Here is a 72089-nt window from a genome sequence, read left to right as displayed (position 1 = left end):
AAACTCCGGTGTGACCCCTCCCACACTTCCCACAAGTGTGGCTGCTCAGATCCTATAACGTCTGTGTTTCCGGGCTTGCCGTTTTTAGCAATGTAATAGTCTAGGTTAACTTTTGTAACCCGTTTTGAAATAATAGAAGTATATTATTTGAGTATTATGTGTTTTGTGCCTAATTGCTTAATTATGTGGTTTTATTAATTAAGAATAAAAATAAGCGTCAAAAGTAAAGTATGAGATAAGTCCGATATCTTTACATAAAGTTGTAGTGGTCGAAATGAGGTTTCCGAATATATAAGGAATGCCGAAATCCGAGTTATAACGAAGAAGTTATGACCCGTCGAAGTTTCGCGACAGAATCGGCACGACCCAGCGCGACGTAAATAGTGAATTTAAGGTAGATAGATAACTATCCTTAGTGATCTAAATGAGAATTGAAGATCTCATCGATAATAGTGCAACGATGGAAAGACAGACGGAATCGGAGTTCAAATGAAGGAGTTATGAATTTCGAACGGTGTTTTCCTGTCTCGGCCTACTAAAGATAATATATAAGTAATATACTTATAATATATTAAAAATAAAGTCAAAATTAGCCAATGGAGTCTAAACGAGAGTTGTAGAGCATAATCTCACCTTCGCGGCGATATAAAGAACGTCGAAAACGGAGTTCGTATGCGAAAGTTATGAATTTCTGAAGTTCGGGGTGCGAAACCCCAAAACTGTCAGATGCCACGACGTGGCAAGCAGTGCCACGACGTGGCAAGTGTCCTGTCACCTCCGGAAGGCTCCCAGATGCAACTTGGGATGACGCATACAGTGACGACCAAGCCCACGACGTGGAACAAGGTTGCCACGACGTGGCAAGGGCCAAATTTGCCCTATAAATAGATTTGAAGGGCCAGCCGTTTATGGTTGCTATTTTCTCTCTTCTCTCTCCCGTTTTACATCGTTTTGCGTGCCAGAAGTACCCCGAAGCCCCGGTAATATCCCCGAGACCCGAAGCAAGTCCCGAGATCCCGAAGATCCCGAGAAGTGCGATTCCCGAGTCGAAGCTCTGCCCGCGAGAAGTTCGATTTTTGTAGAGATCTTCCAGATCTGCTGTGGATTACTACTTCTGCAAGTCGTAGTGCTGTCCGATCATCTTCTGATCAAGTGAGTGTATACTACCTTTCATAAACACGATAATAATATAAGTGCGGTTTGAGTGTATTAAGTAAATTGTGGTTTATATGTGTGTGGGTGCAGTTACTTTCTTCTAACAAGTAACTATGAAGTATTTTATGCGATATACTTGCTATGTGTATATTTTGTGATTGTATGCGTGAATGGATATTCACTTTATTCCATCCTATAGATCTGAATTGCTTTCTATCAAATACGTGTTATGTGGTATGCCTCATCTGTTATATGGAATATATATATTGAATGAAAATGATATATATAGGTTTTAAACTATGTATGAAAATATATTCTTGTCTACTATTATGTTGGGTAGAACATGGGTAGATAGTTGGTGTGTAATAAACAGATGAGAGGCCTCGATGTTGTTGTTGTTGTTGATCTAGTTATTCAGCAGAGTATGGATAACGACCACGGACTCTTTCTAGACAGTCCAGTGGAACGCTAGCAGGTTCATAACCTGTAGGTGTTGTGAACGATGTGTTCACCGGCGTAAGATGGATGGATCATCTTGTTGTTTTGCTTACAAGTCTGTATATGTATATATTTGTTGAATGACTTGTAATGTTTATCGTTTATGCTTTATGGTCTGTATCGGAACATGACATCCCAAGTTTTGATTATATAATGAAATGCATCTCTTGATGAAATGCTTTGATAAATATTATTTTATCATGTTTTGTTTTGGGAACAAATTCCGCAACTCTTTCAAATTAAAAGGATTTACTCTGAAATTATTTAAAAGCATAAATGAAAATCGGTCTTTTCTGGCCGAGATTTTGGGGATGTCACAGTTGGTATCAGAGCATTAGTTTAAGCAAACTAGGAATTTGTAGGATTTCTAGACTTAAACTTAGAATGCTAAGTGGAATTTTGAGATGTGTGTATGTTGGATTTTGGACACAAGCACTAGCTTATTTTTAGGAAAGTTGCCTAAAATGCTTTTATGTGCTAAATGTTATATGTTGCCATATATGATATTATTTGTTCGGATCTACGGTCTGTTGCCGACCGAATCTGGAAACCTTATGTGTGTAGGATTCTAAGCGTATGCCTACGTTATTAGAACTAGCATGTAAACGTTTCGGAGTAATAAGGATGATTTGAATACCTATCGTGAATAAGGATCTAATTTCACCTTATTCGGTGTGTAGATCAAAATGGTGAGAACAAGGAGTGGCGTTGGAAACGCAGATGAAAACAGGAATCAACCGCCAGTGATTGAGCAGATACCTGTTGTAGCAGCAGCACCAGAACCAATAACAATGGATGCGGTGCAAGCCATGATTCGGGCTATGCTAGCCGAACAAAGGGAGGAGATGTGACAAATGTTGCATAATAATAGGGATGAACCTATCATACCTATTGAGGAACCCGAATTAATTCCCGAGCAATCGGAGGAAGGGAACAATAGTCGCATGATGAGTCAAGTTGGGACTCAAGGGGAACGAAGGAACAATCCGGAAAGGAGAAACAACAAGGATGGGCGAATGTACAAGAACTTCTTGGGCGCCAAGTCGCCAAGTCTTTCTGGGAGCCCAAAGCCTGTTGAGATAATGGATTTGATCTCCGAAATGGAGATGGTATTTGAAAGTTGCGACTGTAGCAACAAGCAGAAGACCGTCTTTGCAGTTAGACAACTGAAGACTGGAGTCTTGAGTTGGTGGAAGTTGTTGGCAGATACTATGCCACGAGGAGAAGCCCTGAAAATGTCATGGGAGGAGTTCTTGGAACAACTAAGGGTGCAGTATTGTTCAGAGATAGATCTGATTGATCTAAACAATGAGTTCCAAAACTTGAAGAAGGGGAAGATGAGCATAGATGACTATGCTACTGCATTTACTGAGAAGATGAAGTTGTTTCCGTACCTAGTGCCAACGGAACTCTCCAATATTGAGAGGTTTGCTAATGGACTGCTTGCCGACTTTGGTCCGACAGTCAAAATGGCAACCACTCTGAAAACGGCTGTTCGTGCAGCTAAGAATGTGGAGGCCCAGCAGAAGGAAAAGGGTCTGGAAAGAATAGATGTTGGTGAAAAGAGGAAGTTTGATGGAACTTCAGGGTCCAACAAGAAAAACAAGTTCTCGAAGTCTGGTTCGAGGGGAGGTGGAAGTGAAGCGAAATGGTGCGACAAATGTAAGAAGAAGCATCATGGAAAATGTGAGGTGGCGAACACATGCTGCAAGTGTGGGAAGCCAGGGCACTATGCCAATGAGTGTACCCTCACAAAGAAAGTTTGCTATGGTTGTGGTGAGGAGGGTCATATGTCGAGGGACTGCCCGAAGAAGAAGGAGGTAGCTAGACCCAACATTCCGCCAAAGCCAAAGGCGAGAGCATTCCAGATGACACTGGAAGCTGCTAAAGATGAAGCTGATGTCGCTTCAGGTACCTTTCTCGTTAACGAATTGCCTGCCCAAATTTTATTTGATTCTGGAGCCAACTACTCCTTTATATCGCATGAATTTGGTAGAAAGCTAGCTTTGCCTGTTGTTAGACTAGATAATGTCTTATTAGTCGAAGTTGCTAGTGGCAAGTTTGTACCTGTTAGCTATCGCATGAAAAACATCTTAATTGATCTGAATGGGAATAAGTTCCACGAGGAATTATTCCCTATCGAACTTAATGGTTTCGACATCGTATTGGGAATGGATTGGCTTAGCGCCAACGACGCCGGAATTTTATGCAAGAAGAAAATAGTCAAAGTAAACCCGCCTGGGAAAGATTCGTTTATGGTGTATGGAGATAAACGCAGAGTGAATTCTGGAATCATTTCATTGATGAAAGCCAGAAAATGTTTGACCAAGGGGTGTACATCATATTTAGCATTCGTGATTGATGCTAAGAAGGAAAAGAAGGTGATGTAGAATATTCCAGTGGTGTGTGATTATCCGGAAGTATTTCCCGAAGATCTTCCTGGATTACCGCCTGATCGACAAGTGGAATTCCGTATTGACTTGTTGCCAGGAACGACGCCAATTGCAAAAGCACCTTATCGATTAGCACCGACGGAGATGAAGGAGCTAATGATGCAACTTCAGGAGTTATTGGACAACGGTTTCATTAGACCTAGTTCATCACCCTGGGGAGCTCCGGTGTTATTCGTGAAGAAGAAAGATGGAAGTATGAGAATGTGCATTGATTACCGAGAGCTGAACAAGGCAACAATAAAGAATAGATATCCGTTGCCGAGGATTGATGACCTGTTTGATCAATTGCAAGGTTCGAGCTATTTCTCGAAGATCGATCTAAGGTTAGGATATCATCAGCTAAAAGTAAGAGAGCAAGATATCGAGAAGACTGCATTCAGAACTAGATATGGACACTATGAGTTTTTGGTTATGTCGTTTGGACTAACCAATGCTCCAGCAGCATTCATGGATTTAATGAATAGGGTTTGTAATCATTTTCTTGATAAATCCGTGATAGTGTTCATAGATGACATTCTGATTTACTCAAAAAGCCAGGAGGAGCATGGCAGACACTTGCGAGAAGTGTTGGAAGTTTTGAAGAAGGAGAAGCTGTATGTAAAGTTCTCCAAATGTGATTTTTGGATTCGTGAAGTCCAATTCTTGGGTCACGTGGTCAACCAAGAAGGGATAATGGTTGATCCAATGAAGATTGAAGCTGTGACAAAGTGGGAGCAACCGAAAAGTCCCACGGAGATTCGAAGCTTTTTGAGATTAGCTGGATATTACCGAAGGTTTATCCAAGGCTTTTCTTCGATCGCTAGTCCATTGTCAGCTTTGACCCACAAAGGAGCTATTTATGCTTGGAGTGAGAAGCATAAAGAAGCATTCGAGAAGCTAAAGAAGAAACTATGCGAGGCACCGATACTTTCTCTACCCGATGGAGTTGAAGACTTCGCTGTCTATAGCGATGCGTCTGGGGTTGGATTGGGTTGTGTTTTGACCCAAAGAGAAAAGGTGATAGCATATGCGTCTCGACAGCTGAAAGAGCATGAAAAAAATTACCCGACTCATGATTTGGAGTTGGCAGCGGTAGTTTTCGCTCTGAAAATATGGAGGCATTACCTCTATGGCACGAAGTGCAAACTTTTCACTGATCATAAGAGTCTCCAATATCTCTTTAATCAGAAGGAATTGAATATGAGGCAACGACGCTGGCTGGAATTACTTAAAGACTACGACTGCGAGATACTTTACCACCCCGGTAAAGCTAATGTTGTTGCTGATGCTCTCAGTCGGAAAGTCAATCTTGATAGGAAAAGGCCAAGAGCTTTGAGAATTGAAGTTGTCTCGACTATTGTGGAAAGTATAAAGAAAGCTCAGAGCGAAGCTTCTGAGAAGAATGACAGAAAGGAGGAACGTTTGGGCAAAACGTTGGTGTTCGATGTAAACAGTCATGGACTGAAGGTGTTCCAAGATCGGATTTGGATACCTAAGACAAGAGGAGTCAGAGATCTTCTGATGGAAGAAGCTCACAAAACCATGTACTCGATTCATCCCGGTAGCACTAAAATGTATAGGGACCTGAAACCCTACTACTGGTGGCCGACGATGAAGCTTGATGTTGCAAAGTATGTGGCTGAGTGTGTGACTTGTGCGAGAGTCAAGACACAACATCAGAAACCGTACGGGAGTTTAGAACCTTTACCTGTGCCTATGGGTAAGTGGGAAGACATTGCTATGGATTTTGTCACTAAACTGCCTAGAACAAAGAATGGTCACGACATAATTTGGGTGGTCGTTGATCGATTCACTAAGAGTGCGCATTTCATAGCGGCCAAGGAGAAATGGTCTATGGAAAAGCTTGCGAATTCTTACGTGAAGGAAATTGTGAGGCTTCACGGTGTTCCGTTAACGATTGTGTCGGATCGTGATAGCCGTTTCACCTCACGATTTTGGAAAAGTCTACAAGAGGAATTGGGTACCAAGTTGTGTTTAAGTACAACTTACCATCCGCAGACTGATGGTCAGAGCGAACGAACGATACAAACACTTGAAGATATGCTGAGAGCATGTACTCTGGAATTCCTAGGTAATTGGGATGAACATTTACCGTTGGTAGAATTTTCCTATAATAATAGTTTCCACTCGAGCATTAAGATGGCACCTTACCAAGCTTTGTATGGACAGAAGTGTCGTACGCCGTCTTGTTGGCTTGAGGCTGGGGAAAAGCAGTTTATGGGACCGGAGTTGGTTCATCAAACTACTGAAAAGTTGAAAATAATTAGGGAAAGAATGTTAGCAGCTCAGGATCGTCAAAAGAGCTATGCTGACAAGAAGCGGAGTCATCAAACTTTTGAGGTTGGGGATTCGGTTTTGCTTAAAGTCTCGCCGTGGAAGGGACTTATAAGATTTGGTAAAAGGGGAAAGTTGAGTCCAAGGTTTATTGGACCGTTTAAAGTTCATCAAAGGATTGGGAACCAAGCTTACAAGCTCGAACTACCAGAAGAACTGAATGGAATTCATAACACTTTGCATGTGTGTTATTTGAGGAAGTTCACAGGAGAAGTTCCCGACATAATTCCAATCTCTGAATTGAGAATTGATGAGAACAAAAGGTTGATTGAAGAACCAGAGGCAATTGTTGACCGAAAGACTAAGAAATTGCGACGCAAGATGGTTGGGTTAGTGCTTGTCCGATGGAAACACACGAATGGGCCGAATCTCACCTGGGAGACGGAGAGTGACATGATGGGTCGCTATCCGCATTTGTTTGTTGATGTGTGATTCCGGAGACGGAATCATTCTAAGGTGGAGAGAATTGTAACGCCTGTGTTTCCGGGCTTGCCGTTTTTAGCAATGTAATAGTCTAGGTTAACTTTTGTAACCCGTTTTGAAATAATAGAAGTATATTATTTAAGTATTATATGTTTTGTGCCTAATTGCTTAATTATGTGGTTTGATTAATTAAGAATAAAAATAAGCGTCAAAAGTAAAGTATGAGATAAGTCCGATATCTTTACATAAACTTGTAGTGGTCGAAATGAGGTTTCCGAATATATAAGGAATGCCGAAATCCGAGTTATAACGAAGAAGTTATGACCCGTCGAAGTTTCGCGACAGAACCGGCACGACCCAGCGCGACATAAATAGTGAATTTAAGGTAGATAGATAACTATCCTTAGTGATCTAAATGAGAATTGAAGATCTCATCGATAGTAGTGCAACGACGGAAAGACGGACGGAATCGGAGTTCAAATGAAGGAGTTATGAATTTCGAACGGAGTTTTCCTGTCTCGGCCTACTAAAGATAATATATAAGTAATATACTTATAATATATTAAAAATAAAGTCAAAATTAGCCAATGGAGTCTAAACGAGAGTGGTAGAGCATAATCTCACCTTCGCGGCGATATAAAGAACGTCGAAAACGGAGTTCGTATGCGAAAGTTATGAATTTCTGAAGTTCGGGGTGCGAAACCCCAAAACTGTCAGATGCCACGACGTGGCAAGCAGTGCCACGACGTGGCAAGTGTCCTGTCACCTCCGGAAGGCTCCCAGATGCAACTTGGGATGACGCATACAGTGACGACCAAGCCCACGACGTGGAACAAGGTTGCCACGACGTGGCAAGGGCCAAATTTGCCCTATAAATAGATTTGAAGGGCCAGCCGTTTATGGTTGCTATTTTCTATCTTCTCTCTCCCGTTTTACATCGTTTTGCGTGCCAGAAGTACCCCGAAGCCCCGGTAATATCCCCGAGACCCGAAGCAAGTCCCGAGATCCCGAAGATCCCGAGAAGTGCGATTCCCGAGTCGAAGCTCTGCCCGCGAGAAGTTCGATTTTTGTAGAGATCTTCCAGATCTGCTGTGGATTACTACTTCTGCAAGTCGTAGTGCTGTCCGATCATCTTCTGATCAAGTGAGTGTATACTACCTTTCATAAACACGATAATAATACAAGTGCGGTTTGAGTGTATTAAGTAAATTGTGGTTTATATGTGTGTGGGTGCAGTTACTTTCTTCTAACAAGTAACTATGAAGTATTTTATGCGATATACTTGCTATGTGTATATTTTGTGATTGTATGCGTGAATGGATATTCACTTTATTCCATCCCATAGATCTGAATTGCTTTCTATGAAATACATGTTATGTGGTATGCCTCATCTGTTATATGGAATATATATATTGAATGAAAATGATATATATATATATATAGGTTTTAAACTATGTATGAAAATATATTCTTATCTACTATTATGTTGGGTAGAACATGGGTAGATAGTTGGTGTGTAATAAACAGATGAGAGGCCTCGATGTTGTTGTTGTTGTTGATCTAGTTATTCAGCGGAGTATGGATAACGACCACAGACTCTTTCTAGACAGTCCAGTGGAACGCTAGCAGGTTCATAACCTGTAGGTGTTGTGAACGATGTGTTCACCGGTGTACTCTATCCCCTTCATGGTTGCCTTTAGGATATCTATTGTTGAGGAAACCCCTTTAGCAGTGATGTCCGTCCCGATGAAAATCCTAGATTAGGTCCCTTGAGATAGTTGTTGTTTTAGGGACGTAAAGTGAGGATAACGGGAATGGGTAATCGGGATAGTGATTGGTTGGTGAAATTAAATATAACTTATTTATTGTGGGTTGAAAACCCTATATGCTCACCAGGCTCCCAAGCCTGACCCACTCAGTTTTATTTGTATTACAGGAAATGGCACAAGGGCGTAAGATGGATGGATCATCTTGTTGTTTTGTTAACAAGTCTGTATATGTATATATTTGTTGAATGACTTGTAATGTTTATCGTTTATGCTTTATGGTCTGTATCGGAACATGACATCCCAAGTTTTGATTATATAATGAAATGCATCTCTTGATTAAATGCTTTGATAAATATTATTTTATCATGTTTTGTTTTGGGAACAAATTCCGCAACTCTTTCAAATCAAAAGGATTTACTCTGAAATTATTTAAAAGCATAAATGAAAATCGGTCTTTTCTGGCCGAGATTTTGGGGATGTCACAGATCCCCCACTCTAACATCAACGGTTTTGGACCGTTTCGGCGCCGGCTGCGACTGCACCGGAGCCTGCCTCAGCTCACGCAACTGCAACTCAATCTCTAACTCACGCCGCCTAGCGGCCTCCTGCAACTCCAACGATGTCCCACACCTCTGCGCAGACACAAACTGCCTGATGTCCCTCTTGAGCATGCTCAGATATCGAGACATCTGAGCCTGCCCGAAGCGAACTCTGGGCAAAACATCGCCCTCTCAGTGAACATCCTGGTGATCTCAGTCACCGACTCCGAATCCTGCTTCAGCTCAAGGAACTCCTGAGTCAATCTCTCCCTCTCAACCTGCGGAACATAATGAGTAACGAACATCTCTCGGAACTGATCCCATGATACCGCAGCCCTCTGCGCCTCCGAATATGACCTCATGGTCAATCTCCACCAATCCTTCGCCCCGAGCCTCAATAGGTTCAGAGCACACCTCACCCTCTGATCAGCAGGGTATGAACACGTGAAGAAACACCCCTCCACGTCTGATAACCACCTCATAGCAACAATCGGGTCCTGAACTCCATCGAATGTGGGAGGCTTCGTATTAGCGAAGTCCCGATACTGAAATCCCCGACTAGATCCTCCCCCTGCCGCTGCTACAGCCGCTGTAGCCGCCGCGGCAGCCGTCTCAGTGAGAGCCGCATAGCGCTCATCAAAATACTCAACCATGGCGGTCTTAATCGACCCAAATAGCTCTGGCAACTCAGCCCGGAACAACTCAGCAATCTCATCACGCAGGATCTCACGAATCCTCGCATCCAGCTCGCTCGTACTCATCTGATCGATAACCTCGGGCGGCACCGATCCGCCCGGAACTCTCTCTCCAGCTCCCGATCCTGATCCGGATCCACTCTCATCATGCCTTGGAATCTCCATACTGAAAAACACCACACATAAATCTCAGACTCTTCCCACAACCTGGGATCCAACTCTCTCTCAACCCAACCCTAGAGATCATGGTTTCCCTGATACGCGTATGGGTCCTGTGCTTTCAGTAGTACGGGCCCATACTACCTTCCACACCTACCCATATTTGTATGACGTACTACCACAACGCCCTAGAGAAACATGCATAACAACGCTCAACCCTCACCACTAGAGGAACACTGTAAATATCCCATAAGGAACCCTAGGCTACAGGCATCACAAATCAGGCAACATATCACGAAATCCTGAAGATCCCTAGCCTATCACTAGCATGCTGTTCTATCAAAGCTCAAAACACAATAACATGCATGGTATTTTGGGGTTACTTACTGGCTCCGGCTGATCGTACCTTCGCGTCCTCCCTTACTAATTTTGAAAACCATTTTAAATACTCTTTTGAAAACTCTCCTCGATTTGAGACTGGAGTCACACGAATGTTCCTCCAATTCACTCAAACCAAGGCACTGATACCAACTTGTAACGACCGAAAAATACAACCAATTTTAAATTTTTCAAAACAATCCGATTTCATTAAAATCACTACAAAAAGGTTTTCAATACAAATTATTTAAAGTATTCCCAGAATCACATCACGACAAAAAACATGAGGAGCGGTACGATCACGCCTTCGCCTTGCCACGGTCTCCTGAAGAACCTGAAAAACATAAAACCACAACTGTAAGCCCGAAAGCTTAGTGAGTTACCCCCAAAATACCAACCCCCTATACGCCCTTCCAGGCTACGACCTTCCGGTCCAGAACATATTGCCTTCCGGCCCATGAATATCACACATAACATAACAACATAGAACAGCCATGGATAATGGGTCTACTGTATGACTGGCCCGCCGTATTGGCCTTCAGTCCACCCTCCGTGTCTAGCCGTGTACCTCGAGTCTGCAGTGTGGTTGGTCCGCCCGCACTGGGCCTTCAATCCACCTGGTCCACTCTCTGAGTCTACAGTGTGACTGGTCCGCCCGCACCGGGCCTTCAGTCTATCTGGTCTACTCTCCGAGCCTCGGTACGTCTGGTCCGCCCTCTTGGGGCCTACAGCCTATCCGAACCGCTCGCTGGGCCTTCGGGACAACCGGTCCACCCTGCGTATCTTGGCCTACAGCACAAAGCAAGACCCGCCTCAACCCATCTCCAATCCAAACAACCATGTGCACATAACATACAGGCACATAACAGATAACAGTCAACAAACTGATCAAGCATATCTCATAACATATCAACCCCTCTAACCAGGAACACCAACCTAACCGGTTACTAGCATAGCACCTCCCTATAGCACAGAATACTGACCTCACCCAGCTCTCTAACACATACCATCCTAACTACCAGGATGCAAACATAGCAATAACAACATAACAACAAATACCCGGATCTCAATCCGATAAAAGGGTCGGCCTTGGTGCCGTAGACCCTGTCGATATATTGAGGATAAATCACCTCGCGATTGCCGACACTCTGAACCGAAGAAGCAGACTCTCGAATCACCAACTCACCGCAAATCCCGAACTAACCATCATCACAAAATAAACATAGGGTCAATCTTACTTTCACTTATCGGACCAAGACCAAAGTCCCTATCTCATACAAAATCCCACATTGGCCCAATTTACCAAATTGGGCCCACCTCACCAAATGAGCCTAGATCCAATATTCATAATATTAATTGGACCCAAAATACTCTATTCATAATTTCCAGACTTGGCCCAAACACCACAACCCACAAATGGCCCAACACAAAGGCCCAAAAAGGAAGTCCATAGGAGGAGTATGCGGGGCGTACTCTCCTTGGTACGCGGGGCGTACCGCATTGACTCGCAAAGGACAATCGGGGTACCGGCCCGTTACACGGGACGTACTACACCGTTACGCGGGGCGTAACTACCAAAACTATTAAGTCCTTCTTACAACTTAATGGCTTAAGCTCTTGAGCCCAAAATACAGATCCATGTGCCAAATATGATTAGAAATCATAAAGTCTCAGGCTTTATCACTGGGGACGTCCTTAAGCTCTTAATCCAAGGTCTTAATCCATTAAGACCCACATAACTCATACCTGGAATAGCTACAGCCCTTGGGACCTCATTTTTATCACTCAAGACCTCTCCAAAGGTCTGAAAGGACAGATACACTTGACCAAATCGGACTATGCAACAAGATGAAGACTTTTGGGACAAGAATGATAACAAAGCTTCAAAATACATAGATCTATGCAATATGAGGGTCAAGCAAGAAGCTTTATACCTTAAACCAGCTCCAAAGGGTGGTATTTCTTCAGATCCACAAGTTCCACATGTTCTTCTTCTTCTTTGACAACTTCCCTTTTCTCCTTCAAGCCCTTCTTTTGCCAATACAAGCTTCTCAAGGTCAAACACACTCAAATATGGAGGGAATACGAGATTAGGGTTTCTCTGAGGTTGAAGATGAGTGTAAGGAGGCTGAGGGGGTGAAACATCTTATTCCTTATATAGTGGCTGACCCTAAAAATAGGGTTTGGGATTCCTATGAGTACGCGGGGCGTACTCACCCGGCCAGCGCGCATATCATCCTCCCATTATGCTGGGCGTACGTCCAGCTTACGCTGGGCGTACCCAGCCAGACTCTAAAACTCATGCATGGCATGCATGCATGGGACCCGTCTTCCACTTATACCACAACGAGCTATAAACAATAATCATCTACGAACACCGCAACTCCTCTAATCTAAACCCGCTTCCAAATAGTTTACATTCATACGGGGTGACGAGAAACCCAATGCTTCTAACACATACGCCAGCCCGAAACCTTCTTGGATGAAACTCATTTCTCGAAAGGACCAGAACTACCTTTCTCTTAAACTTCAGGGACTCATAGTCACACACTTAAAGAACGGGGTGTTACAATAAGAATCTTCCTCGGGATTGCCCTAACATCGGGCCCCCATCTTGGAGATATACTATCCTCTAACATACTACGGGCTTACCCCGACATCGGACCCCCGATCCTAAACCTATCATACCTAACCATGAAAGAATCAAAAAGACCTCTAGCATTCTAACCTTCCTCGGGCCTCGCCCGACATCAGGTTAAAACCCGGAACATATACAATAAGTGTCAAGGGCTAACCCCTGGGTCTTCCTACTATACAAAAACATTAACATAATGGGCCGACATTGGTGCCTTAGACCCATACAAACAGTGAGAGTTGCAATAGTAACACGGTACCATAATAATTATAGGTAACATATATATATATATATATATATATATATATATATATATATATATATATATATATATATTGTAAGAAAAGGTATATATGTCTTATAAATAAAGAAATAAGTCACTATCTATTGTGTGCATGTATGACTGATTCTGGACCAATCATTTTAGTTATTTTAAGAAAGTAATTAATGCATATTAAATGTTGAAGATATAATAGGTATTAATTACATCTTCAGCATTTAATATGCATTAATTACTTTCTTAAAATAACTAAAATGATTGGTCCAGAATCATTCATACGGGCACACAATAGATAGTGAAAACATTTGAACCTAACTATATATATATATATATATATATATATATATATATATATATATATATATATATATATATATATAGAGAGAGAGAGAGAGAGAGAGAGTTAGGTTCATGTATATTCTATAATTATTGTGTGAATGTATTACTCACTCTCATCCAATCATTGATAATGATATTTTTTAATTTGACATATAATCAATTAATTAGTTTTAAATAGTTATCATGTATTAATGGTAATTGACATTAACAGGGATCTGATTTCAAAACTACCACATATAAGATAAACCTAATTTTGGGAGGTTCTTTTAGGGTAAATGGGATTCACACATATTAGAAGAAGAGAAAAAAGGAGATCACCACCTACACAGACAATTCACCTCACTTTCTCACTATACGCATTGCACATATACGACACTCATTGCAGTCTATCCATCCCCTCTTCATCCTCACCATAATCGTTGTTGTTTCATACCTCTTCGTCTCTAATATCGATGGTCGGAGATCCGCTTATATCCTAATAAATAACCTCCTAAATGAAATCTTCACCACCATAGAGGTTCGCTATTAGGACCTTCTGTTCCTTTCTCCATCCTCCAGGTACGTTTTTTGGATAAAATTTTATTCATCTTCTTTCTTTATGTCATCTTCATCTACGATGGATCAATAATCTAATCAATTAAACCTTAAGTTTTTTGTTTTACTATATTATTCCATTAAAAAAACCCTAAAACCAAAATTCTTCTGTTGTCTCCCACTTTACTTTAAAAAAAGTTTTTGTTTTAATAAAGCAAATCTTGGAGCCGTAGGAGGTGTTTGTGTTAAGCGTTGCCCCCTTCTCGTCTAAAGATGAGATTTTTGTGGAATTTGTGAAATATCATCGGTGTATGATGGCTTCACCTGATAAATTTCAAGAATGCTTGATTTTCTTGTTAATACTATGAGGAGAGAAAGAAGTTAAATTATTCAATGGCCGATAATTATGTGATTTAGCTCTAAGAAGATGATCTTTCCTAGGTGTTTGTTTTATATTGGTATTTAGAAGAGACATGTTTCAATGAGGATTAAGAACAACTCTTAAAGTGTTTTATACTTATGTGGGTTTCTTAAACTGTTATATACTTTTGTGGTTGATCATGAAATTGGTTTTGAACTGCTTTCTTAATCTCTCATATTCTTTAAGAATGAAACATACAAGTTTGTTTTATTATAAAGTTTTGTTCTTAAAGAATGGTATACATACTATCAGGGTTTTGTAATAATGTATATTCATATGATAAAAATAATACATGCTTAAAGAATGCTTACTTTTGTATAATATAACAGTGGATTATGAAAATTGGTTCCATGCTTAAACAATACTTATTTGTGCATAATATCAACTGTAGAATACATATTTAAGAAATTTATTATACAATAAGATATATAAAAGTGGATTCTTAACTACTTTGTTATACTTTTGTAGTTGTAGATGCAACACAGGAAGCACAACAACAACAACCACCAATACAACAAACACCAACAAATTTACAAGCATAACCTTTACCAGAAATACCATTGGAAGAAGTGTTTAAAGAAGAATAACATCAAATAAAAGTTCAAGAGGAAAATAATTTGTGTTTTGGAAAATAGTAATTTTGTTTGTTATTGTTTTATTTTACGGATTTGGTTTTTGAAACTAATAGAATGATGTTGATGACCTTTTTGTTATAGAAATTTGGAGAATGAAAATGTGAAATTGTTATGATTCCAAATTCATTCTTGAAGCATAATTATTTGGTTTTTGTATATTTATTCTAGAAGAACATGATATATTCCAAATTCTTCTTCAAGAATGTTAAATTATTCTCTAAGAATGTTAGTTATGACATCTAATTAATGTCTTATTCTACAAGAATGTGTTATGAGAATGTCATTTATAGTTATTCTTTTCATCAAGAATGAAGTTTTAATTATAGAATCGATTCATAACAATCTTCATGATATATAAAATGTTTTACTTTTAAAAAATTGATTCTTAATGTTGTATCAATCCTGAGAATTGTTAAAAGATTGTAATTCTTAAAAATGACAAAGACATACAATAAGTCACACTAGTTTATTCTTAATTGTTCCCATGATCAAGAATATTCCAGGCGGTGAAAAAACAAAATCTAATTCTTAAAGAATGAATTATGTTTCATGTTCTCTTGAATACTATATAAAAAAACGTTTATAGTAAGCAAATAAAAAAAATTAAATTTAAAATTATATCCCATGAAACTACACCTTGCATATATATACTTTTTGAATGCAATTATACAGTAAATTCTACCACATGCTAATAACATGTATCATCATATCGCAACCTTTCATTTCTTTTAATCCAATGGATAATAATTGGTCATACATTCATACAATATTTGTAATTCATATTTGATTCTAACCCTATATATATATATATATATATATATATATATATATATATATATATATATATATATATATATATATATATATATATATATATATATATATATATATATATATATATATATATATATTATAACTCACCGTTTTCACCTTTGAAGATAATAGAATATAAACTTTTTTATAAATTCAAAGTAATATATTACTCTTTAAACAAAGTAATCTAAATGAAAGTTCAAGTTACTCAAAGACGATTCGATGGATATAAAAAACGTCAAAAACAAAGTTCGTTTAGAAAAGCAAAGAGATGCTGTCATAAAAGGCTTAGACGACAAAACGAATCGGTCTAATTAAAAACCCATTATTGCCTCGTGCCATTTAGACGTTGCATAAACAACTAATTGCTTACTCTTTGGACTAGCTTGTTTGTTATTGTAATTTCACATCCATTGATTTTAGTTCTTTGTACTTAAGCTTTTTTGTTTGTATTTTACAACAAAAGATTATAAAATTACCAAGGTGCTAACAGAGAGATGCTGCCATAAAAGGCTTAGACGAGAAAATGAATCAGTCTAATTATCTATTCGGTATTAACGAAAAAGAAAAGTTTGCATCATCTAATAAGTTATCGTTATGAAGACATTTAGCTTGATAGCCGATGAATTTGATAACTCCAACTAGACCACAATTCGACATCGTATCAAAACACGGAGGAACTACTTACGGAAGAAATCCAAATACACCAGAAGATGGTACTGCTTTTTGTTATCATAATTTCGAATTAAAATTTTTACTAAAATAAAGGAACTCAGGGATATGACCATGAATTTGTGTATGTATTGATTACTAGGAAAGTTTCAGCTAATTAACTATGCAATAAGGTAGATTCATATATGGTTCTTAGGATTGTTCAGAAGCGGTCCCTAGTCATAACATTAAATTATCTGATCAACTGACTTATTCTTTTAGTTAAAATGGACAGGGTTTTTAATTATTTTACAGAGAAATGAAAACGTTGGAACGTTTAAATAAAATCCATAGAACAATTGAAAGCTTCATCGCCTGAAATTGTCAAATATAACCACGTATATGTTTTTAGGTTTTGCCCTTTTCCCTATAAATAGAGCATGCATACCCTACAACATCAAAACTCATCCTTCATCCAACAAGATGTCTTCTTCAGACCATATTTTCATCGTCGGTGTTCTTTTCTTCCTTCACTTTGTCCAAATGGTTATTGGGGATGGTCCACTGTACCACATTTGTTCTACTACTTCAGGTAACTTTACCCGTTATAGTCCTTACGAACATAGCCTCAACAAACTCATGGGGGAGTTATACTACAAAACCTCTCCAAATGGCTTTGGAATGGGGTCGATGGGGCAATACGAAGCTCATACCTCTGGTCTTTCCCTTTGTCGGGGTGATGTCTCACAAAAAGACTGCATGACTTGTGTTGTCAACGCAAGTGCTGAAATTCGCAGACGCTGCCCAAGTAACAAGGCTGGAATCATATGGTATGACCAGTGTCTCTTAAAATATTCCAGTAATGACTTCCTTGGTCAGATAGACAATCAGAATCGCTTGTACATGTGGAACTTAAACAACGTAAGTGATCCAAGCTCATTCAATGCAGAAACCAAGAGATTGTTGAGTGGTTTGTCAAACACGGCTTACAATGATCCAAAAATGTATGCTGCTGGGGCCTTAGACCTTGATGGTTTAAGAAAGCTTTATGGGTTGGTTCAATGTACCAGGGATCTTTCAAGTGTTGATTGCAAGACTTGTTTGGATGGTGCGATCAGTGAACTTCCAAGTTGTTGTGATGGGAAACGTGGCGGAAGGGTTCTTGGTACAAGTTGTAATATTAGATATGAGATATATCCATTTGCTGGTGTTTAATTAACAATGGTACATACATTATAGTAAGTTTCAGTTGCTTATTATTTTAATTATATTGTCTTAATTTTCGTCAAACGTTGAATAAATAAATAGTCAAATTGTGTAATCAGTCGTTGCATTTGTAAATTGTAATGTATGTTTTCTTTTTAATAAATAAATAAACAAATTGTGAAATCAGTTGTTGCATTTGCTATGTATGTATTATTTGAAACCTTTGGTGGAAAAGCACATTTTTGTCGGCTCCTAATAGCACTGGATCACAGTCTATCGAAAATTTTAATGGGTACGAACTACTATTTAAAAATCAATTGACCCATTTGGATATTGACATTTTAGAACCGATCTGATCAAAATATAGTTGGTTATTAAATGTTTTTAGGTGGGTTTTAACAACGGTGAAAATATGAATACCATATATTTCACTTCTTTTGTACCGGAAATTGCCATATTCAATTCCCTCGCACATATCAAGTGACCAGACGTCACACATTCACGAATTTCATCATGAACTCAATTGTTACTTATGTTCAGTAACTATTGACTTGGTTTTAGTCATTATGTGAAGTCGGTTGTGAATCACATTCAAACTCGCATTGTTCTGAGATTTTATAATAGTAACCGAGCATTAGGGTCGTTGGTACCCTATGCCTTTGATGAAAGACTTACAAATGTTATTATTACATCACGAGTCCAATACTCATTAGTTGGAATTAATATTCATATGGTGTTATGAATATATTTATGCCACATCCTCTCTCTTGTAGCTTCTTTAATTATTCTAGATATATTTCCCTACCTTGTAGGGCAAACATATTCCCTCATCAAGATTGTTTAAAGGAAGATCCCATAGTCAACATTTCTTTTGCCCTAGAATTTAGGGTTGGAATTGGGTGTCCCAACTATAACTTTTCTTTTTTCTTTGGGCTTTTTTCTTTGGGATGATCGACTTTCTTCTTCTTGATGTCTTCCTCCTTGATAGCCAGTACATTAGTAGCAGAGCTATAGGTTCTAGGCTTTGCCATGTTAGTTTTAGCGGTCTTTAACTTGTTATGCGATTCCATGATGGTCCTTTTTAATTTTTTCATATCTCGCTTTGGAAATTATCCTTCACACATATCAAGTGACTTTTGACATACACATTAATGAATTTCAACATGAACTTACACATTAATTGTGTTAAGTAACTTAGCTTTAGGAATGATGTGAAGTCGGTTGCGAACCACATTCAAAATCGTATTTTTAGGAGATTATGAAATACGAATTGAGCATTAGGGCCGAAGGTATTCTATTCCCTTGGTGAAAGAGTTATAAATGTTAGTATTGCATCCCAAGTCCAATACTTAGGAGTTAGAATTAATATTCCTATGGTGTTAAGATATATTTATCCCATAGTCTTTGTCTTGTAGCTTCTTCATTTCTTCCACATATATTAGGAAATTATTCCTCCCTAGTCTTGTCTCTTGCAGTGGTAATATTGCCTCATCAGGATTGTTTGAAGGAATTATCTCATAGTCAACCTTTCTTTTTCCCTTGATGTTAGGTTAGCGTTGGGTTCCCAAACGATACACTTCCTTTTCTCCTTAGGATTGTTGGATTTCTATTTATTTATATTTTCCTCCCTAATATCCAATACATGAGTGGTGGAGCTAGAGTGTGTGGGCTTGGCCATGTTAGTTCTAACAGTCTTTAATTTTCCATACCACTCCACGATGGTCTTTTATATGTTGTTCATATTAGAACTAAGGATGAATTGATTATATGAACCGGTCAGCAAGTTGATGACAATATTCGTAGCCAACCCCTGACCAAATGAAAAGTGTAATTGCTCTAGTTTGTCAATGTATGATTTCATTTAGTACATGTACACTGAAATTTGCTCCCTCCTGCAAGTTACATCCCATCAGGGCTTCTAAATCAAATCGCTTCTGTCTTGCTTGCTCTTGAAACATTTCCTTGAACTCATGGGCCATGTCGAATGCCCCAACTGTCTCAAAGTTCTTTTGAATTTTGTAACATACCAAAAATAGTAGCAAAAATTTTCATTTTTATAACCAACAAATCAATACATCAAGTGTTTCAAAACTAATCCTAGTAAAACTGTATCACAATCATCGGAGAAGATTAATATTAATCATCGATGCGCAATCATAAGAGGACGTTGTACAGTCAAACCGAGTCATTCCTTTTGGAACTGGAAGTACCTGAAAATGATTAAACCACAAACAGTAAATACAAAGCTTAGTGAGGTCCCCAAAATACCACATACCAAACAACAGACACAACCCGACATACAAATGGGACCATCCCAACATACAAATGGGCCCAGCCCAACATACAAATACAACAGTCACAAAGACATCAACCATCCTATACAATATAGTGAGAAGACTTACATGTCTCACGTAATCAGATAAAGCACAAGTCAAAGATCGGCAAAAGATACTACCACACTCCAATAAAAACATATTAGGTCCAACCTTAATCCACACACTAAAACCATCAATATTGACCAAAGGTCAACCCATCTAAACAAGTCAATAGTTAAAGTCAAAGTTAACTTCCATCAATATCAACCAATGAGCCTCACATCGTGACCACCCCTTGGTCACATTGTGAGAACTCACTCAGCCCTATTCCAACTCATCTCGCTCCAACTCAGCCAGCTCGGTTACAGACAACCCACTCGACAAGCATCACGACATGAACCCTCCTCGCTCACGTTGTGAGAACAACAAGATAATATAATCGTGGAACTTTAATCGTCAAGTTGTGACATCCTTATTGTCATGTCGTGACCACAATCTGAGACAACAACTTAATGGTTTGAGTCCTTAATCCATTAAGTTTTCAACTCCCATTTTCTAGAGAGCTATTAGGGACTCCAAAGGATCATAAAAATGACAACGTTATGGACATGCATGCTCTATGCATGTCCTCTACCCCCACCTAGATTAAAAGCCAAGAAAATGATCCAAAACTCAAGCAAGGCTCACAATTCACAACTAAATTCTAGATCTGAACCATATAACACTCAAATGGCTTCAAGGATCTATAAAGTTACCAACTTTATGGAATCCCATCACTTCAACTACCTCAAACTTGATGATAAAGGGACAATTACTTAGATATAGCAACCTAGAAGCATAAAGTTTGAATCTTGGACACTTACAAAGGTCAAAAATGTGCACAAGAGGAAAATGATGAGGTTTCTTTGCTGGATCAACATTCTAAAACACAATTTTTTTTTCTTCTTCTAGCTACCATAAACACTAAAATGAGCCAAGAACGACCAATAGGGATTTGAGTTAGGGTTTTTTGAGGTTTGAGGGTGGTGAAGGTTGATAATGAACCCTAAAATCAAGTTAATGGGGCTTAAGTACGAAGGAAACCCTAAAAGATCATGGGTATGGGCTGCAGCTTTTGTCACATCGTGACTATATACATGTCACGTCGTGACCCTAGTTCGAATATACATTCCTTAAATTAGCTTGTCACGTCATGACAACCCTATGGTCACGTCGTGTGTAACATCCTAGGTGCAGGTATATCTTGTAACTGTTAATTTGTGAGCACTTGTCCATTTTAGCCCTTTATTGAGAAAAGGTGGTGAATGAGTATATAAGGCGTACTCAAAAGTGTGCATTTGACGTGGAAGCCACCTAGTACGTTGGGCGTACCAGAGGGTACGTTGGGCGTACTAGGCCTAGAGTGAAAACCCTAATTTAGGGTGAGTCCCCTGTATAAAGGATATGATGGCCTCATTTATGGCCACCATTCTCAAACAACAAACCCTAAGTGTGCCCTAATCCTCGTTTTAGAGCTTGTGAGTGCATTTGTGAGCCTTTGAGAGTTCTTGTGTATTCTTGAAGGGAAGAGAAAGCTTTGGAGAAGAAGGAGTGGGAGTCCAAGCTCATGGATTTATGCATATCTGATTTGGGAGCTTCATATAGAGGTATAAAGCTTGAAACTTTACCACTCTTTTGTTATGATCATCAGAGTAGAGTATTTTAGGGTTTTGTTCCAAAAAGGTGGAGACTTGATGAGATCTTGAGCTCCATAGACTAGGACCAACCTCATTTTGAGTGTATTAGTGGTATAATGTCATAAAAATCCAATCTTGGTCGTTGGAATCAATCCATGCATGAGTTATGAACTTCTTGAGATAAAAGAGTGAATATTTTGTGTGCATGTGACCATATCAGCCATGCAAAGGCTTAAAGTCACTGAATTTATGGGTTAAGAGCTGTTAGGGAGACTAGATCTGTAATATGAGCCAAGGTCTTAACTGATTAAGACCAAACGAGTGAGAAGGGTTAATGTAACATCCCAAAAACCATGGCCAAAAATTTCTTTTTAAAACATTAATAAAACTATAATTATTAAGTCATTTCAACCATAACTAAGGATTATATAATACAACAGAGTATCATTTCAAAACACTAGTTCATTTTATTAGAGTAATCATCCCAAGCTAAAACTCCTTTGGTGTGTGTGCCATGCGATCACCCTGAGCTCTTCCCTTCGCTACCAGAAATACCTGAAACCAAAACTGAAAACTGTAAGCACGAAGCTTAGTGAGTTCCCCAACCTACCACATACCATATACGCATAACCATGAACAAATAACCACGTACTGGGCTCTCGCCCGCTGCATCGGGCCTTGCCTGACGTCAGGCCCCGCCTGGCATCGTGTCCCACCTGGCATCGAGCCCCGCTCGGTATACAGATCTGTCTCTTTTAGGCCCCGCCTGCCTCCAGGCCTCGCCCGCTATCCACATGCATACAATGAAATAGCATACTACTAAATAAACACTTTCTAATTGTTCCCTGATCTAAGGCCTCGCCTAACTAGGGCCTCTCCCCTGTCCTCCTACTGAAGTAATGGAACCCTGTCCATACTCCTGTTAGTAGTGAGATACGGGCCCCCGCACACAGTCACTCCCTTCCTATCACGAGCCTCGCCCCTACTTTGCTAATGTTGAGATATGGAACGCCATCCATACTCAGCTAGTGATGAGATACAGGACCTTGCCCATACTCACCTCCCAACCAGACACATACAAATATCACAGACACAACAAGTATAATCTAACATACAACATAAGAATCTTCCTTGGGATTGTCCCGACATCGGGCCCCCGACCCGGAGACATATTATCCTGAAATATACTACAGGCTTACCCTGACATCGGATCCCCGGTCCTAAACTTATCATACCTACTCATGCAAGAATCACAAAGACCTCTAGCATTCTAACCTTCCTTGGGCCTTGCCCGACATCAGGTCAAAACCCGGAACATATACAATAAGTGCCTAGGGCTAACCCTTGGGTCTTCCTACTATACACAAAACATAAACATAATGGGCCGACATAGGTGCCTTAGACCCATACAAACCGTGAGGAGACTCGCCTTGCACTGCTGAAGACTAGCTGAGCACTTCTGACTGCTATCAGGCGACTCCTGAACTGCTGATCCTTTTGCTCCCCGAACTATTATTACCCAAAATAACACTTAGACCACAATACCCTCAAAATTCAAACCAGATCAAAGTCAACGTTCTAAGTTAACGCTCTAAGTTGACTTCAACTCACCGAGTTGACTCATCAACTTGTCGAGTCCCATAATTCACAGGTTACTTCTGGACTTCGATCCTACTTGTTGAGTTCTCCTAGAACTCGTCGAGTATGCCTCCAACACTTTGGGATCCTTCTTCATCTGACACACCGAGTTCTCCTTTGAACTCGTCGAGTCCATCATCATAAATTAGGGAGATTGCCTTGGACTCGCCAAGTTCCTCCTTGAACTCGTCGAGTACAATGATCTTTAGGTCCACTATGAACCTAGACTGACTGAGTCCCATACTAACCTAACTCATACCTGCTAACAGAAGCGTTTTGGGCAAGGAAACGTTCTGACTCGCCGAGTCCTATGAGTGACTCGCCGAGTACCTCTATATCCAAAACTATTCAATCGATTTCTGAGGGTCTTAAAGCATCCAAAACATACATTTGGACCCAACCAACTCATAACCATGAAAATCTACCACCTTTTTCGTCTACTCATGGCCTTTTGAGCTAAAAAGGCAAAAAGAACACTTCTTATGCTTGCATGGGGATTCCTATGGCATAAAGCGTGAACCTTTATGCCATAACAACCCTTAATGGTGCTAGATCTGAAAACATAAGCCCTTGGGACATCCATTCCTCTCATGATAGGGTTCTTGGACCAAAAACCCCCAAAAGTGACAAAGAAGAGATCTAAGTGCATAATGATCAAGGTTGAAGCTTTCTTACCAGAAAATGGAGAAGGATGCATGAGGTCTCTGGATCTACTAGTCTCTTCTTGTATCCCCAAGGCTTCACCTTCTTCTTCAAGCTCCAAAACAATCAAGAATGCTCAAAAATGGCTCACAAGCTCATGGAAGGCACTAGCGTTTCATTCTGGTCTTGAGAGAGCATTAAGGAGGTTGATGGAGTGTTATAATGTTCTTTAAATAGGGTACAAGGACCGTATTTAGGGTTTCCCAAACCCTGACCAGCTCATCGAGTCAATCCTTTGACTCGTCAAGTAGGTCACTTAACCCGCGACCCAAATCACGCTCCTACTCCTCGAGTCATCCCATCAACTCGATGAGTCACTTCCTGATTTTGAGCTTTTCTTTCCTTTGTAGGTCTTCTAAATTGGGGGTGTTACAGTTAAACTGGAGCGTACGCCGGACATAACTCCAGTACGCGCAGCGTAAGGGTCACGCATCCCCGATGCCTGCATGGCCGCTGAGTACGCCCAACGTAGTGAGCTGGTACGTGTAGTTCCATAAATTGACCAAACCCTAAAAGTCAACGGTAGGTAGTACGCGTAGCGTACTACCTGCCGTTGACTTTTGGTTGACTTTTAGGGTTTGGTCAATTTATGGACATTTATGGCCATTAAGGGGTAAAATGGTCTTTTGCCCTTTTCTTAGTGTAGCCTCTTGAGAGCCGTGATTAATTAGGGATAGTTGTCATGTATGTTTGGCGGAGGCTAGAACGGTGATTTGAGTTCGAGATTTGCTGATTTCTTGCAAGGTGAGTCTTCTCACTCTACATACCATGAGTAGTACCTCTGTGTGATTGAGATGTTTATTTTGCTTATATGTGCATTTGATATTCTGCATTATGTCTTTGTGATTTATGTTGAGTATCGTTATTATAAGCTTACTGGGTTGGGACCGGAGGGTCCCACAAAGACACACAGACCGGAGGGTCTTATTGAGTTATATCCTAGAGTGGCTACTGAGCTGTGTATGGTAATTTGGGGAACTCACTAAGCTTCGTGCTTACCGTGTTATGTGTTAATGTGTTTCAGGTACTTCTATTGATTGCGGGAAAGCCCCGGCTTGATTGTACACCCACTCGTATTCGAGACATGTTTTTGGAGGATCCCTGGATTTTGTGATAAACAACTTTTGATATAAAATGTGTTAATGATGATACTTGAGATTTTTGGGAGATGAGACATGTGTTTAATGTGTTTGAAAATGAAAAAAAAAATTGGTTTGAAATTTACGTTGTTATATCGTGACTGTTGGTTTCCAGATTTTGGAGAGTCAGAAGGGGTATCGTAGCGACATAAGGGTATGTCCTCTTCCGGGTTTGGGATTTCCTATTTGGTTTCAGGTGTCCATGGAGGAAGTTAGCTGTGTGGTATGAGATCTTTCCGGTGGTACTTTTCGGGTTGTTGGGTTCAATCTAGGTGACATTGAGAAGCAATTTCGAGGGCAAAATCTAATTCAAATGGCGGAGAATTGTAACATTCAGACTTTCAGGTTTATTATTGTGTGTTTAATTTTTGAGATTTATAGAGTGACTCGACGAGTTGTGAGTCCAACTCGTCGAGTAGAGTCGAGTTTGATGGGTTTGAGCCATAAGAACTTTCCTATGTGCACAGGCAAACCCTAATGCTTGGATCTAGGTTTCTCTAATTGAACATGCAATGTATCCAAGGGTTACAATTATAGATCTAGTGTAAACAAAAATAATCATAACATATGAAATCATATCTAGAAGAATACCTTAAGTTGCTTGTTTGAAACTTCTTGTTCTTGTAGCTTAGAGTCATAACTGGACTCCTCTAATGGCTTACAAACACCAACTAGCAAGAGGGTGATTTGAGAGAGAGGAGAGGTGAGGAAATCGGCTCTAGGGTTTCTTTCTTGCAAGAGTGGCCGATTTCCCTCACCCACAGGGTCTATTTATACTATGAGCTACTAGGGTTACACCCTTAACCCTAATTGAATAACTTAGGCCCTAAGCAATCCAATGATCCTCCTAGATATGAGGCTTGGACGATTTTAAGATATCATAACCCTAAAATTCGTCCACCCTAATATCCATAAGGATTCATAGCCCAAAACCACAACTATCATACATTTGACAGTGTATGCCCCTCTATTCAATTAACCTCTTTAAGTCACCAAATTAATTCTTAATTAATTTATGACTCATATCAATCAATTATTATTCCTTTAATATATTATTCTCATAATATATTAATAATAATATTTCTTCTCTCTTTATAAATAACCCTGTCAAGTTGTTATGGTGAAGGCAACCCAAAAGGACCATGCACAACCGGGTCAAGTACTTACCAAATATAGTTACAGCCTTAGACATTAATCCAACAGAGTTGTCCGTTCCAGATTAATGAATGGACTCGACGAGTTAGAGAGCCGACTCGCCGAGTAGGTGCTGGGTAGAGAAACCCTAATTTCCCAGGATTGGGGCCTATATAAAGGAACTTATGCCCCATTTCTGCCTCACCAACTGCCTAACCCTTCTGTGTGAAACCCCAAACAAGTGTAGTGAGCTAAGAGAGTCTCTAAGCTAGCCTTGAAGTATTTTAGTGCATCTTTGAGGAGGAAGAGGAGTTTATTCAGCAAGGAACAAGAAGGAGTTGTTGGGGTTTAGGCCATTTTGTCCAAAGCTTCAAGAGGAAGGTAAAAAGCTTGAACCTTTCCCCTTATTTGGTTAGATCTCATGAGTTAAGAAGTTAGGGTTTTCATCACATTATTTGGGATTTCGAGAATACTAAGTTATCTAGAGGTTTAAACCTCATATCTGGACCTTGTGAGGTACCTAGAGCCCAAAAGTCCTAACTTTATTCATACATACGAGGAGTATGGTGTTTAACACTTTATGAGAACATGTATTGGTAGTTTGGAGCAAAACCACCATGCATGAGTGTAACGATCGAAGCTTTACGTGACAATCGAGCCTTAGGATGGTAGATCTAGTGTTTGGAGATATAGATCTGCCTTAAATCTTCTGAACGAGAAGTCAGATTGAAGGGACTTGCCGAGTCTATAGCCTGACTTGACAAGTCGGTGAGGGTTGTCCCGATGAGCTTGATCGTGCAATAAGTCGGCATGTTGGGGGTCAACTCGACGAGTTGATCTGGACTTTCTTGAGATTTCTAATGAAACGAGGGGACTCGACGAGTCGCAAGAGTGCAAAACGTGGATTGTTGACTCGAGTTTGACTTCTATTGACTTGAGGGTTTGGTCAACATGGGTAATGGAGACCATGGTGGGGGGGGGGGGGGGTAAAATGGTCTTTTATGTAATTCAAGAGTTATAGAGAAGAATAATATTTGGTTACTTAGAGTTAAGAATCGAGTATTAATTAGAGATATTTACCCTATGTGTTAGGCGGTGGCTAGTTCGAGATTCGCGTTCGAGGATAATTGCTTGCTTGCGTGCAAGGTGACTCTTCTCACTATACTGTACTTATAGTGGTAATTCTTACGTGATGATAGGGTCTTATGTGTTTATATTGAGTACTGTGATATCTTGCATTATGTCTATGTGATTCATGCTGAGTATTATTCTATGCTTATTGAGTTAGGACCGGAAGGTCCACCCGAGTTATGGGACCGGAGGGTCCCACTGAGACACATTGACTGGAGGGTCTTATTGTGTTATAGCCTCGAGTGGCTAAGGAGATATGTGTGGTATTTTAGGGAACTCACTAAGCTTCTTGCTTACCTTGTTATGTGTTATGTGTTTCAGGTTTTCTCAGGATCGCGGGAAGGCACCGGCTTGATTGTACACGCTAGTGAAAGAGTTATGTTTTGAGGATCCTAGATTTTAATCAAACAATTATGGAGTTGCGATTTGTAAATTAAATAAACGAGATTTTTGTGAAATGTGTTAGGAGGATTATGCGATTTTAAATGAAAATTTTATTTGAAAACTATCGGTGTTACTTTCTAAGAAACTCCACCACCTTATTCTTTCTTCAAAAGCACACAAAATCACTCTTTATGCTAACAAAGCACCAAAAATGGAATTAGGGTTTCAATGGAAACGTTTGGGGGAATGGAGGCTTAGAATGGAAGGACCACAAGGGGATTAGAGCCTTTAAATAGGGCTCAAAACACCGACATTATGGTTTGGGCGCTGGGAAAGTACGCCATGTGTACTCAGATGTTCGCTATGTCTAGATTATTAAATCCCGCCTTCAAGATTCCCTTCTGCGCAATGCGTAGAAGGTTATCTACGCCCTACGTAGATACACACCTAACACCAAATCTTAGAATAAAATGGAAGGAATTTTCCTGCAATGGACCAGGTGTTACATAAATAAACAAAAATACCCTTAATGAAAATGGTTTCTAAATGGTTCTTAACCTTTAGTTTTTCTTGTTTGTTATATATATATATATATATATATATATATATATATATATATATATATATATATATATATATATATATATATATATTCTGTAAAAAACAATGTGTATTTTTTTCAAATACCTAAAATTAAAACTACATTCTTTTAAGAATGGACACTGTCGAAAATATTTATTGAATAATATATCTTGTAAAAAATATGTATTTTTGTCCTCTAAAAAGTTTTTCTTCATTCATGAACATTCATAAACTAACCAAGAGAAATAGACGTGCAAATATGAAATTAAATTATAGTAAAAGTTGCAATAGTAACACGGTACCATAATAATTATAGGTAACACACACACACACACACACATATATATATATATATATATATATATATATATATATATATATATATATATTATAACTCACCGTTTTCACCTTTGAAGATAATAAAATATAAACTTTTTTATAAATTCAATATAATATATTACTCTTTACACAAAGTAATCTAAATGAAAGTTAACGATTCGATGAATATAAAAAACGTCAAAAACAAAGTACGTTTGGAAAAGCAGAGAGATGTTGCCATAAAAGGCTTAGACGACAAAAGGAATCGGTCTAATTAAATACCCATTTTTGCCTTTTCTCATTTAGAACGTTGCATAAACAACTAATTGCTTACTCATTGGACTAGCTTGTTTGTTATTGTAATTTGACATCCATCGATTTTAATCCTTTGTACTTAAGCTTCTTTGTTTGCATTTTACAAAAAAACACTACAAGAAATATAGTCATTAGCGGCGACGCCAATAGTGGTGACACATACTTTTAGCGGCGACACATCAAATTGTCGCCACTAAAAGTAGGTGTCGCCGCTAGTGACGTCGCCGCTAATGATTCATGACATGGATCCGCGCTTTCACGTTTTGCTAAATTAAGACCGTTCGATTGTGTTTCTAATCCAACGGCGAGGATAATCGAGGAATGCACAAAAGCAATACCGGCGACAAAAGTCGCCGCTAAAGACCTAACTGAGTCGCCGCTAATTGTTGAAAAAATGGCGCGTAAATGTTTCCCTCCTAAGTGTTGCCGGTATTGAGGGAAGTCGCCGCTAAAGCCAAAACTGTCGCTGGTAAATGTGTCACCGCAGTTAACCAAAAAAATCGACGCCCTTTTCCTTTTCTCTTCTGTTTGCTTCCATCTCGCATTGCTGCTGTGTTTTTTCTACCATCTTCTTCGTCGATTCACAGCTGACACCCTCCGGAAAAACCGAGATTAAGGATTCCAGCCTCATAGAAGAAGATACCTGCAGTCAAAGTTGACATTGACAGGTGAGGCTCCTTACGTTTCCGGCGACACCCACTATTTCCGGTAACAATAGGTATTTCCAGCAAAAGATTCATTTCCCTTTTGTCTTATAACATTGATTTTAGCTTTCTTTAGTTATTAATTGCAAAAAAATTTCAATTTGAGTTGTTGATTGAATTTTCTGGTGGTAATTTGAGTTGCTGATTTAATTTTCTGGCAACCACCGGCGACTAGCACCACCACTGCGCCATTTCTTTGATTTCCACCACAGAGGTTCTATTTCCACCACCACCATTTCCTTGATTTCTACCACTTCTTTGATTTCCAATATAATTTTTTTCAATGTCGGAATGAAAAAAATGTTATTACATAATTTGAGTAAAGGTTCAATTGAGAAATATTTATATACGAAGCAGATGAAATACATCAAAATTTCAGAATGGATATCCAATTATCCATTGTAGATGAAATACATAATTTGAATAAAGGATATATAACCAAGGTTGATGATTTTGTTCTTAAAATAAATTATCCCAAAGTTTTGTCCACGTGTTTATGGATATCCAATTATCCATTGTAGATAGTTCTTTAAATTGGTATTCATTTCCCATTGGTGGACCTACATTTGTATGTTATTATAATTTTATATTCAATTAACAGATTTTCAGAATTATAGTATATTCCATCGCAACATATGTGTCTTACTTAGATTACAACTTTAGTGATGAATATATTTGTAGAGGAACCTGGACTACAAGGGGAAAAAGGTTACAGTTACCAAAATTTGTGATTAGCAACTCACAATTTTGGTGATGAATATATTCCAAGTTTTGATTATTATTTCTAGACTAATTCAAAAATAGCTAATTTTTGGTGTTATTATTAATTTTTTTTAAATTACTATTTCTAGGCTTTTGTTTGTGTATACCATGGCTGCTGTTATGGGTCGTGGACACGGGGGTGATTGAGCTGAGGATCCACCTCTCCCAAGTGGTAGAGGTGCTGGTAATCACGAGTAGGACCGTAAGTCTTATAATGAATTTTTATTTACTATTTTTATTCAGTTATTATAAATTAAATACTTTTTCTAATAGTTTTTAATTATATTTGTAGTTGAGCAACGTGCACGTAGGAAAGTCCGAGGCAAAGCCAAAAATATAAAGCCTGAAAAAACACTCTTACGGAACCATGGCAAACCGATTAGCATGGTATATGATAGGGATATAACATATGATCCCGTAGGAGAGCCAAAAGATATGTTTTCACGAGAAGTTGGAAAAACAATGTGGCAGATGGTCCCTTTTGATAAATAGACTTGGAAAAAAGTTTCCCCTGCAATAAAGGACACCGTATTACAACATTTCGGGGTAATTATTTATTTAAAAATATTTTATATGGTTAACTATGATTGGTTTTATACTTGGTTAATTTTTTTTGTAGACGAAGTTTGATTTGGATCAGATGTATTAGGATGTACAAGCATTAAATATGTTGACAGAGAGTTTTCATGCCGCTTTGTTAAAAGGTTATCGAGAATGTAAAGCTGACGCAAAAGAATATTTTATGTTAGTCAGAGGGTATGAAGATATCCCGAGAGCATTAGCCAACCCTCCAGAGGGTATGGAGGTTGATAACTGGAAGAAAGCGGTTGAGTATTTCCAAAACGGACGAACACAGAATTGCTTCAAACAGGAACAAAAAAGTTCGTGAAATGCAAACAAACGTGAATCGTGGGGGGTCGAGCTCGTATAGCAGTGCTTGCTATAAGAAGGTAACGTACAATACATGTAATTATTTATTTAAAATAGAATCTAATTTTTAAAGTTAAACAGAACCTTAAGAGAGTGGAAACGTTTCGCAAAGCTCATACCGATAGGGATGATGTGTTTGTTACTGTTGAGGCGGAACAACAATATGTAAGTACTTAATTATAATTTTATCATATAATTAAATGTTTATTTATACTTAATTGTTACTTTTGGGAATTACATAATTGGTTAGTCGAAGAGCTCTTAGAACAAAACCAAGGTGAAAGTGAGTTAACACCCGCTCAAGAAAGGGCCGCTTTTGAGAAAGTATTAGGAGAGCGACGTGGCCATATCAGAGGCATCGGCCGTAAACCTTCTGCTCTCCCACCGATTTCACAGCCGTCCCAACCACCACCACAATCATCACAACCGTCACAGGTAAAACAAGATTATTTAATTTCAATATATGCATGTTGATTTGGTAATTTTTGTTAGTGGTGATTATTTTCTAAAAGCTTTGGTAATTAGTTTTTTGTCCCAAGTGCAACAAATAGCAATGTACTTTGGTTTTTTTGTCTTAGTTTAAAAATAGCGATAAAATACATGTTGATTTGATCATTTTAGTTTTGTGGTGATTATTTGCTAAAAGCTTTGGTAATTGGGTTTTTGTCCCAAATGCAAGAAATAGCAATGTACTTTGGTTATTTGGCTTAGTTTAAAAAATAGAAATGTAGTTTGACATCATAAAATGTATGTTGATTTGGTCATTTTGGTTTTGTGGTGAGTATTTGCTAAAAGCTTTGGTATTTGAGTTTTTGTCCCATGTGCAAGAATTAACAATGTACGTTGATTTTTTGTCTTAGTTTAAAAAATAGCAATGTACTTTGGTGTCATAAAATGCATGTGGATTTGGTAATTGTGTTTTCGTCCCAAGTGCAATAAATAACAATGTACATTTGGTATATCTTGTATTTAAGTGCAAGAAATAGTAAGGTACTTTGGTAGTTTTTGTTTATGTTTGATAATTTAACTTATAATTTATATATGTTGTTATTTATTATGTAGTTGGAAAATCTTCGGACATTACTCAACGACCCGGCATGTAAGGAGGAACTATATTCGTTTTTTCAATCACAGAATAATCAAGGAGGAAAAGATGGGAACGAAGATGATGATATGTAGGGAGGAGCTTTATTTTTATGTTATACTTGTTGTCATATTTTGTTACTTGTTAGAATTGTAAAACTTACTTTGCTACTTGTTATAATTGTCAAACTTTTGGTTATTTTATTTTGGGATTAAATTAAATATAACAGTAATTGGTATTTAATTTGACGTTGTTATGTAATTTTTGGTATAGAATTAGTTATAACAGTATTTGGAATTAATTATACCCAAAATTGCTAATATAAAAAAAAATGAAAAACATTATTACCGGCGACCCTATTACCGGCGACATAAGTATTACCTGCGACATACTCTTTAGCGGCGACACTGAGTATTACCGGCGACAGGTGCATTAGCGGCGACAATTTGATCAATAGCGGCGACTCTTTACCGGCGACGTGTCGCCGCTATTAGCTTTTGCGGCGACTCCTCGACCCTTTACCGGCGACTTTTGTCGCCACTAATTGCTCACTTCCTTGTAGTGAAAAGATTATAAAATTACGAAGGTGCTAGCAGAGAGATGCTGCCATAAAAGGCTTAGACGAGAAAATGAATCGGTCTAATTATCTATTCGGTATTAACGAAAAAGAAAAGTTTGCATCATCTAACAAGTTATCGTTATGAAGACATTTAGCTTGAAAGCCGATGAATTTGATAACTCCAACTAGACCACAATTCGACATCGTATCAAAACACCGAGGAACTACTTACGGAAGAAATCCAGATACACCAGAAGGTGGTATTGCTTTCTGTTATCATAATTTTGAATTAAAATTTTTACTAAAATAAAGGAACTCAGGGATATGACCATGAATTTGTGTATGTATTGTTTACTAGGAAAGTTTCAGCTAATTAACAATACAATAAGGTAGACGCATATATGGTTCTTAGGATTGTTCAGAAGCGGTCCCAAGACATAACTTTAAATTATCTGATCAATTGACTTATTCTTTTAGTCAAAATGGACAGGGTTTTTAATTATTTAACAGAGAAATGAAAACGTTGGAACGTTCAAATAAAATCCATAGAACAATTGAAAGCTTCATCGCCTGAAATTGTCAAATATAACCACGTATATGTTTTTAGGTTTTTCCCTTTTCCCTATAAATAGAGCATGCATAACCTACAACATCAAAACTCATCCTTCATCCAACAAGATGTCTTCTTCAAACCATATTTTCATCGTCTGTGTTCTTTTATTCCTTCACTTTGTCCAAATGGTTATTGGGGATGCTCCACTGTACCACATTTGTTCTACTACTTCAGGTAACTTTACCCGTTATAGTCCTTACGAACATAGCCTCAACAAACTCATGGGGGAGTTATACTACAAAACCTCTCCAAATGGCTTTGGAATGGGGTCGATGGGGCAATACGAAGCTCATACCTCTGGTCTTTCCCTTTGTCGGGGTGATGTCTCACAAAAAGACTGCATGACTTGTGTTGTCAACGCAAGTGCTGAAATTCGCAGACGCTGCCCAAGTAACAAGGCTGGAATCATATGGTATGACCAGTGTCTCTTAAAATATTCCAGTAATGACTTCCTTGGTCAGATAGACAATCAGAATCGCTTGTACATGTGGAACTTAAACAACGTAAGTGATCCAAGCTCATTCAATGCAGAAACCAAGAGATTGTTGAGTGGTTTGTCAAACACGGCTTACAATGATCCAAAAATGTATGCTGCTGGGGCCTTAGACCTTGATGGTTTAAGAAAGCTTTATGGGTTGGTTCAATGTACCAGGGATCTTTCAAGTGTTGATTGCAAGACTTGTTTGGATGGTGCGATCAGTGAACTTCCAAGTTGTTGTGATGGGAAACGTGGCGGAAGGGTTCTTGGTACAAGTTGTAATATTAGATATGAGATATATCCATTTGCTGGTGTTTAATTAACAATGGTACATACATTATAGTAAGTTTCAGTTGCTTATTATTTTAATTATATTGTCTTAATTTTCGTCAAACGTTGAATAAATAAATAGTCAAATTGTGTAATCAGTCGTTGCATTTGTAAATTGTAATGTATGTTTTCTTTTTAATAAATAAATAAACAAATTGTGAAATCAGTTGTTGCATTTGCTATGTATGTATTATTTGAAACCTTTGGTGGAAAAGCACATTTTTGTCGGCTCCTAATAGCACTGGATCACAGTCTTTCGAAAATTTTAATGGGTACGAACTACTATTTAAAAATCAATTGACCCATTTGCATATTGACATTTTAGAACCGATCTGATCTAAATATAGTTGGTTATTAGATGTTTTTAGTTGGGTTTTAACAACGGTGAAAATATGAATACCATATATTTCACTTCTTTTGTACCGGAAATTGCCATATTCAATTCCCTCGCACATATCAAGTGACCAGACGTCACACATTCACGAATTTCATCATGAACTCAATTGTTACTTACATTCAGTAACTATTGACTTGGTTTTAGTCATTATGTGAAGTCGGTTGTGAATCACATTCAAACTCGCATTGTTGTGAGATTTTATAATAGTAACCGAGCATTAGGGTCGTTGGTACTCTATGCCTTTGATGAAAGACTTACAAATGTTATTATTACATCACGAGTCCAATAATCATTAGTTGGAATTAATATTCATATGGTGTTATGAATATATTTATGCTACATCCTCTCTCTTGTAGCTTCTTAAATTATTCTAGATATATTTCCCTACCTTGTACCGGAAACATATTGCCTCATCAAGATTGTTTAAAGGAAGATCCCATAGTGAACATTCTTTTGCCCTTGAAGTTAGGGTTGGAATTGGGTGTCCCAACTATAACTTTTCTTTTTTCTTTGGGATGATCGACTTTCTTCTTCTTGATGTCTTCCTCCTTGATAGCCAGTACATTAGTAGTAGAGCTAGAGTTTCTAGGCTTGGCCATGTTAGTTTTAGTGGTCTTTAACTTGCCATGCGATTCCACGATGGTCCTTTCTAATTTTTTCAAATGTCACTTTGGAAATTATCCCTCACATATATCAAGTGACTTTTGACATACACATTAATGAATTTCATCATGAAATTACTCATTAATTGTGTTAAGTAACTTTTGACTTAGTTTTAGGAATGATGTGAAGTCGGTTGTGAACCACATTCAAAATCGTATTTTCAAGAGATTTTTAAATAGGAACTGTGCATTAGGGCCGAAGGTATTCTATTCCCTTGGTGAAAGAGTTATAAATGTTAGTATTGCATCCCAAGTCCAATACGTAGGAGTTAGAATTAATATTCCTATGGTGTTAAGATATATTTATGCCATTGTCTTTGTCTTGTAGCTTCTTCATTTCTTCTACATATATTAGGCGATTATTCCTCCCTAGTCTTGTTTCTTGCAGCGGAAATATTGCCTCATCAGGATTGTATGAAGGAAGTATCTCATAGTCAGCTTTTCTTTTTCCCTTGATGTTAGGTTAGTGGTGGGTTCCTTAACGATACACTTCTTTTTCTCCTTAGGACTGTTGGATTTCTATTTCTTTATATTTTCCTCCCTAATATCCAATACATGAGTGGTGGAGCTAGAGTTTGTAGGTGTGGCCATGTTAGTTCTAACAGTCTTTAACTTTCCATACAACTCCATGATGGTCTTTTATATGTTGTTTATATTAAAACTAAGGATGAATTGTTTATATGAACCGGTCAGCAAGTTGATGACAATATCTGTAGCCAACCCCTGACCAAATGAAAAGTGTAATGGCTCTAGTTTGTCAATGTATGATTTGTTTAGTACATGTACACTGAAATTTGCTCCCTCCTGCAACTTACATCCCATTAGGGTTTCTATATCAAACCGCTTTTGTCTGGCTTGTTCTTGAAACATTCCTTGAACTCATGGGCCATGTCGAATGCCCCAACCGTCTCAAAGTTCTTTTGAATCTTGTAACATCCCAAAAATAGTAGCAAAAATTTTCATTTATATAACCATCAAATCAATACATCAAGTGTTTCAAAACTAATCCTAGTAAAACTGTATCACAATCATCGGAGTAGATTAATATTAATCATCGATCTGTAATCATAAGAGGACGTTGTACAGTCAAACCGAGCCATTCCCTTTGGAACTGGAAGTACCTGCAAATGATTAAACCACAAACCGTAAACACAAAGCTTAGTGAGGTCCCCAAAATACCACATACCAAACAACAAGCAGAATCCGAAATACCAATGGGACAAACCCAACATGCAAATGGGCCTAGTCCAACGTCCATGCGAATGGGCCCAGTCCAACGTGCATACCAATGGGCCCATTCCAACTCATCAATGGGCCCAACCCAACATACACATGAAAGAGTCACGAAGACATCAAGCATCATATACAATATAGTGAGAAGACTTACATGTCTCACGTAATCAGATAAAGCACAAGTCAAAGCTCGGCAAAAGATACTACCACACTCCTATAAAAACATATCTGGTCCAACCTTAGTCCACTCACTAAAACGATCAATCTTGACCAAAAGTCAACCCATCTAAACATGTCAATGGTCAAAGTCAAAGTCAACATCCATGAATATCAACCAATGAGCCTCACATCGTGACCAGCCCTTGGTCACATTGTGAGAACTCACTCAGCCTGATTCTAACTCGTCTCGCTCCAACTCAGCTAGCTTGGTTACAGACAACCCACTCAGCAAGCATCACGACATGAACCCTCCTTGCTCACGTTGTGAGAGCAACAGGACATTACAATCGTGGTACTTTAATCGTCACATCGTGACATCCTTATTGTCACGTCGTGACCACAATTTGAGACAACAACTTAATGGTTTGAGTCCTTAATCCATTAAGTCTTCAACTCCCATTTTCCAGAGAGCTATTAGGGACTCCAAATGATCATAAAAATGACAACTTTATGGACATGCCTGCTCCATGCATGTCCTCTACCCCCACCTAGGTTAAAAGCCAAGAAAATGATCCAAAACTTAAGCAAGGCTCACAATTCACATCTGAATTCTAGATCTGAACCATATAACACTCAAATGGCGTCAAGGATCTATAAAGTTGCTAACTTTATGGAATCTCGTCACTTCAACTACCTCAAACTTGATGATAAAGGGACAATGACTTAGATCTAGTGACCTAGAAGCATAAAGTTTGAATCTTGACATTTACAAAGGTCAAAAATATACACAAGAGGATGATGATGAGGTTTCCTTGCTGGATCAACACTCTAGAACACCATTTTTTTTCTTCTTCTAGCTACCAAAAACACTAAAATGAACCAAGAACGACCAATAGGGATTTGGGTTAGTGTTTCTTGAAGTTTGAGGGTGATGGAGGCTGATATTGAACCCTGAAATCGAGTTAATGGTGTTTAAGTATGAAGGAAACCCTAAAAGATCATGGGTTTGGGTTGCAGCTTTTGTCACATCGTGACTATATACATGTCACGTCGTGACCCTAGTCTGAATACACATTCCTTACATTGGCTTGTCACGTCGTGACAACCCTATGGTCACGTCGTGTGTAACATCCCAAGTCCAGGTATATCTTGTAACCCTTGATCTTTGAGATGTTTTCCATTTGAAAACTTTATTGAGAAATGGTGTTGAATGAGTACACGGGGCGTACAAGAGAGTATGCTCAGCATACTCATAAGCGTGCAGTTGACGCTGAAGCCACCTAGTACGATGGGCGTACCAGAGGGTACGCTGCGCATACTATACCTAGAGTGAAAACCATAACTTAGGGTGAGTCCCCTATATAAAGGATATGATGGCCTCATTTCTGGCCACCATTCTCAGACAACAAACCCCTATGTGTGCCCTAACCCTCGTTTTAGAGCTTGTGAGTTCATGTGTGAGCCTTTGAGAGTTCTTGTGTATTCTTGAAGGGAAGATAAAGCTTTGGAGAAGAATGAGTGGGAGTGCAAGCTCTTGGATCTATGCATATATGAGTTGGGAGCTTCATATAGAGGTATAAAGCTTCAAACTTTACCACTCTTTTGTTATGATCATCAGAGTAGAGTATTTTAGGGTTTTGTTCCAAAAAGGTGGAAACTCGATGAGATCTTGAGCTCCAGACACTAGGAACAACCCCCTTTTGAGTGTATTAGTGGTGTAATGTCATAAAAATCCAATCTTGGTCGTTGGAATCGATCCATGCATGAGTTATGAGCTTCTTGAGATAAAAGAGTGAATATTTTGTGTGCATGTGACCATATCAGCCATGCAATTGCTTAAAGTCATTAACTTTATAGGTTAAGAGCTGTTAAGGAGACTAGATATGTAATATGAGCCAAGGTCTTAACTGATTAAGACCAAACGAGTGAGAAGGGTTAATGTAACATCCCAAAAATCATGACAAAAAGTTCTTTTAAAAACATTAATAAAACCATAAGTATTAAGTCATTTCAACCATAACTAAGGATTATATAATACAACAAAGTATCATTTCAAAACACTTGTTTGTTTTATCAGAGTATACATCCCAGGCTAAACCTCCTTTGGTGTGTGTGCCATGTGATCACCCCGAGCTCTTCCCTCCGCTATCGGAAGTACCTAAAACCAAAACTAAAAATCGTAAGCACGAAGCTTAGTGAGTTCCCCAACCTACCACATGCCATATACGCATAACCATGAACACATAACCACATACTGCCCCCCCCCTGTTGCATCGGGCCATGCCCCACATCAGGCCCCGCCCGGCATCAGGCCCCGCCTCGCATCAGGTACTACCTGGCATCGAGCCCCGCTAGGTAAATAGATATGTGTCTCTTTGGCCCCGCCTGCCTCCGGGCCTCGCCTGCTACCCACCCGCATACAATCAAATAGCATAATAATAAATAAACACTCTCTAATCGTTCCTTGATCTAAGGCCTCGCCTAACTAGGGCGTCGCCCCTATCTTGCTACTGAAGTTGTGGAACCCAGTATATACTCCTGTTAGTAGTGAGATACGGGCCCCCACCTACAGTCACTCCCTTTCTATCACGGGCCTCGCCCCTACTCTGCTAATGTTGAGATATGGAACCCCATCCATACTCAGCTAGTGATGAGATACGGGTCGTCGCCCACACTCGCCTCCCTACTAGACACATACAAATATCATAGAGACAACAAGTATAATCTAACATACAACATAAGTGTAACGACCGAAAAATACAACCAATTTTAAATTTTTCAAAACAATCCGATTTCATTAAAATCACTACAAAAAGGTTTTCAATACAAATTATTTAAAGTGTTCCTAGAATCACATCACGACCAAAAAACATGAGGAGCGGTACGATCACGCCTTCGCCTTGCCACGGTCTCCTGAAGAACCTGAAAAACATAAAACCACAACTGTAAGCCCGAAAGCTTAGTGAGTTACCCCCAAAATACCAACCCCTATACGCCCTTCCAGGCTACGACCTTCCGGTCCAGAACATATTGCCTTCCGGCCCATGAATATCACACATAACATAACAACATAGAACAAACATGCATAACGGGTCTACTGTATGACTGGCCCGCCGTATCGGCCTTCAGTCCACCCTCCGTGTCTAGCCGTGTACATCGAGTTTGCAGTGTGGTTGGTCCGCCCGCACCGGGCCTTCAATCCACCTGGTCCACTCTCTGAGTCTACAGTGTGACTGGTCCGCCCGCACCGGGCCTTCAGTCTATCTGGTCCACTCTCCGAGCCTCGGTACGTCTGGTCCGCCCTCTTGGGGCCTACAGCCTATCCGGACCGCTCGCTGGGCCTTCGGGACAACCGGTCCGCCCTGGGTATCTTGGCCTACAGCACAAAGCAGGACCCGCCTCAACCCATCTCCAATCCAAACAACCATGTGCACATAACATACAGGCACATAACAGATAACAATCAACAAACTGATCAAGCATATCTCATAACATATCAACCCCTCTAACCAGGAACACCGACCTAACCGGTCACTAGCACTACTAGAAAATAGCCCTTTAATGACGCGCAAACAATGACACTCACTGATAGAGGACGCGCATTTGTGTGTGCCCTAAAAAATAATGTCAATTTTGTAAAATTTGAAGGATAGTAGACACGCATTTGTGCGTGCCCTAAAATTAGTGTTAGAAAAGAAAAAAAAGAAATGCGGAGGGCGCCTTTCATAAAATGTGCGTCCTCTAAATGTGTTGCTTTATAATTTTAATGAAACACGCGTTTTTAAGGCGGGATTTCACCCGCCTATTGAATCCCAAAAATTAAACCCCCCGCCTCTTCCAACTAGCAAGAAAAAGCCCTAGGGCCTTCATCTTCATGGCCGCCTTTCAGAGAACGATACTGTTGATATCTCTACCATAACAACAACCACCATCAATATATCCAGAAGCACCAAATCGTGCCATTACACCTCAAACCATCTTCCCTGCAAATCAGCAACTGTTATCTCACTTCACCTTTCTTCATCTAACAGAGCAGAAGGAAGAGGGAGATGGCGAACATAAAAGGGTCGAATAAAAAAATCACACGAACCGATATTGATATTAATTCTAGGGCTTTTGTAAGACTCAAAACACTCGCTCACTCAGTGCTCTATAGCATCGATCCGGCGACCTGGCCTCACCTTCCGGCAACCCCTTGCTCACTTCTCCTCATTGACGATCTCATGCTCACCTGACCTCAAATTCCTTTGTTTCAATCTTTTGCAGAAAGCCCAAATACATGCTTGCCCCGTTTTTTACGCTCAGAAACGATCAAGGGAAAGTGCCTTGGTATGTGAGAAGATGTATTTTTGGGAAATAGGGGATTTTGGTTCTACGAGTTCTTATAACCCTAGGAATCAAGAACCCTGTATTCTCACACCGGATTCATAGTTGAAGTCTACCGGAGACTCGGAGAGGAAAGTGTACGGATGAGCCCAATGGGTCGGGGAATAGCAGAGGAAGCGCTAGTCCTTCTTCGTAAAAGACTAAGTGATCTGAATTTCATCTTCTCCCTCTTCTCCTATTGTCCCGACAGCAACTACAGGTGCGATTGATGCTTATTCGAATTTTCTATATATCTTCTAATTATATATACGTGAATATTATAATCCATTTTTTTTCTCGTCCTCCATTGTGAAGTATTTAAGCTCTGAACAAATTTCAGCAAGTTGAAATTTATCTATCAAGTTCAATAACTGAGGCTGTAACATATTAGCCTCTTTTATTGGGGTTTCAATGAAAGATGAATCAGATTTAGAAGTATCACAAAGCTGAAATGCAGCACGAGCTCCTTCAATATCTCCTGTTTTCTATTTCTATACACATTATTTTTTAAAATTGGTAAGCAATGTGGTTTTTGTTGTTTTTGGGCAATCTGTTACATTGTTTCTTTTGCATTGACTTGGGTATCTCCTCTTCAATTGCTATCTATATAAGTGTGTGTTTGTTTATTTACTTAATTTTATTATTAGGTAAGAGCAAGGGAAGCAAAGCTTAATCTGGGTTGTGGAGAAGGAGAAGGGAATCTGCTAGAAGGGCGGGACATCCATAAATCTGTACTTAAATCCAAAGGTTCAATCAATGAAGTTAATCAAATTTCACAGGTTGATGATCCACGTGTGGTGCTAATCATGCTTGCAGACCGTCTACACAACTCGAGTGATTTTAATTTCACTGTTACTTCTCTTGTTCATTGGTTGGTAAAGGTCTTGGAAAGTAGAGAAAATTCATTCTTTTTTTTGTCAAGGGAGGTTTACCACTCTATTCAATAAGTTATTCACTCACTGCAATGCTTTAACTTACAGTTTACACTCTCTTGCTTTCAGTTATGCTCTACCTTCGGGCAAGGCTAAAGCTGTAGCACAGGATACTTTGGTCATTTGGTGCTCTCTTGCTTCCAGATTGGGCCATTGGGCTTTAAAAGCTGAACTTGAAGACCTCTGTTTTGCTGTTCTTCAGGTCAGTGGTTTCTACACTATAAAGCTAATTTAGTGATGAATCATGAATGTGTTCTAATGCATGATATTTATCTCAAGTGTTCATTCTACGCAACTAATGATCGAATCATATGTTGCATGTGCTAAAATAAGATTCCAACTAATACTTGTAGTGTGTGCAGCCTCAGATCTTCCAGCAAATGCGATCTGACCTGGCCTCCTTGTAGACACCCAGCAGCAGCAGTAGCAGGGTAGGCAACCTGAGAAGACTATCAGCCAAAAGTAGCTCAAATCCTGAGTATGAAGCATCAACAGAAGATGTCGTAGTCAGCTTGAAGGTAATTCCCCCTCATTTCTTCCCCTTATATATATACACTACTGGGTGTTCGACTTTCCATTAGATATATTTAATTAGGATATGAATTGGTGACTCCTTTTTTCAACCCACAAGATCTTTTGCAGGCTGTTATTCCATTTGATCTCCTGCTTGATCGAAGAAAACGTATTAAATATATTCAAGATCTAGGGTCATGCTCAGAGGTCCAAACAAAACCAAAAGTCGTGAGGGATGCTGGGATTGCCCTAGCATCTCTGGTCGTTTGTGAGGAAGAACTAGAACGCGAGTTGTTTATATCAACCTCGTAAGATCATGTGAGATAGATCTTCAGCCATCAGTCTTGTTTACCCTGCCTTGACTCTGGTGTGCTTGTCATTCTTACCTGTGCAGCTATGTTCCTGGAATGGAGGTAACCTTATCTAGCCGCCTTAAAAGTTTGTACAGCATCTATAGTAAGGTAGGTATAAGTGATCTCCATAAATAATCTTAGAAAGAATACATGATTCAGTTATGCAGATGATTATGCTAATATTTCTCTCAGGTGAATCGTAAAGATGTGAGCATTGATAAAGTATATGATGCATGTGCACTGAGAGTAATTATTGGAGATAAAAGTGGAACTTTACATGGACAAGCTGTCGAGTGTTGCTACAGTCTTCTAAATATCATACATAAGTTTATACTTTATATAAGTAGCATAAAATGGATAACTACATGCTAAAACTTATTATGCCCAGACAAGAAGAAAAAAATGCTTACTCAATTTATAAGTAAGTGACAGATGTGTAATATAAATAAAAGTTGTTTGGTTCATCTTCCGCAGGCTTTGGACACCAATTAATGGCGAGTTGGACGATTACATTGTCAATCCAAAGTCAGGCGGATATCAGGTAAAGATCTATCTCACTATACTTTTTTGTATGCTGCTAATATTAGGTATACCTATTTCATATTTGTGTGAGTAATGCATGCCGTTTCCTTCTTATCTCTTCTTTTTGTCAATGCCCACAAATTCTGACTCTCATTTTATACGGTCTCTGCATACTGCAGTGCATGGTCCAGAAAACTCACCCTTGGAAGTCTAAATAAGAACGCAGGTATACAGTATATATATATATATATATATATATATATATATATATATATATATATATAACAAATTTTTTTTTAATAGAGCATGCATGAATATTTTGAGCATGGAGTTGCTGCCCATTGGCTTTACAAAGAAGCTAGTAATAAGTTGCCTGTGAAGAGCAATGTAATTGGTTCGGAGATTACATCATCCTCATATCTCTCGAATGAGATAGAAGATAAAAGTCCAGTTGAAGATGATGTGTTTCACAAATATAGGTCTCTAAAACTAGGAGATCTGGTCCTTAGAGTTGAAGGAAGCCATTTGTTTGCTGCAGTAATTGTCAGGTATTTAAAATCATGTTTCTTTCTTTAATTAATGCTTGACATGGTTTGATGACACCTGCTGCAATTCATAGTGGATGATGATGGAAGGGATCTGCTTGTGGCTGCGAGCTTCGTACTCGCTGCTTCTGAAGCAGTTGCGGACAGAAGATCTTCTTCTCAAAGAAAGTGGTGGGAAGCTTATGCAAGATTGTACAAGAAGGTTGATATAAATGTCTCCCCATATGTGGTGGTGAGGGTGTTACAGAGAGGGGGGGGGGGGGGAATGAATTCAGATGTAAACGTCTCCCCAGGTGTGGTGGCTGTATCTGTTCTTGTCATCCTTCTCATAAGGTAATTAATTCAAATTTGCATGGGTATAATTGTCATATCACCTCTCATTCTTGCTTTTAAAATGGTAAATTTTGTTTGTTAGGTTTTTTACCGGACACAAAAAGGACGATAAGGATCAAGTGGAGTTTAATACTGACATAGCCCCTGTGAAACATAAGTCTAGACATAGAAACAATGACAGATTTCAATATGTGGAAGCCAAATAAAATAGACAGATGAATTGATGAAATGTTTTTACAACTGAATTACCTCCTTTAGGTGAGGAAAAATCTTCCATAGAAAAGGAATTGTTAGAATTTGGGAGGCAAAACTCCATTGAAGGTCAATATCTAGACAAACACAATACCCTTGACATTATAATTTGTGCAATTTATTTTATATTATGCAATGGATTGTATTTTTTGTATATGGTATTTTATTTCTGTTATAAGAAATTAAATGAAAATTTAATTTAAAAATTAATAAATATATAAATTTATTTTTTTTAAACATTTAAATTTACGATACGCAAAAATGTATGTCATCTTCATTTATGACATGGCCTTTCTTGACAGGGGCTTTCTTGATACGCATTGCGTGTCATTAACACGCGCGTCGTAAGGTTACGACACGCGAATGCGTGTCGTCTTCCTTTATGACAGGGCCTTCCTTGATACGCATTGCGTGTCGTAACCGCGCGTCGTAAATGCGCGTCGTCTATAGACGACGCGCAAAAGCGCGTCGTCTCTCTTTATGACAGGGCCTTCCTTGACACGCATTTGCGCGTCGTCTGAGCGTTTTACGACGCGCAATGAGCGTCGTAAAAGGCCTTTTTTCTAGTAGTGTAGCATAGCACCTCCCTATAGCACAAAATACCGACCTCACCCAATTCTCTAACACATACCATCCTAACTACCAGGATGCAAACATAGCAATAACAACATAACAACAAATACCCGGATCTCAATCCAATAAAAGGGCCGGCCTTGGTGCCGTAGACCCTGTCGATATAGTGAGGATAACTCACCTCGCGATTGCCAACACTCTGAACCGAAGAAGCAGACTCTCGAATCACCAACTCACCGCAAATCCCGAACTAACCATCATCACAAAATAAACATAGGGTCAATCATACTTTCACTTATCGGACCAAGACCAAAGTCCCAATCTCATACAAAATCCCACATTGGCCCAATTTACCAAATTGGGCCCACCTCACCAAATGAGCCTAGATCCAATATTCATAATATTAATTGGACCCAAAATACTCTATTCATAATTTCCAGACTTGGCCCAAACACCACAACCCACAAATGGCCCAACACAAAGGCCCAAAAAGGAAGTCCACAGGAGGAGTACGCGGGGCGTACTCTCCTTGGTACGCGGGGCGTACCGCATTGACTCGCAAAGGACAATCGGGGTACCGGCCTGTTACGCGGGACGTACTACACCGTTACGCGAGGCGTAACTGCCAAAACTATTAAGTCCTTCTTACTGCTTAATGGCTTAAGCTCTTAAGCCCAAAATATAGATCCATGTGCCAAATATGATTAGAAATCATAAAGTCTCAGGCTTTATCACTGGGGACGTCCTTAAGCTCTTAATCCAAGGTCTTAATCCATTAAGACCCACATAACTCATACATGGAATAGCTACAGCCCTTAGGACCTCATTTTTATCACTCAAGACCTCTCCAAAGGTCTGAAAGGATAGATACACTTGACCAAATCGGACTATGCAACAAGATGAAGACTTTTGGGACAAGAATGATAACAAAGCTTCAAAATACATAGATCTATGCAATATGAGGGTCAAGCAAGAAGCTTTATACCTTAAACCAGCTCCAAAGGGTGGTATTTCTTCATATCCACAAGTTCCACACGTTCTTCTTCTTCTTTGACAACTTCCCTTTTCTCCTTCAAGCCCTTCTTTTGCCAATACAAGCTTCTCAAGGTCAAACACACTCAAATATGGAGGGAATACGAGATTAGGGTTTCTCTGAGGTTGAAGATGAGTGTAAGGAGGCTGAGGGGGTGAAACATCTTATTCCTTATATAGTGGCTGACCCTAAAAATAGGGTTTGGGATTCCTGTGAGTACGCGGGGCGTACCTCCCTGGTACGCTGGGCGTACTCACCAGGCCAACGCGCATATCATCCTCCCATTACGCTGGGCGTACCCAGCCAGACTCTAAAACTCATGCATGCCATGCATGCATGGGACCCGTCTTCCACTTATACCACAACGAGCTATAAACAATAATCATCTACGAACACCGCAACTCCTCTAATCTAAACCCGCTCCCAAATAGTTTACATTCATACGGGGTGACGAGAAACCCAATGCTTCTAACACATACGCCAGCCCGAAACCTTCTCGGATGAAACTCATTTCTCGAAAAGGACCAGAACTACCTTTCTCTTAAACTTCAGGGACTCATAGTCACACACTTAAAGAACGGGGTGTTACATTTCTCCCCCACTTAAATTAGGCTTTGTCCTCGAAGCCTATAGCAACACTACTTCAAATTACTCCCACTACGCGCCACCTGGCCCTAACCGGACCAGTTTTCCTCAAAGCATAACCATCGAAACTCGAACTCATATGGCTAGAAAACCATGAACCATCGGATCCCCGATCTGAATCCCACTCTGTCCATTCCATACTGACGGAATGACCCATTCTTCAATCTCTGAGCAACTCCTCTTGCAATCACGTACATATGCTGAACTAGCTCTAGCACCCTCAGGTTGGGAAAACCCGATACACTGATGATATCCTCCAACATCCCCCCAGGATGAACCACTAATATATACTCAATACTCTGGTCAAAAATCACACCGAGAGACCGAGACTCTCTCCCTGCATCCCTTCCGAGCCTCTTGACTCCACACCCGCGGAATTCCTTCCGCAACCTCAGCAAACATCCCAAACCGGATGAGCTTCTATTCCACCGCCGCAATCACACTGCTCAATAACCTTACTCGAATTACTCTGATCATAACCCTGCTTTGCCGCTTTCACTTCCGTGAACTTGCACTCCCTCTCGGGTTACACACCTCTCTCACTTCCTTTTCCAAGGAATCCACTTAGCCATCATGCCACTCAAACAAGTGCCAAGGTGCTCGCCCAATGCTACACCACCTTTTTAGCGTATCCGCTATCCATGCAACACACATACTCTAGCTCTCATAGTAGGGGCTCTCAAGCCCATGCACTATCTCAACTCATCAGATCACTACCCGGGGCCAGACCTTCTAAATGCAATCACACTGAAACATACACAATCCATATCCTCAAACTAATCCAACATTACCTGAAGAGTCTTCAGCATGACTGGACTGCCTCACCAGGCCTTCCGCCCATCTGGACCACTCTCCGAACCTTCAGCCAATCTGGACCGCTCTCAGTGCCTTCAGTTTGGCTGGACCGTTCTCCGAGCCTTCGGCCTGACTGGTACGCTTACCAGCATTCAGTCTATCCAGACCGCTCAACTAGCATTCAACATTCCGGCTATCCTCTCGGAAAATCTCCCATGCATACCGTTCTAGCCCTCGAGGGTTCCGAACTCGAACTCCATCATACATACTTGATCCCGGCCTGCTCCCAGGCCCTCCACAATCAAATGCCCTAGGTCTGTATCCCGCCCCCATGCTCGATACTCACTCCTATCAACCTATACTCTGGGCTGACCGAACACTTGCTGAATCCCAACAGCTAAGCACTTTCAATTACTCATCGATCTCCCGGAGAATTCTCCAATTCTCCCCCACTTGGGCACTAACTATCCACCACCAGTGGCCATCCCCGACTTCCTAGAACAACTCTTGCACAAAGAAAACACTTACACGCGGACTGCTTCCCACAAGCATAAACATCCTCAACGAGATCTCACATCAACACTGATCAACCTGCTCGAAAGAAACTCAATCTACATCTAACCACTCCTCAGAAAGCAGATGCTACCCGGCCTGCAACCCAATGCCGGGTTTCCACTAATAACCCTCATGAATGGTAACTAACGGAATTCCCAAAACAATAACCCATAACCAAAACCACATCGAAAACCAAACAAAATACCAGCTCATAAACATTACACCACGATATTCACAAGATAACAAAATATATCAAGAAAGAAACATACCCGCAGCTGCATCCGACACTGCTCTGACCTCCTTTGCCGTAAGCTGATAAGCACGACCCTGAGCACTTGGGGGCTCCGCTCCACCCTGACCTCCACCTGTGATCCTCAAAGTGGCCGGTGCTGGAGCCTGCACCGGTCTTGCAGCAAGCTGTGGACAGTTGACCCTCAAATGCCCAACCTGATGACAATGATAGCAAATCCTCAAATCCCGAACTGGCGCTGACTGCCGACAATCCCTCGCATAGTGCCCCTCCTTTCCGCACTTGTGGCATGAACCACCGGTCCTACAAACTCCGGTGTGACCCCTCCCACACTTCCCACAAGTGTGGCTGCTCAGATCCTGTAACGTCTGTGTTTCCGGGCTTGCCGTTTTTAGCAATGTAATAGTCTAGGTTAACTTTTGTAACCCGTTTTGAAATAATAGAAGTATATTATTTGAGTATTATGTGTTTTGTGCCTAATTTCTTAATTATGTGGTTTGATTAATTAAGAATAAAAATAAGCGTCAAAAGTAAAGTATGAGATAAGTCCGATATCTTTACATAAAGTTGTAGTGGTCGAAATGAGGTTTCCGAATATATAAGGAATGCCGAAATCCGAGTTATAACAAAGAAGTTATGACCCGTCGAAGTTTCGCGACAGAATCGGCACGACCCAGCGCGACGTAAATAGTGAATTTAAGGTAGATAGATAACTATCCTTAGTGATCTAAATGACAATTGAAGATCTCATCGATAGTAGTGCAACGACGGAAAGACGGACGGAATCGGAGTTCAAATGAAGGAGTTATGAATTTCGAACGGAGTTTTCCTGTCTCGGCCTACTAAAGATAATATATAAGTAATATACTTATAATATATTAAAAATAAAGTCAAAAATAGCCAATGGAGTCTAAACGAGAGTGGTAGAGCATAATCTCACCTTCGCGGCGAGATAAAGAACGTCGAAAACGGAGTTCGTATGCGAAAGTTATGAATTTCTGAAGTTCGGGGTGCGAAACCCCAAAACTGTCAGATGCCACGACGTGGCAAGCAGTGCCACGACGTGGCAAGTGTCCTGTCACCTCCGGAAGGCCCCCAGATGCAACTTGGGATGACGCATGCAGTGAAGACCAAGCCCACGACGTGGAACAAGGTTGCCACGACGTGGCAAGGGCCAAATTTGCCCTATAAATAGATTTGAAGGGCCAGCCGTTTATGGTTGCTATTTTCTCTCTTCTCTCTCCCGTTTTACATCGTTTTGCGTGCCAGAAGTACCCCGAAGCCCCGGTAATATCCCCGAGACCCGAAGCAAGTCCCGAGATCCCGAAGATCCCGAGAAGTGCGATTCCCGAGTCGAAGCTCTGCCCGCGAGAAGTTCGGTTTTTGTAGAGATCTTCCAGATCTGCTGTGGATTACTACTTCTGCAAGTCGTAGTGCTGTCCGATCATCTTCTGATCAAGTGAGTGTATACTACCTTTCATAAACACGATAATAATACAAGTGCGGTTTGAGTGTATTAAGTAAATTGTGGTTTATATGTGTGTGGGTGCAGTTACTTTCTTCTAACAAGTAACTATGAAGTATTTTATGCGATATACTTGCTATGTGTATATTTTGTGATTGTATGCGTGAATGGATATTCACTTTATTCCATCCCATAGATCTGAATTGCTTTCTATGAAATACGTGTTATGTGGTATGCCTCATCTGTTATATGGAATATATATATTGAATGAAAATGATATATATAGGTTTTAAACTATGTATGAAAATATATTCTTATCTACTATTATGTTGGGTAGAACATGGGTAGATAGTTGGTGTGTAATAAACAGATGAGAGGCCTCGATGTTGTTGTTGTTGTTGATCTAGTTATTCAGCGGAGTATGGATAACGACCACGGACTCTTTCTAGACAGTCCAGTGGAACGCTAGCAGGTTCATAACCTGTAGGTGTTGTGAACGATGTGTTCACCGGCGTAAGATGGATGGATCATCTTGTTGTTTTGCTTACAAGTCTGTATATGTATATATTTGTTGAATGACTTGTAATGTTTATCGTTTATGCTTTATGGTCTGTATCGGAACATGACATCCCCAGTTTTGATTATATAATGAAATGCATCTCTTGATGAAATGCTTTGATAAATATTATTTTATCATGTTTTGTTTTGGGAACAAATTCCGCAACTCTTTCAAATTAAAAGGATTTACTCTGAAATTATTTAAAAGCATAAATGAAAATCGGTCTTTTCTGGCCGAGATTTTGGGGATGTCACAGTTGGTATCAGAGCATTAGTTTAAGCAAACTAGGAATTTGTAGGATTTCTAGACTTAAACTTAGAATGCTAAGTGGAATTTTGAGATGTGTGTCTGTTGGATTTTGGACACAAGCACTAGCTTATTTTTAGGAAAGTTGCCTAAAATGCTTTTATGTGCTAAATGTTATATGTTGCCATATATGATATTATTTGTTCGGATCTACGGTCTGTTGCCGACCGAATCTGGAAACCTTATGTGTGTAGGATTCTAAGCGTATGCCTACGTTATTAGAACTAGCATGTAAACGTTTCGGAGTAATAAGGATGATTTGAATACCTATCGTGAATAAGGATCTAATTTCACCTTATTCAGTGTGTAGATCAAAATGGTGAGAACAAGGAGTGGCGTTGGAAACGCAGATGAAAACAGGAATCAACCGCCAGTGATTGAGCAGATACCTGTTGTAGCAGCAGCACCAGAACCAATAACAATGGATGCGGTGCAAGCCATGATTCGGGCTATGCTAGCCGAACAAAGGGAGGAGATGTGACAAATGTTGCATAATAATAGGGATGAACCTATCATACCTATTGAGGAACCCGAATTAATTCCCGAGCAATCGGAAGAAGGGAACAATAGTCGCATGATGAGTCAAGTTGGGACTCAAGGGGAACGAAGGAACGATCCGGAAAGGAGAAACAACAAGGATGGGCGAATGTACAAGAACTTCTTGGGCGCCAAGTCGCCAAGTCTTTCTGGGAGCCCAAAGCCTGTTGAGATAATGGATTTGATCTCCGAAATGGAGATGGTATTTGAAAGTTGCGACTGTAGCAACAAGCAGAAGACCGTCTTTGCAGTTAGACAACTGAAGACTGGAGTCTTGAGTTGGTGGAAGTTGTTGGCAGATACTATGCCACGAGGAGAAGCCCTGAAAATGTCATGGGAGGAGTTCTTGGAACAACTAAGGGTGCAGTATTGTTCAGAGATAGATCTGATTGATCTAAACAATGAGTTCCAAAACTTGAAGAAGGGGAAGATGAGCATAGATGACTATGCTACTGCATTTACTGAGAAGATGAAGTTGTTTCCGTACCTAGTGCCAACGGAACTCTCCAATATTGAGAGGTTTGCTAATGGACTGCCTGCCGACTTTGGTCCGACAGTCAAAATGGCAACCACTCTGAAAACGGCTGTTCGTGCAGCTAAGAATGTGGAGGCCCAGCAGAAGGAAAAGGGTCTGGAAAGAATAGATGTTGGTGAAAAGAGGAAGTTTGATGGAACTTCAGGGTCCAACAAGAAAAACAAGTTCTCGAAGTCTGGTTCGAGGGGAGGTGGAAGTGAAGCGAAATGGTGCGACAAATGCAAGAAGAAGCATCATGGAAAATGTGAGGTGGCGAACACATGCTGCAAGTGTGGGAAGCCAGGGCACTATGCCAATGAGTGTACCCTCACAAAGAAAGTTTGCTATGGTTGTGGTGAGGAGGGTCATATGTCGAGGGACTGCCCGAAGAAGAAGGAGGTAGCTAGACCCAACATTCCGCCAAAGCCAAAGGCGAGAGCATTCCAGATGACACTGGAAGCTGCTAAAGATGAAGCTGATGTCGCTTCAGGTACCTTTCTCGTTAACGAATTGTCTGCCCAAATTTTATTTGATTCTGGAGCCAACTACTCCTTTATATCGCATGAATTTGGTAGAAAGAAAACTTTGCCTGTTGTTAGACTAGATAATGCCTTATTAGTCGAAGTTGCTAGTGGCAAGTTTGTACCTGTTAGCTATCGCATGAAAAACATCTTAATTGATCTGAATGGGAATAAGTTCCACGAGGAATTATTCCCTATCGAACTTAATGGTTTCAACATCGTATTGGGAATGGATTGGCTTAGCGCCAACGACGCCGAAATTTTATGCAAGAAGAAAATAGTCAAAGTAAACCCGCCTAGGAAAGATTCGTTTATGGTGTATGGAGATAAACGCAGAGTGAATTCTGGAATCATTTCATTGATGAAAGCCAAAAAATGTTTGACCAAGGGGTGTACATCATATTTAGCATTCGTGATTGATGCTAAGAAGGAAAAGAAGGTGATGCAGAATATTCCAGTGGTGTGTGATTATCCGGAAGTATTTCCCGAAGATCTTCCTGGATTACCGCCTGATCGACAAGTGGAATTCCGTATTGACTTGTTGCCAGGAACGACGCCAATTGCAAAAGCACCTTATCGATTAGCACCGACGGAGATGAAGGAGCTAATGATGCAACTTCAGGAGTTATTGGACAACGGTTTCATTAGACCTAGTTCATCACCCTGGGGAGCTCCGGTGTTATTCGTGAAGAAGAAAGATGGAAGTATGAGAATGTGCATTGATTACCGAGAGCTGAACAAGGCAACAATAAAGAATAGATATCCGTTGCCGAGGATTGATGACCTGTTTGATCAATTGCAAGGTTCGAGCTATTTCTCGAAGATCGATCTAAGGTTAGGATATCATCAGCTAAAAGTAAGAGAGCAAGATATCGAGAAGACTGCATTCAGAACTAGATATGGACACTATGAGTTTTTGGTTATGTCGTTTGGACTAACCAATGCTCCAGCAGCATTCATGGATTTAATGAATAGGGTTTGTAATCATTTTCTTGATAAATCCGTGATAGTGTTCATAGATGACATTCTGATTTACTCAAAAAGCCAGGAGGAGCATGGCAGACACTTGCGAGAAGTGTTGGAAGTTTTGAAGAAGGAGAAGCTGTATGTAAAGTTCTCCAAATGTGATTTTTGGATTCGTGAAGTCCAATTCTTGGGTCACGTGGTCAACCAAGAAGGGATAATGGTTGATCCAATGAAGATTGAAGCTGTGACAAAGTGGGAGCAACCGAAAAGTCCCACGGAGATTCGAAGCTTTTTGAGATTAGCTGGATATTACCGAAGGTTTATCCAAGGCTTTTCTTCGATCGCTAGTCCATTGTCAGCTTTGACCCACAAAGGAGCTATTTATGCTTGGAGTGAGAAGCATAAAGAAGCATTCGAGAAGCTAAAGAAGAAACTATGCGAGGCACCGATACTTTCTCTACCCGATGGAGTTGAAGACTTCGCTGTCTATAGCGATGCGTCTGGGGTTGGATTGGGTTGTGTTTTGACCCAAAGAGAAAAGGTGATAGCATATGCGTCTCGACAGCTGAAAGAGCATGAAAAGAATTACACGACTCATGATTTGGAGTTGGCAGCGGTAGTTTTCGCTCTTAAAATATGGAGGCATTACCTCTATGGCACGAAGTGCAAACTTTTCACTGATCATAAGAGTCTCCAATATCTCTTTAATCAGAAGGAATTGAATATGAGGCAACGACGCTGGCTGGAATTACTTAAAGACTACGACTGCGAGATACTTTACCACCCCGGTAAAGCTAATGTTGTTGCTGATGCTCTCAGTCGGAAAGTCAATCTTGATAGGAAAAGGCCAAGAGCGTTGAGAATTGAAGTTGTCTCGACTATTGTGGAAAGTATAAAGAAAGCTCAGAGCGAAGCTTCTGAGAAGAATGACAGAAAGGAGGAACGTTTGGGCAAAACGTTGGTGTTCGATGTAAACAGTCATGGACTGAAGGTGTTCCAAGATCGGATTTGGATACCTAAGACAAGAGGAGTCAGAGATCTTCTGATGGAAGAAGCTCACAAAACCATGTACTCGATTCATCCCGGTAGCACTAAAATGTATAGGGACCTGAAACCCTACTACTGGTGGCCGACGATGAAGCTTGATGTTGCAAAGTATGTGGCTGAGTGTGTGACTTGTGCGAGAGTCAAGACACAACATCAGAAACCGTACGGGAGTTTAGAACCTTTACCTGTGCCTATGGGTAAGTGGGAAGACATTGCTATGGATTTTGTCACTAAACTGCCCAGAACAAAGAATGGTCACGACATGATTTGGGTGGTCGTTGATCGATTCACTAAGAGTGCGCATTTCATAGCGGCCAAGGAGAAATGGTCTATGGAAAAGCTTGCGAATTCTTACGTAAAGGAAATTGTGAGGCTTCACGGTGTTCCGTTAACGATTGTGTCGGATCGTGATAGCCGTTTCACCTCACGATTTTGGAAAAGTCTACAAGAGGAATTGGGTACCAAGTTGTGTTTAAGTACAACTTACCATCCGCAGACTGATGGTCAGAGTGAACGAACGATACAAACACTTGAAGATATGCTGAGAGCATGTACTCTGGAATTCCTAGGTAATTGGGATGAACATTTACCGTTGGTAGAATTTTCCTATAATAATAGTTTCCACTCGAGCATTAAGATGGCACCTTACCAAGCTTTGTATGGACAGAAGTGTCGTACGCCGTCTTGTTGGCTTGAGGCTGGGGAAAAGCAGTTTATGGGACCGGAGTTGGTTCATCAAACTGCTGAAAAGTTGAAAATAATTAGGGAAAGAATGTTAGCAGCTCAGGATCGTCAAAAGAGCTATGCTGACAAGAAACGAAGTCATCAAACTTTTGAGGTTGGGGATTCGGTTTTGCTTAAAGTCTCGCCGTGGAAGGGACTTATAAGATTTGGTAAAAGGGGAAAGTTGAGTCCAAGGTTTATTGGACCGTTTAAAGTTCTTCAAAGGATTGGGAACCAAGCTTACAAGCTCGAACTACCAGAAGAACTGAATGGAATTCATAACACTTTGCATGTGTGTTATTTGAGGAAGTTCACAGGAGAAGTTCCCGACATAATTCCAATCTCTGAATTGAGAATTGATGAGAACAAAAGGTTGATTGAAGAACCAGAGGCAATTGTTGACCGAAAGACTAAGAAATTGCGACGCAAGATGGTTGGGTTAGTGCTTGTCCGATGGAAACACACGAATGGGCCGAATCTCACCTGGGAGACGGAGAGTGACATGATGGGTCGCTATCCGCATTTGTTTGTTGATGTGTGATTCCGGAGACGGAATCATTCTAAGGTGGAGAGAATTGTAACGCCTGTGTTTCCGGGCTTGCCGTTTTTAGCAATGTAATAGTCTAGGTTAACTTTTGTAACCCGTTTTGAAATAATAGAAGTATATTATTTAAGTATTATATGTTTTGTGCCTAATTGCTTAATTATGTGGTTTGATTAATTAAGAATAAAAATAAGCGTCAAAAGTAAAGTATGAGATAAGTCCGATATCTTTACATAAACTTGTAGTGGTCGAAATGAGGTTTCCGAATATATAAGGAATGCCGAAATCCGAGTTATAACGAAGAAGTTATGACCCGTCGAAGTTTCGCGACAGAACCGGCACGACCCAGCGCGACGTAAATAGTGAATTTAAGGTAGATAGATAACTATCCTTAGTGATCTAAATGAGAATTGAAGATCTCATCGATAGTAGTGCAACGACGGAAAGACGGACGGAATCGGAGTTCAAATGAAGGAGTTATGAATTTCGAACGGAGTTTTCCTGTCTCGGCCTACTAAAGATAATATATAAGTAATATACTTATAATATATTAAAAATAAAGTCAAAATTAGCCAATGGAGTCTAAACGAGAGTGGTAGAGCATAATCTCACCTTCGCGGCGATATAAAGAACGTCGAAAACGGAGTTCGTATGCGAAAGTTATGAATTTCTGAAGTTCGGGGTGCGAAACCCCAAAACTGTCAGATGCCACGACGTGGCAAGCAGTGCCACGACGTGGCAAGTGTCCTGTCACCTTCGGAAGGCCCCCAGATGCAACTTGGGATGACGCATGCAGTGAAGACCAAGCCCACGACGTGGAACAAGGTTGCCACGACGTGGCAAGGGCCAAATTTGCCCTATAAATAGATTTGAAGGGCCAGCCGTTTATGGTTGCTATTTTCTCTCTTCTCTCTCCCGTTTTACATCGTTTTGCGTGCCAGAAGTACCCCGAAGCCCCGGTAATATCCCCGAGACCCGAAGCAAGTCCCGAGATCCCGAAGATCCCGAGAAGTGCGATTCCCGAGTCGAAGCTCTGCCCGCGAGAAGTTCGATTTTTGTAGAGATCTTCCAGATCTGCTGTGGATTACTACTTCTGCAAGTCGTAGTGCTGTCCGATCATCTTCTGATCAAGTGAGTGTATACTACCTTTCATAAACACGATAATAATACAAGTGCGGTTTGAGTGTATTAAGTAAATTGTGGTTTATATGTGTGTGGGTGCAGTTACTTTCTTCTAACAAGTAACTATGAAGTATTTTATGCGATATACTTGCTATGTGTATATTTTGTGATTGTATGCGTGAATGGATATTCACTTTATTCCATCCCATAGATCTGAATTGCTTTCTATGAAATACGTGTTATGTGGTATGCCTCATCTGTTATATGGAATATATATATTGAATGAAAATGATATATATAGGTTTTAAACTATGTATGAAAATATATTCTTATCTACTATTATGTTGGGTAGAACATGGGTAGATAGTTGGTGTGTAATAAACAGATGAGAGGCCTCGATGTTGTTGTTGTTGTTGATCTAGTTATTCAGCGGAGTATGGATAACGACCACGGACTCTTTCTAGACAGTCCAGTGGAACGCTAGCAGGTTCATAACCTGTAGGTGTTGTGAACGATGTGTTCACCGGTGTACTCTATCCCCTTCATGGTTGCCTTTAGGATATCTATTGTTGAGGAAACCCCTTTAGCAGTGATGTCCGTCCCGATGAAAATCCTAGATTAGGTCCCTTGAGATAGTTGTTGTTTTAGGGACGTAAAGTGAGGATAACGGGAATGGGTAATCGGGATAGTGATTGGTTGGTGAAATTAAATATAACTTATTTATTGTGGGTTGCAAACCCTATATGCTCACCAGGCTCCCAAGCCTGACCCACTCAGTTTTATTTGTATTACAGGAAATGGCACAAGGGCGTAAGATGGATGGATCATCTTGTTGTTTTGTTAACAAGTCTGTATATGTATATATTTGTTGAATGACTTGTAATGTTTATCGTTTATGCTTTATGGTCTGTATCGGAACATGACATCCCAAGTTTTGATTATATAATGAAATGCATCTCTTGATTAAATGCTTTGATAAATATTATTTTATCATGTTTTGTTTTGGGAACAAATTCCGCAACTCTTTCAAATCAAAAGGATTTACTCTGAAATTATTTAAAAGCATAAATGAAAATCGGTCTTTTCTGGCCGAGATTTTGGGGATGTCACAGATCCCCCACTCTAACATCAACGGTTTTGGACCGTTTCGGCGCCGGCTGCGACTGCACCGGAGCCTGCCTCAGCTCACGCAACTGCAACTCAATCTCTAACTCACGCCGCCTAGCGGCCTCCTGCAACTCCAACGATGTCCCACACCTCTGCGCAGACACAAACTGCCTGATGTCCCTCTTGAGCATGCTCAGATATCGAGACATCTGAGCCTGCTCCGAAGCGAACTCTGGGCAAAACATCGCCCTCTCAGTGAACATCCTGGTGATCTCAGTCACCGACTCCGAATCCTGCTTCAGCTCAAGGAACTCCTGAGTCAATCTCTCCCTCTCAACCTGCGGAACATAATGAGTGACGAACATCTCTCGGAACTGATCCTATGATACCGCAGCCCTCTGCGCCTCCGAATATGACCTCGTGGTCAATCTCCACCAATCCTTCGCCCCGAGCCTCAATTGGTTCAGAGCACACCTCACCCTCTGATCAGCAGGGTATGAACACGTGAAGAAACACCCCTCCACGTCTGATAACCACCTCATAGCAACAATCGGGTCCTGAACTCGATCGAATGTGGGAGGCTTCGTATTAGCGAAGTCCCGATACTGAAATCCCCGACTAGATCCTCCCCCTGCCGCTGTAGCCGCCGCGGCAGCCGTCTCAGTGAGAGCCGCATAGCGCTCATCAAAATACTCAACCATGGCGGTCTTAATCGACCCAAATAGCTCTGGCAACTCAGCCCGGAACAACTCAGCAATCTCATCACGCAGGATCTCACGAATCCTCGCATCCAGCTCGCTCGTACTCATCTGACCGATAACCTCGGGCGGCACCGATCCGCCCGGAACTCTCTCTCCAGCTCCCGATCCTGATCCGGATCCACTCTCATCATGCCTCGGAATCTCCATACTGAAAAACACCACACAAAAATCTCAGACTCTTCCCACAACCTGGGATCCAACTCTCTCTCAACCCAACCCTAGAGATCATGGTTTCCCTGATACGCGTATGGGGCCTGTGCTTTCAGTAGTACGGGCCCATACTACCTTCCACACCTACCCATATTTGTATGACGTACTACCACAACGCCCTAGAGAAACATGCATAACAACGCTCAACCCTCACCACTAGAGGAACGCTGAAAATATCCCATAAGGAACCCTAGGCTACAGGCATCACAAATCAGGCAACATATCACGAAATCCTGAAGATCCCTAGCCTATCACTAGCATGCTGTTCTATCAAAGCTCAAAACACAATAACATGCATGGTATTTTGGGGTTACTTACTGGCTCCGGCTGATCGTACCTTCGCGTCCTCCCTTACTAATTTTGAAAACCATTTTAAATACTCTTTTGAAAACTCTCCTCGATTTGAGACTGGAGTCACACGAATGTTCCTCCAATTCACTCAAACCAAGGCACTGATACCAACTTGTAACGACCGAAAAATACAACCAATTTTAAATTTTTCAAAACAATCCGATTTCATTAAAATCACTACAAAAAGGTTTTCAATACAAATTATTTAAAGTATTCCCAGAATCACATCACGACAAAAAACATGAGGAGCGGTACGATCACGCCTTCGCCTTGCCACGGTCTCCTGAAGAACCTGAAAAACATAAAACCACAACTGTAAGCCCGAAAGCTTAGTGAGTTACCCCCAAAATACCAACCCCCTATACGCCCTTCCAGGCTACGACCTTCCGGTCCAGAACATATTGCCTTCCGGCCCATGAATATCACACATAACATAACAACATAGAACAGCCATGGATAACGGGTCTACTGTATGACTGGCCCGCCGTATTGGCCTTCAGTCCACCCTCCATGTCTAGCCGTGTACATCGAGTCTGCAGTTTGGTTGGTCCGCCCGCACTGGGCCTTCAATCCACCTGGTCCACTCTCTGAGTCTACAGTGTGACTGGACCGCCCGCACTGGACCTTCAGTCTATCTGGTCCACTCTCCGAGCCTCGGTACGTCTGGTCCGCCCTCTTGGGGCCTACAGCCTATCCGGACCGCTCGCTGGGCTTTCGGGACAACCGGTCCACCCTGGGTATCTTGGCCTACAGCACAAAGCAGGACCCGCCTCAACCCATCTCCAATCCAAACAACCATGTGCACATAACATACAGGCACATAACAGATAACAATCAACAAACTGATCAAGCATATCTCATAACATATCAACCCCTCTAACCAGGAACACCAACCTAACCGGTTACTAGCATAGCACCTCCCTATAGCACAGAATACTGACCTCACCCAGCTCTCTAACACATACCATCCTAACTACCAGGATGCAAACATAGCAATAACAACATAACAACAAATACCCGGATCTCAATCCGATAAAAGGGTCGGCCTTGGTGCCGTAGACCCTGTCGATATATTGAGGATAAATCACCTCGCGATTGCCGACACTCTGAACCGAAGAAGCAGACTCTCGAATCACCAACTCACCGCAAATCCCGAACTAACCATCATCACAAAATAAACATAGGGTCAATCATACTTTCACTTATCGGACCAAGACCAAAGTCCCTATCTCATACAAAATCCCACATTGGCCCAATTTACCAAATTGGGCCCACCTCACCAAATGAGCCTAGATCCAATATTCATAATATTAATTGGACCCAAAATACTCTATTCATAATTTCCAGACTTGGCCCAAACACCACAACCCACAAATGGCCCAACACAAAGGCCCAAAAAGGAAGTCCATAGGAGGAGTATGCGGGGCGTACTCTCCTTGGTACGCGGGGCGTACCGCATTGACTCGCAAAGGACAATCGGGGTACCGGCCCGCTACACGGGACGTACTACACCGTTACGCGGGGCGTAACTGCCAAAACTATTAAGTCCTTCTTACAACTTAATGGCTTAAGCTCTTGAGCCCAAAATACAGATCCATGTGCCAAATATGATTAGAAATCATAAAGTCTCAGGCTTTATCACTGGGGACGTCCTTAAGCTCTTAATCCAAGGTCTTAATCCATTAAGACCCACATAACTCATACCTGGAATAGCTACAGCCCTTGGGACCTCATTTTTATCACTCAAGACCTCTCCAAAGGTCTGAAAGGACAGATACACTTGACCAAATCGGACTATGCAACAAGATGAAGACTTTTGGGACAAGAATGATAACAAAGCTTCAAAATACATAGATCTATGCAATATGAGGGTCAAGCAAGAAGCTTTATACCTTAAACCAGCTCCAAAGGGTGGTATTTCTTCAGATCCACAAGTTCCACATGTTCTTCTTCTTCTTTGACAACTTCCCTTTTCTCCTTCAAGCCCTTCTTTTGCCAATACAAGCTTCTCAAGGTCAAACACACTCAAATATAGAGGGAATACGAGATTAGGGTTTCTCTGAGGTTGAAGATGAGTGTAAGGAGGCTGAGGGGGTGAAACATCTTATTCCTTATATAGTGGCTGACCCTAAAAATAGGGTTTGGGATTCCTATGAGTACGCGGGGCGTACTCACCCGGCCAACGCGCATATCATCCTCCCATTATGCTGGGCGTACGTCCAGCTTACGCTGGGCGTACCCAGCCAGACTCTAAAACTCATGCATGGCATGCATGCATGGGACCCGTCTTCCACTTATACCACAACGAGCTATAAACAATAATCATCTACGAACACCGCAACTCCTCTAATCTAAACCCGCTCCCAAATAGTTTACATTCATACGGGGTGACGAGAAACCCAATGCTTCTAACACATACGCCAGCCCGAAACCTTCTCGGATGAAACTCATTTCTTGAAAAGGACCAGAACTACCTTTCTCTTAAACTTCAGGGACTCATAGTCACACACTTAAAGAACGGGGTGTTACAATAAGAATCTTCCTCGGGATTGCCCTAACATCGGGCCCCCATCCTGGAGACATACTATCCTCTAACATACTACGGGCTTACCCCGACATCGGACCCCCGATCCTAAACCTATCATACCTAACCATGAAAGAATCAAAAAGACCTCTAGCATTCTAACCTTCCTCGGGCCTCGCCCGACATCAAGTTAAAACCCGGAACATATACAATAAGTGTCAAGGGCTAACCCCTGGGTCTTCCTACTATACAAAAACATTAACATAATGGGCCGACATTGGTGCCTTAGAACCATACAAACAGTGAGAGTTGCAATAGTAACACGGTACCATAATAATTATAGGTAACATATATATATATATATATATATATATATATATATATATATATATATATATATATATATATTGTAAGAAAAGGTATATATGTCTTATAAATAAAGAAATAAGTCACTATCTATTGTGTGCATGTATGACTGATTCTGGACCAATCATTTTAGTTATTTTAAGAAAGTAATTAATGCATATTAAATGTTGAAGATATAATAGGTATTAATTACATCTTCAGCATTTAATATGCATTAATTACTTTCTTAAAATAACTAAAATGATTGGTCCAGAATCATTCATACGGGTACACAATAGATAGTGAAAACATTTGAACCTAACTATATATATATATATATATATATATATATATATATATATATATATATATATATATAGAGAGAGAGAGAGAGAGAGTTAGGTTCATGTATATTCTATAATTATTGTGTGAATGTATTACTCACTCTCATCCAATCATTGATAATGATATTTTTTAATTTGACATATAATCAATTAATTAGTTTTAAATAGTTATCATGTATTAATGGTAATTGACATTAACAGGGATCTGATTTCAAAACTACCACATATAAGATAAACCTAATTTTGGGAGGTTCTTTTAGGGTAAATGGGATTCACACATATTAGAAGAAGAGAAAAAAGGAGATCACCACCTACACAGACAATTCACCTCACTTTCTCACTATACGCATTGCACATATACGACACTCATTGCAGTCTATCCATCCCCTCTTCATCCTCACCATAATCGTTGTTGTTTCATACCTCTTCGTCTCTAATATCGATGGTCGGAGATCCGCTTATATCCTAATAAATAACCTCCTAAATGAAATCTTCACCACCATAGAGGTTCGCTATTAGGACCTTCTGTTCCTTTCTCCATCCTCCAGGTACGTTTTTTGGATAAAATTTTATTCATCTTCTTTCTTTATGTCATCTTCATCTACGATGGATCAATAATATAATCAATTAAACCTTAAGTTTTTTGTTTTACTATATTATTCCATTAAAAAAACCCTAAAACCAAAATTCTTCTGTTGTCTCCCACTTTACTTTAAAAAAAGTTTTTGTTTTAATAAAGCAAATCTTGGAGCCGTAGGAGGTGTTTGTGTTAAGCGTTGCCCCCTTCTCGTCTAAAGATGAGATTTTTGTGGAATTTGTGAAATATCATCGGTGTATGATGGCTTCACCTGATAAATTTCAAGAATGCTTGATTTTCTTGTTAATACTATGAGGAGAGAAAGAAGTTAAATTATTCAATGGCCGATAATTATGTGATTTAGCTCCGAGAAGATGATCTTTCCTAGGTGTTTGTTTTATATTGGTATTTAGAAGAGACATGTTTTAATGAGGATTAAGAACAACTCTTAAAGTGTTTTATACTTATGTGGGTTTCTTAAACTGTTATATACTTTTGTGGTTGATCATGAAATTGGTTTTGAACTGCTTTCTTAATCTCTCATATTCTTTAAGAATGAAACATACAAGTTTGTTTTATTATAAAGTTTTGTTCTTAAAGAATGGTATACATACTATCAGGGTTTTGTAATAATGTATATTCATATGATAAAAATAATACATGCTTAAAGAATGCTTACTTTTGTATAATATAACAGTGGATTATGAAAATTGGTTCCATGCTTAAACAATACTTATTTGTGTATATTATCAACTGTAGAATACATATTTAAGAAATTTATTATACAATAAGATATATAAAAGTGGATTCTTAACTACTTTGTTATACTTTTGTAGTTGCAGATGCAACACAGGAAGCACAACAACAACAACCACCAATACAACAAACACCAACAAATTTACAAGCATAACCTTTACCAGAAATACCATTGGAAGAAGTGTTTAAAGAAGAATAACATCAAATAAAAGTTCAAGAGGAAAATAATTTGTGTTTTGGAAAATAGTAATTTTGTTTGTTATCGTTTTATTTTACGGATTTGGTTTTTGAAACTAATAGAATGATGTTGATGACCTTTTTGTTATAGAAATTTGGAGAATGAAAATGTGAAATTGTTATGATTCCAAATTCATTCTTGAAGCATAATTATTTGGTTTTTGTATATTTATTCTAGAAGAACATGATATATTCCAAATTCTTCTTCAAGAATGTTAAATTATTCTCTAAGAATGTTAGTTATGACATCTAATTAATGTCTTATTCTACAAGAATGTGTTATGAGAATGTCATTTATAGTTATTCTTTTCATCAAGAATGAAGTTTTAATTATAGAATCGATTCATAACAATCTTCATGATATATAAAATGTTTTACTTTTAAAAAATTGATTCTTAATGTTGTATCAATCCTGAGAATTGTTAAAAGATTGTAATTCTTAAAAATAACAAAGACATACAATAAGTCACACTAGTTTATTCTTAATTGTTCCCATGATCAAGAATATTCCAGGCGGTGAAAAAACAAAATCTAATTCTTAAAGAATGAATTATGTTTCATGTTCTCTTGAATACTATATAAAAAACGTTTATAGTAAGCAAATAAAAAAAATTAAATTTAAAATTATATCCCATGAAACTACACCTTGCATATATATATATACTTTTTGAATGCAATTATACAGTAAATTCTACAACATGCTAATAACATGTATCATCATATCGCAACCTTTCATTTCTTTTAATCCAATGGATAATAATTGGTCATACATTCATACAATATTTGTAATTTATATTTGATTCTAACCCTATATATATATATATATATATATATATATATATATATATATATATATATATATATATATATATATATATATATATATATATATATTATAACTCACCGTTTTCACCTTTGAAGATAATAGAATATAAACTTTTTTATAAATTCAAAGTAATATATTACTCTTTAAACAAAGTAATCTAAATGAAAGTTCAAGTTACTCAAAGACGATTCGATGGATATAAAAAACGTCAAAAACAAAGTTCGTTTGGAAAAGCAAAGAGATGCTGTCATAAAAGGCTTAGACGACAAAACGAATCGGTCTAATTAAAAACCCATTATTGCCTCGTGCCATTTAGACGTTGCATAAACAACTAATTGCTTACTCTTTGGACTAGCTTGTTTGTTATTGTAATTTCACATCCATTGATTTTAGTTCTTTGTACTTAAGCTTTTTTGTTTGTATTTTACAACAAAAGATTATAAAATTACCAAGGTGCTAACAGAGAGATGCTGCCATAAAAGGCTTAGACGAGAAAATGAATCAGTCTAATTATCTATTCGGTATTAACGAAAAAGAAAAGTTTGCATCATCTAATAAGTTATCGTTATGAAGACATTTAGCTTGATAGCCGATGAATTTGATAACTCCAACTAGACCACAATTCGACATCGTATCAAAACACGGAGGAACTACTTACGGAAGAAATCCAAATACACCAGAAGATGGTACTGCTTTTTGTTATCATAATTTCGAATTAAAATTTTTACTAAAATAAAGGAACTCAGGGATATGACCATGAATTTGTGTATGTATTGATTACTAGGAAAGTTTCAGCTAATTAACTATGCAATAAGGTAGATTCATATATGGTTCTTAGGATTGTTCAGAAGCGGTCCCTAGTCATAACATTAAATTATCTGATCAACTGACTTATTCTTTTAGTTAAAATGGACAGGGTTTTTAATTATTTTACAGAGAAATGAAAACGTTGGAACGTTTAAATAAAATCCATAGAACAATTGAAAGCTTCATCGCCTGAAATTGTCAAATATAACCACGTATATGTTTTTAGGTTTTGCCCTTTTCCCTATAAATAGAGCATGCATACCCTACAACATCAAAACTCATCCTTCATCCAACAAGATGTCTTCTTCAGACCATATTTTCATCGTCGGTGTTCTTTTCTTCCTTCACTTTGTCCAAATGGTTATTGGGGATGGTCCACTGTACCACATTTGTTCTACTACTTCAGGTAACTTTACCCGTTATAGTCCTTACGAACATAGCCTCAACAAACTCATGGGGGAGTTATACTACAAAACCTCTCCAAATGGCTTTGGAATGGGGTCGATGGGGCAATACGAAGCTCATACCTCTGGTCTTTCCCTTTGTCGGGGTGATGTCTCACAAAAAGACTGCATGACTTGTGTTGTCAACGCAAGTGCTGAAATTCGCAGACGCTGCCCAAGTAACAAGGCTGGAATCATATGGTATGACCAGTGTCTCTTAAAATATTCCAGTAATGACTTCCTTGGTCAGATAGACAATCAGAATCGCTTGTACATGTGGAACTTAAACAACGTAAGTGATCCAAGCTCATTCAATGCAGAAACCAAGAGATTGTTGAGTGGTTTGTCAAACACGGCTTACAATGATCCAAAAATGTATGCTGCTGGGGCCTTAGACCTTGATGGTTTAAGAAAGCTTTATGGGTTGGTTCAATGTACCAGGGATCTTTCAAGTGTTGATTGCAAGACTTGTTTGGATGGTGCGATCAGTGAACTTCCAAGTTGTTGTGATGGGAAACGTGGCGGAAGGGTTCTTGGTACAAGTTGTAATATTAGATATGAGATATATCCATTTGCTGGTGTTTAATTAACAATGGTACATACATTATAGTAAGTTTCAGTTGCTTATTATTTTAATTATATTGTCTTAATTTTCGTCAAACGTTGAATAAATAAATAGTCAAATTGTGTAATCAGTCGTTGCATTTGTAAATTGTAATGTATGTTTTCTTTTTAATAAATAAATAAACAAATTGTGAAATCAGTTGTTGCATTTGCTATGTATGTATTATTTGAAACCTTTGGTGGAAAAGCACATTTTTGTCGGCTCCTAATAGCACTGGATCACAGTCTATCGAAAATTTTAATGGGTACGAACTACTATTTAAAAATCAATTGACCCATTTGGATATTGACATTTTAGAACCGATCTGATCAAAATATAGTTGGTTATTAAATGTTTTTAGGTGGGTTTTAACAACGGTGAAAATATGAATACCATATATTTCACTTCTTTTGTACCGGAAATTGCCATATTCAATTCCCTCGCACATATCAAGTGACCAGACGTCACACATTCACGAATTTCATCATGAACTCAATTGTTACTTATGTTCAGTAACTATTGACTTGGTTTTAGTCATTATGTGAAGTCGGTTGTGAATCACATTCAAACTCGCATTGTTCTGAGATTTTATAATAGTAACCGAGCATTAGGGTCGTTGGTACCCTATGCCTTTGATGAAAGACTTACAAATGTTATTATTACATCACGAGTCCAATACTCATTAGTTGGAATTAATATTCATATGGTGTTATGAATATATTTATGCCACATCCTCTCTCTTGTAGCTTCTTTAATTATTCTAGATATATTTCCCTACCTTGTAGGGCAAACATATTCCCTCATCAAGATTGTTTAAAGGAAGATCCCATAGTCAACATTTCTTTTGCCCTAGAATTTAGGGTTGGAATTGGGTGTCCCAACTATAACTTTTCTTTTTTCTTTGGGCTTTTTTCTTTGGGATGATCGACTTTCTTCTTCTTGATGTCTTCCTCCTTGATAGCCAGTACATTAGTAGCAGAGCTATAGGTTCTAGGCTTTGCCATGTTAGTTTTAGCGGTCTTTAACTTGTTATGCGATTCCATGATGGTCCTTTTTAATTTTTTCATATCTCGCTTTGGAAATTATCCTTCACACATATCAAGTGACTTTTGACATACACATTAATGAATTTCAACATGAACTTACACATTAATTGTGTTAAGTAACTTAGCTTTAGGAATGATGTGAAGTCGGTTGCGAACCACATTCAAAATCGTATTTTTAGGAGATTATGAAATACGAATTGAGCATTAGGGCCGAAGGTATTCTATTCCCTTGGTGAAAGAGTTATAAATGTTAGTATTGCATCCCAAGTCCAATACTTAGGAGTTAGAATTAATATTCCTATGGTGTTAAGATATATTTATCCCATAGTCTTTGTCTTGTAGCTTCTTCATTTCTTCCACATATATTAGGAAATTATTCCTCCCTAGTCTTGTCTCTTGCAGTGGTAATATTGCCTCATCAGGATTGTTTGAAGGAATTATCTCATAGTCAACCTTTCTTTTTCCCTTGATGTTAGGTTAGCGTTGGGTTCCCAAACGATACACTTCCTTTTCTCCTTAGGATTGTTGGATTTCTATTTATTTATATTTTCCTCCCTAATATCCAATACATGAGTGGTGGAGCTAGAGTGTGTAGGCTTGGCCATGTTAGTTCTAACAGTCTTTAATTTTCCATACCACTCCACGATGGTCTTTTATATGTTGTTCATATTAGAACTAAGGATGAATTGATTATATGAACCGGTCAGCAAGTTGATGACAATATTCGTAGCCAACCCCTGACCAAATGAAAAGTGTAATTGCTCTAGTTTGTCAATGTATGATTTCATTTAGTACATGTACACTGAAATTTGCTCCCTCCTGCAAGTTACATCCCATCAGGGCTTCTAAATCAAATCGCTTCTGTCTTGCTTGCTCTTGAAACATTTCCTTGAACTCATGGGCCATGTCGAATGCCCCAACTGTCTCAAAGTTCTTTTGAATCTTGTAACATACCAAAAATAGTAGCAAAAATTTTCATTTTTATAACCAACAAATCAATACATCAAGTGTTTCAAAACTAATCCTAGTAAAACTGTATCACAATCATCGGAGAAGATTAATATTAATCATCGATGCGCAATCATAAGAGGACGTTGTACAGTCAAACCGAGTCATTCCTTTTGGAACTGGAAGTACCTGAAAATGATTAAACCACAAACAGTAAATACAAAGCTTAGTGAGGTCCCCAAAATACCACATACCAAACAACAGACACAACCCGACATACAAATGGGACCATCCCAACATACAAATGGGCCCAGCCCAACATACATATACAACAGTCACAAAGACATCAACCATCCTATACAATATAGTGAGAAGACTTACATGTCTCACGTAATCAGATAAAGCACAAGTCAAAGATCGGCAAAAGATACTACCACACTCCAATAAAAACATATTAGGTCCAACCTTAATCCACACACTAAAACCATCAATCTTGACTAAAGGTCAACCCATCTAAACAAGTCAATAGTTAAAGTCAAAGTTAACTTCCATCAATATCAACCAATGAGCCTCACATCGTGACCACCCCTTGGTCACATTGTGAGAACTCACTCAGCCCTATTCCAACTCATCTCGCTCCAACTCAGCCAGCTCGGTTACAGACAACCCACTCGACAAGCATCACGACATGAACCCTCCTCGCTCACGTTGTGAGAACAACAAGATAATATAATCGTGGAACTTTAATCGTCAAGTTGTGACATCCTTATTGTCATGTCGTGACCACAATCTGAGACAACAACTTAATGGTTTGAGTCCTTAATCCATTAAGTTTTCAACTCCCGTTTTCTAGAGAGCTATTAGGGACTCCAAAGGATCATAAAAATGACAACGTTATGGACATGCATGCTCTATGCATGTCCTCTACCCCCACCTAGATTAAAAGCCAAGAAAATGATCCAAAACTCAAGCAAGGCTCACAATTCACAACTAAATTCTAGATCTGAACCATATAACACTCAAATGGCTTCAAGGATCTATAAAGTTACCAACTTTATGGAATCCCATCACTTCAACTACCTCAAACTTGATGATAAAGGGACAATTACTTAGATATAGCAACCTAGAAGCATAAAGTTTGAATCTTGGACACTTACAAAGGTCAAAAATGTGCACAAGAGGAAAATGATGAGGTTTCTTTGCTGGATCAACATTCTAAAACACAATTTTTTTTCTTCTTCTAGCTACCATAAACACTAAAATGAGCCAAGAACGACCAATATGGATTTGAGTTAGGGTTTTTTGAGGTTTGAGGGTGGTGAAGGTTGATAATGAACCCTAAAATCAAGTTAATGGGGCTTAAGTACGAAGGAAACCCTAAAAGATCATGGGTATGGGCTGCAGCTTTTGTCACATCGTGACTATATACATGTCACGTCGTGACCCTAGTTCGAATATACATTCCTTAAATTAGCTTGTCACGTCATGACAACCCTATGGTCACGTCGTGTGTAACATCCTAGGTGCAGGTATATCTTGTAACTGTTAATTTGTGAGCACTTATCCATTTTAGCCCTTTATTGAGAAAAGGTGGTGAATGAGTATATAAGGCGTACTCAAAAGTGTGCATTTGACGTGGAAGCCACCTAGTACGTTGGGCGTACCAGAGGGTACGTTGGGCGTACTAGGCCTAGAGTGAAAACCCTAATTTAGGGTGAGTCCCCTGTATAAAGGATATGATGGCCTCATTTATGGCCACCATTCTCAAACAAGAAACCCTAAGTGTGCCCTAATCCTCGTTTTAGAGCTTGTGAGTGCATTTGTGAGCCTTTGAGAGTTCTTGTGTATTCTTGAAGGGAAGAGAAAGCTTTGGAGAAGAAGGAGTGGGAGTCCAAGCTCATGGATTTATGCATATCTGATTTGGGAGCTTCATATAGAGGTATAAAGCTTGAAACTTTACCACTCTTTTGTTATGATCATCAGAGTAGAGTATTTTAGGGTTTTGTTCCAAAAAGGTGGAGACTTGATGAGATCTTGAGCTCCATAGACTAGGACCAACCTCATTTTGAGTGTATTAGTGGTATAATGTCATAAAAATCCAATCTTGGTCGTTGGAATCAATCCATGCATGAGTTATGAACTTCTTGAGATAAAAGAGTGAATATTTTGTGTGCATGTGACCATATCAGCCATGCAAAGGCTTAAAGTCATTGAATTTATGGGTTAAGAGCTGTTAGGGAGACTAGATCTGTAATATGAGCCAAGGTCTTAACTGATTAAGACCAAACGAGTGAGAAGGGTTAATGAAACATCCCAAAAACCATGGCCAAAAATTTCTTTTTAAAACATTAATAAAACTATAATTATTAAGTCATTTCAACCATAACTAAGGATTATATAATACAACAAAGTATCATTTCAAAACACTAGTTCATTTTATTAGAGTAATCATCCCAAGCTAAAACTCCTTTGGTGTGTGTGCCATGCGATCACCCTGAGCTCTTCCCTTCGCTACCAGAAATACCTAAAACCAAAACTGAAAACTGTAAGCACGAAGCTTAGTGAGTTCCCCAACCTACCACATACCATATACGCATAACCATGAACAAATAACCACGTACTGGGCTCTCGCCCGCTGCATCGGGCCTTGCCTGACGTCAGGCCCCGCCTGGCATCGTGTCCCACCTGGCATCGAGCCCCGCTCGGTATACAGATCTGTCTCTTTTAGGCCCCGCCTGCCTCCAGGCCTCGCCCGCTATCCACATGCATACAATGAAATAGCATACTACTAAATAAACACTTTCTAACTGTTCCCTGATCTAAGGCCTCGCCTAACTAGGGCCTCTCCCCTGTCCTCCTACTGAAGTAATGGAACCCTGTCCATACTCCTGTTAGTAGTGAGATACGGGCCCCCGCACACAGTCACTCCCTTCCTATCACGAGCCTCGCCCCTACTTTGCTAATGTTTAGATATGGAACGCCATCCATACTCAGCTAGTGATGAGATACAGGACCTTGCCTATACTCACCTCCCAACCAGACACATACAAATATCACAGACACAACAAGTA

General features: G+C 39.6%; 3 protein-coding genes and 1 pseudogene across 3 annotated transcripts; all 4 read left to right on the top strand.

Moving 5' to 3' along the window:
• Nucleotides 1-17169: 17169 nt before the first annotated feature.
• Nucleotides 17170-18112, top strand: LOC111882853 (cysteine-rich repeat secretory protein 38). Its single transcript, XM_023879225.3, has one exon. It carries the CDS (start codon nt 17195-17197, stop codon nt 17924-17926), a length of 732 nt encoding a protein of 243 aa, XP_023734993.1. The 5' UTR covers nt 17170-17194; the 3' UTR covers nt 17927-18112.
• A 15724-nt stretch (nt 18113-33836) lies between these two features.
• On the top strand, nt 33837-34886 carry LOC111882851 (cysteine-rich repeat secretory protein 38). The gene has a single exon (XM_023879223.3). It carries the CDS (start codon nt 33888-33890, stop codon nt 34698-34700), a length of 813 nt encoding a protein of 270 aa, XP_023734991.2. The 5' UTR covers nt 33837-33887; the 3' UTR covers nt 34701-34886.
• Nucleotides 34887-41938: 7052 nt separating this feature from the next.
• Nucleotides 41939-44931, top strand: LOC128129275 (uncharacterized; annotated as a pseudogene).
• Nucleotides 44932-66249: 21318 nt separating this feature from the next.
• Nucleotides 66250-67192, top strand: LOC128128436 (cysteine-rich repeat secretory protein 38-like). Its single transcript, XM_052767372.1, has one exon. The coding sequence runs from the start codon at nt 66275-66277 to the stop codon at nt 67004-67006; it is 732 nt and encodes a 243-aa protein (XP_052623332.1). The 5' UTR covers nt 66250-66274; the 3' UTR covers nt 67007-67192.
• The last annotated feature ends 4897 nt before the right edge of the window (nt 67193-72089 follow it).

The sequence above is a fragment of the Lactuca sativa genome, chromosome 9 (assembly GCF_002870075.4).
Source record: "Lactuca sativa cultivar Salinas chromosome 9, Lsat_Salinas_v11, whole genome shotgun sequence".
Classification (NCBI taxonomy): domain Eukaryota; kingdom Viridiplantae; phylum Streptophyta; class Magnoliopsida; order Asterales; family Asteraceae; genus Lactuca; species Lactuca sativa.
The sequence above is the reverse complement of the archived record's forward strand: the minus strand, read 5'-3'. Positions and strand labels throughout refer to the sequence as shown.

Excerpts from the sequence above, each read along its gene's own strand:
- LOC111882853 (XM_023879225.3), top strand. The coding sequence starts at position 17,195 with ATGTCTTCTTCAGACCATATTTTCATCGTCGGTGTTCTTTTCTTCCTT.
- LOC111882851 (XM_023879223.3), top strand. The coding sequence starts at position 33,888 with ATGTTTTTAGGTTTTTCCCTTTTCCCTATAAATAGAGCATGCATAACC.
- LOC128128436 (XM_052767372.1), top strand. The coding sequence starts at position 66,275 with ATGTCTTCTTCAGACCATATTTTCATCGTCGGTGTTCTTTTCTTCCTT.